Source organism: Pinus tabuliformis, chromosome 2_2 (genome assembly GCF_031772625.1).
Source record: "Pinus tabuliformis cultivar Carrire ecotype Pingquan chromosome 2_2, CPIR1, whole genome shotgun sequence".
Taxonomy (NCBI): Eukaryota; Viridiplantae; Streptophyta; class Pinopsida; order Pinales; family Pinaceae; genus Pinus; species Pinus tabuliformis.
The window spans coordinates 9,883,789-9,955,877 of record NC_142300.1 but is presented as its reverse complement, the minus strand read 5'-3'; the positions used below and the strand labels follow the sequence as shown (position 1 = coordinate 9,955,877).

The window sequence follows — 72,089 nt, the reverse complement described above, 5'->3', positions numbered from 1 at the left end:
ATTACATGTTTTTTATTCATTACTGCAGTAGAGTAGATCTCTCTTAGAATAGATTTGCTCTTCTTCCTTCAAAGAATTAAGCTTCTTCTGACCCTATAGAAGTCTGGCTTGGAACTCCTGGGGTCTCTTGCCAGATGAGTAGTGACAACAGGTAGGACCTTCACTTTTACTTATGCATATAGCACTGTCATCTCCAATTTTGTATGAACCCCGGGTTGATAAGTAAAGCTGGTAGCCCTGGGAGTTGCAACATTCTTGGTGCAATACCTAGGTTTGCCAACTATCTCAACTATCACACCTTCACTCTCTAATTGTTTCACAACTGATGATTAGTGATCAAAGCACTAATTCCATTTGTCACGACCTTAGAGGACCCTTGTTGACCTTTGGGGTGTGCCACACCAATTTATTCTACTTTTTGGTGTGACCATCCCAACTATACTAAGCTTGGACTAAGTCTACTCTACTTCATTTTATTAAGTTAAGTTTTGTTTACAACATTTTATACTCAACCACTAAACAAATCCAATGCAAAGTTCACAATAGAACAAATTAACACAATTATCTTTTATTCGTGGGCTACCCTACTCATACTAACACCTAATAAATAGCTACAAAGTGTTATAGTGAAACAACCACAACATCTCATAGCAAGATATTACACCAATATGATATTGCCTTGGCAAACCATGCCATACACAAAGTTATACCAATCCCCAATGCTCGCACAAACACACTTAGTCACCCAACCTTGGTGGTGCACACTATAACCAACAGTTGTAAAATTTTCCCCTTATTCCCACTGCATTGTGCACTCAACTCATCTCACCACATGGCCAAGTCATTTGTTCCCTCTTTGTCTTAGCCCATCTGACCCATGCAACCTATGGTCATGTTTTGCAATCTTGCTTGTCGTTTTTCTATTCTTACCTTATGACTTATTTCTCTTTGATCCCATTTCACTTAATTTGTATGGTGTATATATAGGCACACTCCTCTTGATTGGTTGCGTATCTTCATTCTACTCAGGTTTATGTGTACCATCATGTGTTCAATATAGGAAACCCTAAATTCTATGCGTTCTTTCCAAGTTGATATCTTGTCAATGTGTGCATGTTCCCATGCCTTGCGATACATGTTGAGATGATCATCCACCTTGTGCTCTTTCATGCTAAGCCAATCCACGATATTGTGTGTCCCATGCGCCATGTGTTCTCCCCCCGAGATGGCCCAACAACTTTATGATGAATTGATGCCATATGACCAACATCTGCTTCCAAACATACATGCGATGGGTGTATCACAACTTTTGTGCATGCCATCCCCAAAAACCTATTTTCTTGTCTATAAACCCTGCACTTTTTCCAAATTCCCTCATACTCAATTGAACCCATATTTCCTGATAAAGTATGATCGGTCCTCCTCATGCCTTGACCATGAAATCCATGCTTGGGAAAGACTTTTGGTGTGCTTGCATTCCCAAGATGATATCCCATGCTCAATATAAGTGTGGAGCATCCTGAACTATTTAATTTTCTCCCTTGTGGGTGTTAATGCATCCCCAAATTACATCTTGTTGTGGAGTTTCATACACACATCAACCTAAGGGCCTTCTAGAAACATTTTGGTTCAACCCTTTTACCTAAATTTGAAGGGTGTCTAAACAAACAAGAACTTTCTCCATGTTGTCTTTATTTTCAAGTAGAGGTCCACCATTTATAAGTATTTCCAGTATTTTTGCTGCAAGTGTTTCCTATGTTTGGGACCTAATGGCTCACATTTCCCTTTGTATTTTCATTATGAATGCAATCCCTCTCCACCTGATCTTTGGCCTCAACAGTGTCAATATCTAATTTGGATTCTAGAGTGGTATGCTCCTAGTAACAATGAAGGCGTCTACACCCTGCTAGGCTTGAAAAATGGTATGACTATGGTTCCCTTAGTGACCTTGATGACCATGAATAGAATTGGTGCAAGACATAATGGAAAACATGGGGGAGTAGGAAGATATGAGGTCAAAAATAACAGGAAGGGGAAATCACATTTAAGAGTTACTGGATACAAAATCAATGAGAGGAGGTTCTAAAAAGAATAGATTGAGGAAAATAAGTGGTCAAGGGAAGGGGACAAAGTAGTAAGGGAGAGAGAACATTTGACACAAGGCCACCGAAAAATCTCGAAAAAAGAAAGCATACATAGAAAATTGATTTGAAACAAACTACAAAAACAAACTTATTGAGAGAAGAGAGGATAGAATTGCTATAGCCATGAAACATTCCTTCCATATCCATAGTGATAATGGAAAGACAAGATTGTAGTGGTTATATGAAATCATGCCCTAAGCTGGAGGAAAGTAACACTTGAAGAAACATAATGGCACAAGTTTTCCAATTCATAACATTAACTTGCCACACGTTATGGAGTCATTGTCACCACTGATGATTTTTCAAGTGAAATATAGAATAGAAAAATATTTTTGAAATACTGATAATTACTTTTGATGTTGATCTTCTTTTAAATTATTACAATATATCATTCAATAATTATATTTAAAAAATTCAACTGTACAAAAAAATAGAACAGTAGAGATCACAATGCACAAAGAGAAGGCAAGATTTACCCTGGGAAAACCCACCAAGGGGAAAATCCAACAACCTTTTCAATAGAGAAATTATTCTGTTCAACAAGAGACACACCTATACCTATGGTCAAACTTGGCCAACCCCTCTAAGTCAATCCTCCCAATCTGATCGAGAATTTCGCTCTGCCTAATTTGACCCAGAATTTCAACCCTCCTGTAGCTACCATTTACCCCAAATTTTCGGCCCCTATAACTACCTAGAATTTCAGCCCCCCTGAAATAGAATTATCTAGAAAAACTGCAAACTAGAAAAAGAAGAGACAATCCACACATGTGAGATTTCGAGAGAGTGAGAGAGTTATTAAATATTCCTTTTTTTCCTCATTCTTTTTTGTCTTCGCTAGGGTGCCCAAAATTTGTCTTCACAAGAGTGTGAATTGGTGCCAAGAGAATGAGGTCAAACTGCCTTTATATAGTGATCTTCTAGGTCGAATGGGCGTGTCCTTTTCCCTGGGTCGACTTGACTTGGAGGGAGGTCGACTTGACAATGTTGGAGCCAAAAATTTCAAATTCAAAATTCAAAATTTTCCTATTTTAAGAGTCGTAATGGGACTTTGACTCAAAATATAATTTTCTTTTGACTCTAGCATTTAAAATATGCTTGATAATAATCAATACAAATACATCAAGTGGTCAAATAAACATTATGAATACCGACCATAGTTACAAATTCAACTTTCCCTCTACACTAGGGAGGTATTCATAATAACTATCGTAGATGTTCTCAAGTTGACAAATTTCTATAAGAAAAGGTTATATCAAATCATCATCGACATCATCATCTACTCTCAGCGTCTGATAGTGGCCATATCTGAGGCGGTACCAAACCCATGGCATATCCTAAACATATCAGGACCCACTCTTCCAGAGTGATTGGTCCTTAAATCCTAAGGCCTCTCACTACGCTAAAATGTTGAGATCTCAAGTATCAAGCACTCACTCACCCTTCCTAGTGAGCACTTTGAGCCAAGACCTCACTCAATCCTTCCTAGTTGTTGATTGAGTCTAGATGCTGAAAGGACCTCACTACATCCTTCCCAGCATGTGATTGGATCTAAATGTTGAATGAACTCACTACACCCTTCCTTAGTATGCTATTTGGTCCAAGACCTCACTACACCATTGTTGGTGTGTGATTGGGTCCAAATATTGGCATAACTCACTACACCTATTTCTTGGTATGTGATCAGGTCAAAATCTTACTGTGATGACCCCAACCATGTTTATCTCATGTATATATGTAAATATTTTACAAAAAAAAAAATATAAATGGGCTGAGTCAAGGGACACAGATTCTAGAGCTGAGGGAATTTCTTGTTGGGGATGCTGTAAGTTTTCTTAAGAAGGAAAATATGGATTGTTGGGATAATTATGGAAGAATGATTGGTGGAATATTAATGGTATGGCTTTTTCAAAAATTATGTAGTTAAAGAGAAAGGTTGCAACCACCCTTGCTCGGAATATTGAGCAAGAAAGTAAGGACAAAAAAATTAAAGAAAGAATGGGTCGAATGTTAGTTTGTGAAAGGTACAAACCACCCACTATGACTAATTAAAAAATGCATTCAAACAATTGGTGACATGCAGACAGGTGGAAAAAATATGTCGACTATGAAGATTATGCTGACATTGTTACTATTAGAAGGTTTTCCAAGGAAATATAACAAATCACTCCTAGAGAGGAACAAAAGTCTGGGAGGAGAAAATTGGAGAAGAGGGGAGAATATTGGTTGATGTACATTCACAACCAACACTACGTGAAATAATTTTTTTGGTTAGCAGGAGCTCGGATGAAAAAATTCCAAGTGTGGAGAGTTTGCCTCTCGAACCCCATCATCCATAAGGTGGAGATGGTAATTCTTAGAAATTCCTGAGGGTTGGGGTGGAGGAAATAATCCTAGAAATTCCTGGAATAATTTTGAAGGCTCCCTGTTGTGTATTTTTTTTATTTTTGGTTATGGAGTCCCTAAATCTAGGTGGAACCACATTGTTGTACACACTAGTTGAGTTGTAGCTTAGTTGAAGGGAGGAGGTAGAATCACTGGTTCATGGTTCAATGGTTTGCTACATCTAACTCCCAAAGAAATGGACCCCTCAAAATCTGGAATCTAGCTCGAGGGTGATAGCTATAAGTGAGTATTAGATACAACTGACTATGGATGGGTGGAGAGCCATAGTCCCTAACTCACTTTCCCTGAATTTCCAAATAAGTGCCCCTATGCATTTACATTTTCCATGAATATACTCTGCATTTCTAGTTTGAAAAAGAAATGTTATTGCTTGAGGAATATTAGTAACCTGATATTTAACCATGTGACGAATGTGCTACTATATTGTGGGCATGAGTTTGCGGGTACATAACTCATGTTTAATCTGGTCCTAGTTCAAAAACAACTAGAATTGGGAACTCTGATTAAGCTCATACCAATGTGTTGATAGTTGTTGATCCTTTGTCTGAATGTTTATGAACATGTTTTTATGTATGCTTGAGTGTATGTAAGCCTATATAAAGTGAAAATGTCCCTCGACATTATCAACTACATCAATCACTTCTTGGTAGCAAGAAAATAATAGAAACATGGCTAATGACTGAATAAAACTATGTCTAGGAAGTTGGAATCGATGACACCGTGCTTATAATTCCTTACCAGTCGTATAGTAAAACTATTTTATTTTCCCCTCGTAATGATAAATTTAATGCACACAAATGCATAAGTCGAGACACATGTCCTTATAGGTGTAATATAAGGCAACAATAGTGATGCTTTAACGCTATTAATGATTGTAGATGCCATCAAGACGTCAGTGGTATGTCTTTGAATATATATATATATATATATATATATATATATATATATATATATATATATATATAGGCATAAAGGTTTATATCTATGTACATGTTCTATACCAACACACAGTGTTGATGGAAACCATGAGTTGCAATGTGGGTGAATACTCATGTATGGATTACCAACCATGTGTCCAACCTACTTGCTTGTTAATTTGCAGGTCTTGTCGAGTGCCATTATGGGAAAGGGAGTATATGGCATAACAGGTAAGTCCAATTTATCCACACTGACGATGACCAAGAGTCGTGTTCAATCAAAGAGATAGCAAGAATAATCATCGATAGAGGGAGAATGAGCGATGTAGTTAATAAAAACACACACGCATATGCTGGGAGTCACCCAACTCAACAAGGAGTCGGTGTCAATAAAGGAGGAGAGGTAAACCACTATGGTTAGATTATATCGATTATGAATGGAAGTCAATGGTCGAAGGTGGGTAGTTGACAAGGTAACTCCGACATCTGCGCATTGTTAAGTTATAACCTTTGACGTCGGGACTGACCTTAATTAGGAACCAGGTAGGTGGATTCTGGGTCAGGTTTAGAGCTATTGAGATGGTATATATGAATCTCGATGGTAGAAAGGGCCTAGTTCAACCATACCATTGACGACCAAGTGTTAGTGCACAAATTTCACGATGTAGAGGCTTGAACCGCCCACTGTCGAAGTAAATTTTCGTGGATGACCTCTGGGAAATTGATGGCTAAGAAAGGTTAGGTCCATCACCCCAGGTCTACGTGGCATGAAAAGAAGGAATTCAAGGTGATATCCACCTCACGCATAATGGGATATCTTCGCATATTAATTTGAAGTGTTGTGGTCATGAGTGAATGGCAGGGAAGGTGGAATATAATTACACCCTTCAGAATGACACCACTTTGATTTACGCGCAACTAGGAAGACACAATTGTGGGATGAACTGTCGGGTCCATAAGATGTACATAGAGAGATTCAATATACCATGGTGCTAGTGTAAGACGAAAAACTTAGAAAATCCATATAGTGAGCTGCTAGTAAGTTGGATTCGACGATGGAAGTCGTTGACAAGAGAATAGACTTCCGCTCAATATATTTTCCAACCTGTGAAGCAATGGACTCGTTGAATGATGCTACCAGCAAAAGGAAATTACAATGAGAAGTTTCGCCGCATAGACTTGTTGCAGCCATGGACTCACATAATCACTTATGACTATACATATATTTAGACCAAATGTGTTTTCAACCCGCTGATATCTTGTGCGATTACGTGAATATGAGCACCCTGCGAACATTGCATAAAAAAAACTTATGAATAGCACTGACCCTTACACTAATGCATGAAATAGTTGTTCCTAGTTGTATGTGTACTGACATAAGATAAATTAACTTCTATGAAGCTTTGTTTCACCCATGTCATGTCAACATATGCTTCAACAGGCATATGGGGTTGCATTTATGTTGGGTATTGAATTCATAATGTAGCTTTTTATATGATGAGAAATATTAGAAGATGCAAGTAAATAAATATGGTGATAATAAAGGTATAAACATAAATATACCTTACATACACATAAGTATAAACACATAGATAAAAAAAATGGTTGTCCTCGTGAACACGTTACGGAGGTATTGGGGTGGTTAAACTTACTCAACCCCTTATGGGGAGTAATAGGGTCTCCTCTGAGAGGCACTCACTCAACCCTGCCTTGTGAGCACTTTAGGCCTCTTGAACTGTTCTCTCTATTGGGAGAATTTCTATCCATGCTAGTATCAAATCAACACTCCCTCTCAATGAGAGAGATAATCTCCACAAGCCCCAAATTTTCTCTAAAGTACATGAACTTATCTATGGGAAACAACTTCGTCAAAACATCAGTTTTTTGCTCATTGGTGGAGATGTGCTCGAGCCTTATTACTCTCCTCTGAACCATGTCAAGGATGTAGTGGTACTTGATCTCAATACACTTCGACCAGTCATGGAACATAAGATTCTGTGAAAGGTTCACAAAAATTTGATTATCACAGTATATCATCGTTAGTTCCAACTCTTGGTCGAACAATCCCGCAAACAACTTTTGAAGCCACACTACTTCTGTACACACTTCATTTGTTGCAATATATTCTACTTCTATAGTGCTGTGTGCGACCATTTTTGCTTCCTAATCATCCAAGATATCATAGCGAAGCCCAAGAAAAAGCATACACCCGAAGTGATCTTCCTATCGTCAACACTTCTTTCCCAATCAACATTTGTATATCCCTGAAGTTGTATATCCTTGTTTGAAACATATCTCAAACCAAAGTTCATAGTACCACGTAGATATCTCAGAAAGTGCTTTGTTGCAATCCAATGTTCATGTTTCATTTCAACCTTGAACTAGCTCAACATGTTAACAACAAAGCAAATATCCAACCTAGCATTAACAAAATACATCAATGATCCAATCAACTTCCGATATTGAGATGGATCTACCACAATAGATTTAGAGCCTCTTAACTTCTTCAAGTTAACCACCATGGGAGTAGCCATGTGTTTACAATCCATCATGCCAAACTTCTAAAGGATCTCAATAACATACTTTTCTTGACCAAGGAATACTTCGCCATGTTTTTTCCATACTGCCAGTCCCAAGTAATAATGCATCAAACCAATATCCTTCATATCAAACTTAGAAGACAACTGCTTCTTGCACTGAAAAATAAAGGCTCAACACCTATTAGAAACAAATCAACAACATATAGCATTAAGATCACAAGTTCATTCTTCACAACCTTAAAATAAAGGTTTGGATCGACACCAATCTTGGTAAATCCCAATCTTGTCATATAACTGTCAATACGAGCATAAGAATCTCTTGGAGCTTGTTTGAGTCCATATACGACCTTCTTTAACATGATATTGCTTTCCATGCACATCAAAACCTTGAGGCTCTTCTATGTACACCTTTTCCACAATCACGCCATTGAGAAAATAAGTCTTCACATCCATCTGATGTAAATACCATTCCAACGAAGCAGTAAGAGAAATAATGAATCTAATGGAGGTGTACCTTGGAACATGATCAAAGGTCTCATCATAATATTCTCCCTCTTTTTGGGAAAACCCTCTAGCCGCGAATCACAATTTGTACTTGTCAATACTTCATTTTGCAACATTATTGATCTTATATATACACTTGGAAGTCACCATTAACTTCCCTTATGGCCTTGGAAAAATCTCCCAAACATCATTCTTCATGATTGATTGGTATTCTTCATTCATAACTTCCTTCCATACTTGTTAGCTAGCTACTTCTTCATAAGTGGAAGGCTCCACATCAATAATATTAGTCATGAGAGATACATAGCTAGAAAAACTCTTAGGTTTCTTAAGTTTTTGGATGTTCCATCATGAGTTACATGTCCTTCTACTTCTTCTAGAGTAGATCTAAGGCATGTTGGTATTTTTATGATATCTAGAACAATAATTGGTTCCATTGGTTCAAAAGGCCCTTTTGCCTCTTTAGGATATTCTGTAGAACTTGAATTCTCTTCCTTTGAAGCCTATTACTTTACTTCATCATAGGAATCCATGGAGTCTTCCTTAGATTTCCAGTATGAAACTTTCTCATCAAAAGTGACATCCCAACTGACCTCAATACTTCACTGCTCTGGAATGTAGATTCTATATGCCTTTTATGATTCACTGTAACCAACAAATATGCATTTCTTTCCTGAAGGTTCAATCTTGTTCCTTTTATCCTTAGGAAAATGAATTCATACCATGCAACCAAAGATTCTCATGTGTCCAACCTCTAGCTTTCATCTAGAAAATGCTTCTTCAGGAGTCATATCTTCCAGAATTCTGAGGACTTCTATTTTGAATGTATATGATTGTCAATGATTCTTCTCCCCATAAGAACAATGAAAAATCTTGATTATGCATCATGGCCTTGAAAGATTCTTAAATGGGCCCATTCTTTCATTCAGTTACACCATTCTGTGTTGGATTATAGTAGACAATCAACTCCCTCTTAATCCCAACTTTCTTACCGAAAACAATAAGTTCTTTTAAGGTGTACTCTCCACCATGGTCAAATCTCAAAATATTGATCTTCTTACTTGTCAAATTTTCCACTTCAGCCTTGAATTCTTGAAACTTCGATAATACTTCATCCTTGGTATTCATGAGATAGATCCATGTCTTATGGGAGAAGTCATCAATAAATGTCATATAGTACAATGAACCTCCAAGTGATCTCACATGCATTGGGACACATACATTAGAATGGATCAAATCTAAAACTTATTTATATCTATTGTCACGTGACTTGGAAATGGTTTCTTGATATTATTTCCAAGTGTGCAACCTTTACAAACACCTTCATGATCTATTTGTAATTTAGGGCCACCTAAATCTATTTGATTCAATTCAGGTAATGCTCTACAATGAAGGTGACCATATCTTCTATGCCATATCTCACTTGGATTGATTTCATCATGTACTAGGGCTTGAGCTAGTTGACTTACAAGTCTATATAATCTTCCTTCATGAATCATAATAACCATCGCATCATCTATAATAGAGCCCTTAGACCTGTTGATGCCTCGAAAATCGCTGCAACAACAATGGGGAATAACCACTCGGTCCGGACCTTAAAGCAACTCCTTTTCCGTTTGGTGTGGTGGCTCCGACTGGTTTAACTAAGTCCAGTTACCTTCTCCCTATTGCTATTGGTTTATGATGTATCTTTACCTACCAACAGACAGGGATATCAGATCACTTCTTCTTGCTGATCAGGCAAGAGAATGATATTTAAGATGATTTGGGTTCAGCCAAGCCACAACTAAAATTTTGGCTCTTTGAGAAGAGGACTTAAAAGAATGTAGAAATTACTCTAAATGCAAGCTTATTCTATGATGCAAGCAAAAGAAACTAATCTAAATTCTATCTTAATTAGGCAAATATAGATCTAACCCAACTAAGAGCAAGATAATTAAAGTATTGAGATTTAAATATGTCTTGTTTATAATGAATATCAAGTTAATGAAGTAGTTCAATTAACTGATATTATGGTTACCAAAACACATCCTATTGAGACCTCTTAACTGAAATAATAAACCAACAACATTCAAGAAGTAGTTCACAAAAATGATATTAATTATCAAATCAGTAAATCCAATAATTGAATAATGATATGTGAAAATAGTTCACAATACATTACCATTCAATAAATCAGTTTTATAAGACAAATTTCTGAGTAAGTAGTTACTGAAAAATGAGAAATTAATTCATAAGAACATAGATACATAATAACAACATTGAGACAAATTACCCATATTGACAATAGTGCACAAACATGAATAAAATGACACATTCATGTTACCATAAAAATAAAATTGATATTTGAAACAATAGTATTAGAAATACCAATTTATTGCATCCATCTCTCTGTCCTTGGTCTCCAACAACTCTTTACATTGCTTGAACTTCTACTTTCAAAGCTAAAGCCACAATAGTGCAAACTTTGCCCTTCATGTATAATTCAAGATACAAAGGGAAAATCCTCAATAATCCTCAGATCTGAGATTTTCTCTCCTCTCTCCTACAACTCTAAATTCCTATTACAGTAGTGCTTTTAGAAGGCTAGAATTGTAGAGGAGAGCAGCCCCTAATTATATTCTGCAATCTATTATTTATAATATTTGCAAATGAATTTTGGAGAGGAGAGTTTGTTGAAGAGAAATCTGCCAAATCCAATTTTATTTGCTCAAAAATTCTAATCTTCAATTGCTGGAGCATTCTTATTGACTGAGATCTTTTTCTCCATATTTCTTCCACTGTTTTCCTGCAAAAAGAAATTAAAATAAATTAAAATGCAACAATAAAATCAAAATGTCATTGCTAGCATTTAAAACAAATCCAATCAAATACAATTGAATAAATAATTGAAAATAAAATGTAAGCTTTCTATTGATGATTGGGATGGTTTTAATTGGCCAAGAATATCATTGACGAGCGAATCTGCAATTAGAAGAGGCTTGGGCAAATAAAAATAAAACTCAGAAAATTGATTTTGTTTTCAAATTCGGAGCTTGATCTTCTGCCTGATTTTCGGCCCAATAAATGACCAAATCTATTAGTGAAACCTCCTCGGAAATGTTCTCCTTGATTTTATGTTTCGAATGAGCCGTCCTGGACCTCATTTGACCAAGTATAACTCAATCTATGGACCTCCAAAGTTAATGGATCAAATCTGGCATAAATCTGGAAATTCTGTTGCTGGGCTAAAAATCAGAATTTTAGTTAAAAATCTAATCCTAAATTAGAATTTTAATTAATCCTAATTTAATTATTAATCATAAACTAAACTAATTAATTAATTAATATTAATCTCACTAACTAATATATAATTAATTATTTACAAACTATATAATATTAATCTTAAATAATAATTACATTTTAATTTATTTAAATTAATTATATTACATATATTAATTAATTTAAATATTAATATTTAAACTAATATTAAAAAAAATATAAAACTAACCTCCATTTATTTGTTCCATTCCTTTCTTTATTCACTCACTCATCGTATGAGTGAGTTAAAACTTTAAAACAAAAACCAAAGTTTATAAAAAGAACATTGCTTAAATGCCTTAAGCCATTTGGCTTTCATGATCGGCGATCGGGGACATGAGGTTATTGGCCATTAGCATCGGGGACATGAGGGTATCCGCCATCGGCATCGGGGTATGGTAGGTATCAGAGTTATTTAAAATATGTCCGATAAAAACTTCCGACTCAATCCCCCGATGCGATAAAAATTATTTTTTATATTATATTTTTTTATTTTATTTTATATATATTTATGTTTTAAATTTTAATTTAATTAAATTAATTATATTTAATATTAATTAATTTAAAATTTAATATTCAATCATCAATTTTTTTATGTTGGTTTTATTTTAATGAAGTTAGTTATTTATTATCTAAACTACAGCTACTCCGAAAATAAACAAAAATAATAAAAATAACATTTTTAGCTGAGATTAGATAAATGATGGGACTTCAAAGGAGTGTCATTTTCAAACCAGTTGACCAAATGAGGCGAAACAAGCGTCAATGGGAAGCTTATAAAAAATTGATTTTAACAAAGCAATCCAAACAAGAATCCAAAGAAAATGAAAAATTAACAAAAGCGTAGGGCAATCAACTAAATAAAAATCCAAAAAGGTGTTTAGCTAAATTTTATAGAAAGGGTTCTTATTATTTGAGTTGAGCAAGTAAAAAATGGGGGGTTGTGTTTTTACCACAACAATGACGACACACGGGAGAAGAACCAGTTATCTCTGTTTGATATAAATAAGACTTTCCTAAAATCAAAGTAAAAATAATTAAAGAAGAGAGAATTATGCTTGAAATGCTTGACTAGGTTCATTAATCTGAATAAAAACAAGAATCATATAATTGTAATTTTTCTCAAAATTTCTCATGAATTAAAATATTTCAAAACTCTATATCAATTCTTAATTAGTTGTAGAGATAAAACAGGGGTCACTTTACAACTTAGCTTTTAAAATATACTCATTTGTCACAGGTAGAGCCACTGCTGCTGGCAAACATCTATAGTCTCGACAGGGTTACCTTTTAATCATCAACGATTCAGAATCCCATCTTTTTTAAGATAAATCTATTATATATGTTTATTATTATTTATTATTTATTATTTTATTATTTTTTAGTTCTTAAAAGCCATTGTCCTAGTTTGGTAGCCAGATAGTTGACAATCCCATTCACTGGTTATAATTGGACTGAACAAGCTCGCTCGTGATGAGACCCTTTGTCTTATAATTGTTGGAAATCATAGCCATTACACTGGTTTGTTTAGCAGTGTTGGTAATGTCAGCCTATTTTTTCCTTATGATCATGGTAAGCAGGTTCATGATGAGACCTCTTATCTTTTAAGTTTAAATATATTTCTGAATTATACTCTAGAAAAATAAGACTCTTTGGGACAGGGAGAATCATTGACTCCTTAAGAGTTAAGAATGACAATTTCAGAGTTAAAGGTGCTTTGCTGTAAAGTGTCCTTACTTGGTTAAAAATAATTTTTCTTGACTGATAATAGAACTTTGAAAGATACTAATGAAATTTTGAAATCTCAAAATGATTACAATTCGATGAAAAAGAAAATTTTCAGATTTTATGATACTTTGCCAACTTCTCTTGATCGGTAATCTCTTCCTTAAATATGTCTACCTTTATAATAAGAAAATCAAACTTTACCAAGAGTTTTAAGAAAAAGCTAATAGGTGACTATTAACAATTTTTCTCCCTGTATGCTAACCATTATTAGGTAACAAATAAGCCTTCCATATAAATCACGACAAAGTCACCAAAATCAAAACTGAAAACTAAAGGAAAAGAATTTAAGCCAAAGTGAGAAAAGAAGTCAGCAAACCAAAATAAAAATGAAGAAATTTAAAAGTGGAAAGGAAAATCCAAGTTTAGAAATACAAACTCTGACAAGAATGGTTATATCAATGTTTCAACAATATGAAGTAAAAGAAAATAATCATGTAATCATTCCTTCTTATGTTGAGATTCAGAAAAATTATACCTTGCAGGGTTGTAAGTGTTTTAGGCTTTTTGGATAGCAGCGACGATAAAATTCAGCCACAATGAAAACTTTCTGTCTGATATCATTCTTCTTGTTTCAAAGCATCATCTTAATCATTTTCTAATTAAAAAATGAATTCTTAAAGAAACAGACTAAAGGTTCTGAAACTTCCTGGTGTGGCTGTTTCAATGAGGATTATCGCTGCTTCTTGAAATAAAGCCAGGAGAAAAGTATAGCACTTCGAAAATATGATCCGGCCGAGGATTGAAAGCTTTTATGAAGAGCTGCAAAACAGATTCATATGTCAGAAAAACAAAAATGAAACTAAAGTAACGAAATGGAAATTAATGAAAGTGGGTACATGAATCTTACCATTGGATAATTGCTTTTGATCTTACCTAAAAGGTATCAGTTTTTCCAAACTAGCTGACTTCTTATTTTAATTAACATTAAAAACATGAAGAAGTCAAACTAACCAAAATCCTATAACCCAAAATCATTATTTATTTTATTTAAACTAAAGCAAGCAGTAAAATGTAAAAATGGAATGCTTAGTGTTCAAGGGAAAACAAATGCATCAGAAATGAGAATGAAATTTTGCAGTAATGACTGTTTCTCAAAATATTATAAGTTTCATATAAACTCCATGATTTTATAAATTGTCCAGAATCAAGACCAAATCCAAGATAATAAAATTTAAATATGAAGATAGAGAGGTCTTGAATTCCTTTTTTAATTATGGAATTATATATTTAAAACTGAAATATATGAGAAATGAAAATAATTTAAATATGCTGCAAATTGGTGATTAACTGCTTTCTTACCATAGTGGTTATCCAAGCTTGCTTTTAAAATAATATATTGTCATATCAAATAATTCGCATCACATGTTTCTTCACCATGCTTCAAGTTTAATTTGCAAGACTTCACCTTTGTTGCTATGCCATATATCAATTAAATGTTAATGGCTTAGAGGCATGCATTGGAAGCTATCACATCAGAGATTGCAATGGCAAATTTCCTATTAAGACCATGCGATGAGAACATGTGCAATGAAATGAAGCGATCACATCATTAAAGAAATATTATATTAGGGATCGAGGCATATTTACATTGTGCTTCCCACATCGCACATCGCAGATTCGGAGATGTGATGTGAGCATAAATAAAAATGCGATGAAGCGATTGCGATATCGACGATGCTAATCGGCGTTTGGTGAACTTTTGGTACCCGATGTAACACAATATGATTCTTGCGATGCCGATCTGCGATGAAGAGCGGACTCGATAACTTTATGATGAAAATTTAATAACATATCGGATCCGAAACGTCGGCCCTTTTAAAGTTATGCTCCTACCATTATTGCGATTGAATGGACACGATATTTTATAAACTTGATTCGAATTTCATATCAGGTCCGGAATTAAGTGTTCACCGCAATATCAGTAAAGTTGTTTATCAGGGATCAATGATTCATGATAATGAAAGTATATTCAACTGCAAACCTCCGATATGCAAAATGCGATATGACATATGAGCGAGGTAATACATCGGAGATCTTTTATGAACAATTTGTTATCAAAAATGCTAGAAGCTACTTCCGATGAAATATTTCGCTACCAATGGTTGTGATATGGATGATGTGATATCAGACTGAAATGATTGACGAAGATGAGCAGGTTGAGAGTATTGCGAATATTTTTATTGAAGTATCAGCAATATGAAAATCAAGTTGAATCCTATGATATTGCTTGAAATTTCAATTGGATTTTCTGATGGTTGAAAGCAAAGTTAAAAATGCTCAAATTCTAATGAAACACAAACAAAATTTCCCTGAACCTGTTGCAAATTGAAATGGGTTTGCTGCTTACTTCAAGTTTTGAAAACAAATGAAAACCTGCAAATTAAAACAGAACAAGAATAAAAAATAAACTAAGAAAAATAGAAACTAATAATAGATGAAAATGAACTTGTAGATGCGTACCTAGAAGGAAATTGTCTATCGATTTTACTTCATAAATCTTCAAATTCTTCCTTTGATTTATCAAAATTTTGCCTTTGTTCAAAATCATCTCATTATTTATTCTAAATCTAAGTGTGCAATCAGCCTAAATAAAATCTGTTTATTCATGTTCAGGAAATATAAAATTTATCATAAATAAATATTAAAATAGGCTTCTTTTTTGAATTGAAACAACAATTTATTACCTATGCTTATTCTAAATAACTTGAGAAGAATATGTATTGTTATAGCGACTGTTCAATAATGCCTTTAGTAAATGAATATGATGTGTATTGCAGCATCAAATATTCAACTAAAGATCAGAATGGGATAAAGCCACTAATGTGGAAAATATCAAAACAGATTTGAATGTGTGCACTCAGCAAAATGGACATCCTTAAGGTCAACTTTAACAAATTCTGAGGAAGATAATATGAACTTCATATGATTACCGTGAAAGGTTAGACTGACTAATAATGATTGAATTAGAATTAAGCTTATCATAGACAGTCATACATTTAATGGGATAATGGGATCATGAAGCTTTATATCCTCAAATCCTTACCATATAAATTTCAAACGAAAATCTTAGAAGGAAATCTCTAAATGAAGAAAAGTGGATTTGAGGCGATCGATGCCAAGTGCAACCTCAATTGAATTTAATTAAGACATTATTCAAAATAAGCAGAGTAGAGGTATTGCTGCAAGAAATTTAAAAATGAAAACAAGAATTAAGACTTTTTGATAGGAAGAAAATGTTTTCACTGAACATGTATGAGAAGGGCTTATTGCTTTGTTTTATTTTTTTAATCTACAAAACTGTTAAAAATAAATTAACTACATAAAACAAACTAACTAAATTAATTCTACTCCTATTCTAACCATATACATGAAAATGACTAGGTATAGTCATATTTCCAATGTAACCATTCTCTCATTTTTATTTCCGCATGTATGTACAATTCAAATGTTAGTAATACAAATCTTATTGAACTAAGAAAATTAAATCTGTAAGTACAATTTACAGTTATTGTTAGCAACTTAATTAAAATTTCTTTCTCTTGAAATTTCCTTTCCAATTGAATACCAATTGGATCATAGAAATCTAGATGGATTTCTATTAAGGATTGGGAAATGTTCAAAGGAAGAGATAACAGGCAAGATTGTGAAGATGAACTTTTAAATTCAAAGGCCTGGGAAAAATTGTTAGTGTTATGTACAAATGTTAAATTATTAACAATCTTCTTTAAAGGAAAAACTTCCAAATATTTTTCAAATGAGTCAATGAAAAATGAATGGAAATCTTTCAAATGAAACGGAAAATTATTAATTAGATTGGATTGTTGGCCATACTGTAAAAATACATTCTCTTGTTGATATTGCCTTTGAAAAGATAGAAGCTTTTGATGAAACATTAGCATTGATTGAAATTGAAATTGAAATATCTTTTGTTACTCTTGATTATAATATAAGAGCTCAATTTTCCAACAGGGCAATGCATCAATTGAATGTTTGATAGTAAAATGCTCAATATGCCAGCGTAAAGTATCAACAATCTGAAAAATAAAATCTGAAAATAAATATGATTTTATACAAAATAAGTGAGAAAATAAAAATAAAATGAAATCACTATTTTTACAACTAATGTTACAGCACAATTGGGATCGTTTTGAAATGATTTCATTTTCACAAGGATTGGCCAGAATTATGGAATTTGAGTAATTTTGAATTCTAACTTGTGAATTAAAAAACGAATTATGATTATGAGTAGGAATGAGAGCTTGATATGAATATGAATCATAAATTGGAATGTTTTCTTGAATGGTGAAATCATAAAGATAATTTGCTACTCTAAAATGAGGATTGGTTGGAATAATTTCTAAATTAAAGAGTTCTTCATTCTCAGATGTTATTTGAATTTTCTCATGAGGATTCTCTTAAGAGGAATAGAAATCAACATCCTCAATGTCAGAGTAATTATCATAAATGACTTCACAAAATTCCCTAGAGTTCCCTTTAATCTCACCCAATATATCTAAACAAGGAGGAACAAGAATTTCATGTTCATTAATGGCAAATGAATGATCAATTATTGTTTCTCTATCTTGATAAAAATTAATTGGTATGTCATTTAAATCATCCTCTTTAATTTCTGAAATATCATTAATATCAAGAGGGGAAAAATTACCATCATTAAAAATATCAGGATAAAGGGAAAAATGTGAACCTGAAACAATGTATTTAAAAGTGTCTCTATTTGAGAACTCTCGTGTATTATACTCATTGTAAATTTCAGATTGCAGATTATTCCTTTGCGTACTCATGCTTTTTTGAAGAAGGTTGCTTTGCTACTCTGATCTCAGCATTTGCTCATCATGGAAAGATTCAGAAATTTGTACAATGGTTTGCATGCTATTAGTTACTTTGATCGCCGCTTCTACTTGCTGATTTGCAATCTGATTTTCTGAATTGACCGCAGAGTAATTTTCAGATTCTAAGGCAGCTCTTTCTCCAAAATTACTGATGTTGTCTTCTTGCATTTGAATAGAAATACTTTCCAATATTTGTGAAACCACTTCATCACAATTTATTTGCACATCCATATTGGAATTCTCATTTATGTTAGAAGGGTATGGAACAAAACTTGAACTAATTTCATATGAATTGGAAATGGGAGGAAGATAACAAATATATTCAAACCAATCTAGTGATTCTTCCATAGGTTTATCTTCGACTTTAAATCTTAAACAATTCAAATGAAATCGAATATTAAAATCTCTAACAGACTCATTTTCAAACTTTCGTAGATATTCAATTTCATCACATACCTGTTCATAATTATAGTCGTCAAATTTACAAATGAAAATTGTAACAAATTGATCCCAGTTGTGGATTGAGGCAACCGAAAGAGTTCTACACCAGCTTCTGGCTTTTGCCACGAATGTGAGAGTAAAAATTCTGCATAAAATGCCTTCATCAATTCCTTGAAAATCATAATTTGAAACGTTTTGAATAAATTGAAGGACATGATTAAAAGCAGAAGAATTTCTCTTACCATTGAACCTTACATGAGACAAGAGTCTTACCACTTCAGGTGGAGTATTGGAAGATGCACGTCCATGGATGCAACTCCAAATTGGAAGCTTAAGAGGAGCCATCATGATTTAAATAAAATGTTAAAATTGAAAAGACTCCAATAGACAAAAAATCTCAGGCCTTCCTTCTAGCGCCAAAAATGTTAATGCCTCGAAAATCGCTGCAACAACAATGGGGAATAACCACCCGGTTCGGACCTTAAAGCAGCTCATTTTCCGTTTGGTGTGGTGGCTCCGACTGGTTTAACTAGGTCCAGTTACCTTCTCCCTATTGCTATTGGTTTATGATGTATCTTTACCTACCAATAGACAGGGATATCGGATCACTTCTTCTTGTTGATCATGCAAGAGAATGATCCGTAAGTTGATTTGGGTTCAGCCAAACCACAACTAAAATTTTGTCTCTTTGAGAAGAAGACTTAAAAGAATGTAGAAATTACTCTAAATGCAAGCTTATTCTATGATGCAAGCAAAAGAAACTAATCTAAATCCTATCTTAATTAGGCATATATAGATCTAACCCAACTAAGAGCAAGATAATTAAAGTATTGGGATTTAAATGTCTTTTTTATAACGAATATCAAGTTAATGAAGTAGTTCAATTAACTGATATTATGGTTACCAAAACACATCCTATTGAGACCTCTTAACTGAAATAATAAACCAACAACATTCAGGAAGTAGTTCACAAAAATAATATTAATTATCAAATCAGTAAATCCAATAATTGAATAATGATTTGTGGAAATAGTTCACAACACATTACCATTCAATAAATCAGTAAGACAGATTTCTGAGTAAGTAGTTACTCAAAAATGAGAAATTAATTCATAAGAACAGAGATACATAATAACAACATTGAGACAAATTACCCATATTGACAATAGTGCACAAACATGAATAAAATGACACATTCCTGTCTCCATAAAAATAAAACTGATATTTGAAACAGTAGTATTAGAAATACCAATTTATTGCATCCATCTCTCTATCCCTGGTCTCCAACAGCTCTTTACATTGCTTGAACTTCTACTTTCAAAGCTAAAGCCACAATAGTGCAAACTTTGCCCTTCATGTATAATTCAAGATACAAAGGGAAAATCCTCAATAATCCTCAGATCTGAGATTTTCTCTCCTCTCTCCTACAACTCTAAATTTCTATTACAGTAGTGCTTTTAGAAGTCTAGAATTGCAGAGGAGAGCAGCCCCTAATTACATTTTGCAATCTATTATTTATACTATTTGCAAATGAATTTTGGAGAGGAGAGTTTGTTGAAGAGAAATCTGCCAAATCCAATTTTATTTGCTCAAAAATTCTAATTTTCAATTGCTGGAGCATTCTTATTGACTGAGATCTTTTTTTCCATATTTCTTCCACTGTTTTCCTGCAAAAAGAAATTAAAATAAATTAAAATGCAACAATAAAATCAAAATGTCATTGCTAGCATTTAAAACAAATCCAATCAAATACAATTGAATAAATAATTGAAAATAAAATGTAAGCTTTCTATTGATGCTTGAGATGGTTTTAATTGGCCAAGAATATCATTGACGAGCGATCTGCAATTAGAAGACGCTTGGGCAAATGAAAACAAAACTCAGAAAATTGATTTTGTTTTCAAAATTCGGAGCTTGATCTTTTGCTTGATTTTCGGCCCAATAAATGACCAAATCTATTAGTGAAACCTCTTCAGAAATGTTCTCCTTGATTTTATCTTTCCAATGAGCCGTCCTGGACCTCATTTGACCAAGTATAACTCAATCTATGGGCCTCCAAAGTTAATGGATCAAATCTGACATAAATCTGGAAATTCTGTCGCTGGACTAAAAATCAGAATTTTAGTTAAAAATCTAATCCTAAATTAAAATTTTAATTAATCCTAATTTAATTATTAATCATAAACTAAACTAATTAATTAATTAATATTAATCTCACTAACTAATATATAATTAATTATTTACAAATTATATAATATTAATCTTAAATAATACTTACATTTTAATTTATTTAAATTAATTATATTACATATATTAATTAATTTAAATATTAATATTTAAATTAATATTAAAAAATAAATATAAACTAACCTCCATCTATTCGTTCCATTCCTTTCTTTATTCACTCACTCATCGTATGAGTGAGTTAAAACTTTAAAACAAAAACCAAAGTTTATAAAAAGAACATTGCTTAAATCCCTTAAGCCATTTGGCTTTCATGATCGCGATCGGGGACATGAGGTTATCGCCCATCGGCATTGGGGGTATGGTAGGTATCGGGGTTATTTAAAATATGTCCGATAAAAATTTCCGACCCAATTTTCCTGATGCGATAAAAATTAATTTTTATATTATATTTTTTATTTTATTTTATATATATTTTATGTTTTAAATTTTAATTTAATTAATTATATTTAATATTAATTAATTTAAAATTTAATATTCAATCATCAATTTTTTTATGTTGGTTTTATTTTAATGAAGTTAGTTATTTATTATCTAAACTACAACCATTCCGAAAATAAACAAATAAAATAAAAATAGCATTTTTAGCCGAGACTAGATAAATCATGGGACTTCAAAGGAGTGTCATTTTCAAACTAGTTGACCAAATGAGGCGAAACAAGCATCAACGGGAAGCTTATAAAAAATTGATTTTAACAAAGCAATCCAAACAAGAATCCAAAGAAAATGAAAAATTAACAAAAGCGTAGGGCAATCAACTAAATAAAAATCCAAAAAGGTGTTTAGCCAAATTTTATAGAAAGGGTCCCCATTATTTGAGTTGAGCAAGTAAAAAATGAGGGGTTGTGTTTTTACCACAACAAGACCATACATGTACTTTGCCATACACAAAGATACTCTATCTCCTTTATCTTCTAAACATGAAATAGAGGCTATATACTTTTTCAAACCTGGTACATATAGAACATTACTGAGATGCACATTGTTACCTGATTCCATCTCTATGGATGCCTTTCCAACTCCTTTGACTGTATATTTGTGGTTGTCTCCAAGCTATACCCTTTGGGACAACCTCTTTTCCATCATGCTAAAGATATTGCCACGATCTCTAGTCATATGTCTTGATTCACCACTATCTAACAACCACATATCATCATCATATGCAATAGATCCTGTTACAACATAGAAATAAATGAAGTCTTTATCACCTTTATGCTTCTTTGGATGTTCATCTTCAACATCGGCTATGGAAGCATGCTATTTTCCCTTTCTCTTATGGTTATTAGTTTTTTTCTGGAAAATCTCTTTTAAAGTGGCCAATTTTTTGACAACTATAACATTGAATCTTTGACATGTCCTTTTTCCCTTGGGGAGGAGGAGGTATTTGTCTTGACTTCTTGTGTTGAGAACCAAACTTCTTCTTTCCTTTGTTCTCGAAGCAAGTTGTAAGAGCTTGAGAAACTTCTTCCTTCTTATCTCTTGACATAAGCCTTGATTATTCTTGAGCACAAGAGGTCCATAATTGTTCAAATGAAGGAGCATCCTTCCAGCTACTTATACCTACTACAAATGCATCCCATGATCTAGGTAGACCATTGAGTGTTGTAGTTACAAGTTCCTTCTCAGAAATAGTTTTTTCAATTGCTTGAATTTTGTCCTTTATTTGAGAAATCCTTACAAAAAATGAAGCTATGGTTCCATCGTTACAACACGAAGTTCATTTTTCAGGCTCATGGCTTGACCAACATTCTTGATAGTAAATAGATTTGTTAGGGCTTCATACATTTTCTTGGAAGTGCCAAGATTTGCAATACAGGGAATGTGATGATCTCTAATGTAGTCCACAATAAGACTCATGGAAGTAATGCCATCTTCCTTAAACTTCTCCTTTCTTGCAACATCTTCTAGTTCCACAAATTCCCTTGCCACAATGTCCAAAATCTTTTTCTTTGCAAGAATAAGATCAATCCTAAGTTTCCAAGATCTGAAGTTTGGGGCTCCTTCCAACTTTTTCTCAAATATCATAGAAGAAGCCATGAATGAAAATCAAGAATGAATTCAACAATCGTGATCTCAATGTAGGGTTTCTTCAAAGGTGATCTTAGTGTTCCTTCACCAAAGCTTTGATACCATGTTGATTTTATAAGTGCAATATACACTAACACAATATTTTTGAAACACTGATAATTACTTTTGATGTTTATCTTCTTTTAAATTATTCCAATATATCAATAAAAAAATATACTTCAGAAATTCAACAATATAAGAACAATAGAACAATAGAGATCACAATGCACAAAGATTAGACAAGATTTACCATAGGAAAACCCACCAAGGGGAAAAACCCAACAACCTTTTCAATAGAGAAATTATTTTGTTTAACAAGAGACACACCTGGACCTATTATCAAACCTAGTCAACCCATCCAATTCAAGCCTCCCAATATGGTCCAGAATTTCGCTATGCCTAATCTGACCCATAATTTTGGCCCTCCTACAACTGCTAGTTACCCCAGAATTTCTACCCCTACAACAAAATTGTCTAGAAAAAATGTAAACTAGAAGAAGAAGAGATTATCCACACATGTGAGCTTGAGAGAGAGAGAGAGATAATTTGTCTTCTTTTTCATCCTCCTTGTCCTTCTTGATCTTTGCTAGGATGCCTAGAAACTGTCTTCACAAAAGAGTGCGAATTGGTGCCAAAAGAATGAAGTCAAACTGCCTGTATATGCTGATATGCTAGGTCAAATGGGTGTGTCCTTTGCCATGGGCCGATTTGACTTGGAGCAAGGCCAACTTGAAAACTTTGTAGCCAAAAATTTCAAATTCAAAATTCAATTTTTCTTCTTTCAAAAGTTGCAATGGTACTTTGACTCAAAATATATTTTTCTTTTGAGTCTAGCATTTAATATATGCTTTACAATAAACAATACAAATACATCTAACGGCCAAATATACATTATGAAGACTGACCATAGTTACAAATTCAACAACCACACCATGTAGCTTGCAATCAAGAGTAGGAGTGGGAGATGGTGGTTATTCAATGAATGGTTCATGTGGGGGAATCATGCCAAACACCACATATGAGGTTTTTTAGAAAGGAGGACACAGGGGTGGGTTTTGATTCACTTATGTGTGCAAACGTCACAAGGCCTTTTTTTTAATATAGTCTCTCTAGGTGCAACCACATGCTTGATCACTACCTCAAGTCGCCCCCAGATATTTAGGGTTAGACCCTCATGGGAATTGAACCTTGCCTAATGGTGAAAATTTCCCCACTTTCTACCATTAGATAGACTAACCCTTTTGTGCTAACAAAGTGCATGCTTTTTTCTTTTGTAAGGTTACACTTCTATCAATTAATCAAAACAATGCATGATAGCAAGTTTTGGTTTTCCCTAGTCTAGCACTAGAGAAATTAGACAAGTGGAAAAACCATATGTTTTTTTAGCATCCATACATGAAGATCCAAAAGGATATCAAAATTAGTAGATTATTTGGTCTTTATACTTTTGTCATGTATCTTATTAGTTATCATATGACTACCATTTAAACGAAAAAACCATAGGAAAGCACCGGAAAAATTAGATAACTAGAAGTTTATCATGCCGACTTGCACGTGTTGGAGAGATCCACCACAATTAGCTTTTTTCCATTGTTAGGGGAGCTTCCCAGATAAGGTGGTATATTGAGATGGTCTTCTATGCTTTTTAGGTGCTGACCCAAAGTCTTCATAAATAATTGCAAGTTATCAAGCATGAGGAGGATTTCCTCCTTAGCTTCATTCCGTCCAATAGAACTTTGCCCAGTAATGTCTTCATATGCCAATAGAGATCTAAAATGTACATACACTGATTATGTCTTCCTTTGGTGTGAAGGTGGTATACCGAGATGGTCTTCTATGATTTTTAGGTGTTTACCCAAAGTCTTTAGAAATAATTGCAAGGTATCAAGCATGAGGAGGACTTCCTCCTTAGCTTCATTTCTTTCCAATAGAACTTTGCCCAATAATGCATTCATATGCCAATAGAGATCTAAAATGTACATACACTGATTACATATTCCTCTGGTGTGACCCATATCCGGTATCTAATCTACAACTTCATTAGCTATATCAATGTTGGAATGGAAACTCCATTCTCCTACTATATCCCTCTTAGCCTTTGCTAGCTCTTATTGAATATTCTATGGAGTTCGTGTGATGTAAAGCTTAGCCAAAGATTCCACTCTTTGTCGACTGTAGGATCCTCCCACCACCTCATAATAACTTTCCCCATGATGACTTCTATCCCTCCATTATGGCATGATTTACCACCTAGACCCAAGATTGAGACTCTCAGGGTGATGGATTACAACAAGAGTGATAAGATCATAGAGAGAATGACGATGTAGGATACAAACGATGTAAGGAGTGGTTAGACCTAAGCAAACCAAATTCGAAATGAATAGACTCAAAGATTTAATAAAGTAAGGGATATGTTATCACTCAAAAGTTTTCCCTAGAAGTTATTAAAAGAAGGAATAATCTTAGGTAACCACAAACCAAATATTTTAGACTCAGGTTCTAGCCAACCTAAGTCTAGAGAGGGCTCTCTCTTTATAATTTAACTTTGTTTTTTATTAGATTTTAGGCTAGTTCTTAGTGTTTAGGAGGATTTTGGTTTTGATTGAAAGTTGGGTGGTGGAATTATTGGAACAGATAGATAGAGCTAGGTCTTCAATCCATTGGGCTATGGGGTCAATCAAAGGGTAGCTTAACTGGACTAGATCATTAAAGTGATTGTTTACAGGGCAAGCTAGAAAAGCAAAAGTCAAATCTTCAGGTCTAATGGATGAGATGGTTCTAACAAAGGTAAAAGGGCAATGGAGAATCCTTAGACCGGGATTAGAATGAAAGAAAACAGGTGATCATGAACAAAGGGAAATTAAGAATCCTTTGTTATAGACCATGGGGAGAAACTATGGAAGTAAGGGAGCATTTAAGAATTCCCTAACTAAGATAGTTTAGCAGAAAACATTAAGAAGGTAAACAGTCAAGACAGAGTGCATTAAAGCAAGTTCTAAAATATCTTTCCTATTTTACCATTCAAATTTTGTAGGAACACATATGATTATTAATAAACATAAGGAAAAACAATAATACACATGAGAGAATACTTATTTGATTTTCGCTTTACACAAGAATCTTGTGAAATGTCTTAACTTTATTCCATGATCCAGCAAGCCAATCCAGTCTTGATACAATAACACTTTGATTTTAGATACAAGTCTACAGAAATGTCTTTGAATCCACCCTAAATACTTCGAAATGGGAAGTATTTATACAAAAAATATTACAAAATATCTCATAATAGTTTGAGATTTAATTAAGGAAATAAAAATATCTCCAAGCATGAAGATAGAGACAGATGGAAAACTACATCATGCTGTCCCTCTTATTGTGGTAGTGTTGGCTGTGGCAATTGAATTTGAGCCCTTTTAAGCTCGCTGATATTTGTATGCTGGAATCATCTTTGTCTTTAGTATTTTACTGATACTCTTTAATCTGCTACTCTTTGACCTTGTTCACCTATTTTCTTCTGGCTGTCATTCAGATTTACTATGGTAACTTATAGTAAATATGTCATTTTTTCCCACCATTCATCCTCAGGTAACTTTACTTTGAGCATTCTCCTATAGATCTTGTCTGCCTCAGTGTATTTGGAAAAATTAGGCTTGGTGACAAAGAGATGTTTCACCTCATGTTCTAGGAAAAACAGATTTTCTAAAGTATCATACAATAATTTCCCTGTTGGCAAGGCTTTGATCCTGAAGTGCTTGCTTGTTCCTTGGACAGCTTCCCTAATCTGTCAACGTAGTCCAATTGGGTCATAAGTTTGTCATGGATGACCATAGGACTTGGAAGGCCTTTATCCCTCAAAATTTGAAACTTTGCCATGAATCTGTCAATGCCCACCTACATGTTATGGCATTTTTCCTCCAGGTTAAGCATAAGGTTTCTTTTAGAAAGAACCTTTTTGACTTCTATGATAGCTTCAATTCTGTCTTCCACACCAAGATCATTTAGTTCATGCCTGTTCTTGTTGTTCAAGAAGTGGATGAGTCGATTAGCATCCTCAGGCTGGTCTCCTAAGTCCTCCTTTACCTTTTGAATTGCTTCGGTGGCCACTTCAACCAGTTCTATTTGCTCAAATATTACTTGAATTGATGGCCAAATATTATTGACAGAGTCAATGATATTAGCCCAAAGCATCTCTTTGGTCTGTCCTAGTGGCTTTTGTAGAGTTAAATTTTTTTCTAGGACCTTAATCTTCTCACCTATCCTTAGGGCTTTCTGTGTTTCTTCCGTCTACTGTATTTGGGCAAGCTTGCAGTTAGTTTCTAGGCTTGCTACTTTCTCCTTAAGCCTTTTAAGTTTTGTTGCCTGGATGGACATTTCCTCCTTGGCTTTCACTAACTCTGTTGTCTTTTTTGTTGAGGTACTTGCCATTGTAGACTCAGTTGTGACTAGAAGTGCTGTGGCAGGTGGAGCTGTTGGTGCCAAGGATGCTACCAGTGTTGAGGGAACTGTAGTTGTCGTTGTGGGAATGGTAGTTGTAGAAGTGGTGGCCAGTTCACTTTGTTTAGACTGAATCAGTGTGTCTAATTCTTTCTCAGTTTCTTTCAACTGGTCATTTAGCTTTAGGACCAAGTCCATAAGCTCTTCTTGTCCTTTTTGGGTCTCTAGGACCTCTGCTGTCTGTGGGTGATGCAGTGGTGGAATCTTAAGTTGCTTCTTCAAAGCAGCTATGTCATCATTTTTCTTCTTGATCAGTCTTTCAGTGGCCTTCACATATTTGGGATCATGTTCCAACTCAATGATTAAGTCCTCTAAGGACTTTATTCTGGTGTCTTTTGCTTGTGAAGAGGCCTTCTCTAATTGGAATTGAGTTGATATATTATTTACGAAATTTTGTATTTGATGAGTTGCAATAGCTTTCCCTGTCAAGGTGGGGTAAATCATCTCCCCTGTCTATTTGTGCAGCTCAATCTGGTCAATAAGATATATGTCCTTTGCCAGTACTTCAAAATATACCCTTTTAAAGTCCGCTGTTGTTCTTGCTTGTTGAGTAGTAGGCTTCATAAATGTCATTTGAATTTTGCTCTCTTTCACATCATAGGCTGACATAAGCCTAGTCTGGTTTGTAGGTGCCATCTTTAGGTAATGTGCATAAGTCTGGGCTTTTAGCCTCTCATTCCTGGCCTTTATATCCTTGTACCTTTCTCTAATGTCTTGATCTCTATCAGTTGGCATCCTAAAGGAGGACACTTAAAAACTCTGTTACCTTTCCAACATCTGAGTATGTGATGTGGAAGGTTCTAGTGTGTTCCTAAAAGGAGTGGCAGGCCTTCTTCTTTCTCTTTCTGTGCTGGTGGCCCCCACTGTTTCTTCTATGAATTCCTATTCTGAAACAGGGTTTAACCTCTGTCTTTTGACTAGGCTGGTCTCTGCATATGTTTGTGTGGTTGCTCTCCCTGATGTAGTGGCCTCTTCCCTACTCCTTTTGAGGCTTTTCTCCTCATTCAGAGGAGTTTGCAAGTTAGGGGGAGTACTCATAGTGGATTGTTGTATAGCTATTTGATTTAATTCCTCTGATAGGCTTGGCTGTTTTGACTCTTCTTCTATATGAGATTCACTTTGTACCCATGATTCTCACTGGGCTTGAGATTCAGTTTGTGCCTGTGATTATCCCTGGGCTTGAGATTCTCTTGGCACCTCAGGAAAGAACCCTCATCAAGCCTTTTCTCTAAATCAATTAGAGTATTTTCAACTACTACTTCAGTGCTATCCCTGTCCACTAAAGTATTCTCCACCCATTCCAATTGATTTGCATATTTCTCTATCTCAGGGATTCAATGGTGAATGTAGGGAGCCATTTTATTTTTCTATCTTCTATTGCATATGAAGTCACAGGGATCATATCTCCACATGAAGCTTTGTTTTAGTTTTAGTCTATGAAGGATTTGTTCATCTTCTTTTCCAGCTTCTATGCTATTACATACAAAGGGGCCTAGTTGATCTTTGATTTTGAGCTGGGCCTTCTTTTTGGCCTTAACAAAATGTACCTCATCTGAGATCTGCCTGTAGTAATCCAGAGCAAATAACCTCATTGGGAGGTATCTAGGCAATTTATATGGGGCCAACTCATAGCCATAGATCCTTATTTCTGTGTGATTTTGGTACAAGTACCAATCTCCCACTTTGTGTTGTTTTGACAGCTGAAAGATCCTCCTAATATCTAAACTAATTCTTGGAGGAGGACTTCCTAGCATCATGGTCACTACTAGATGTACAAAAAGATTAATGAAATCTGTGTATGGATATGGGGAATCATACTTATGTATCAAAGGAGTCCAAAAAATTACTGACCTAGGATGACCTTTAGTGTCAAGCTTTTGGAGAGTGAAAGGGAACTTGTCAGCTTGGTAATATAAGAAAAGGTGGTACAAAACTGAAGAGTACTTAAATACTCTTTCATTACTCATTCTCAGAAATTGGTCATGCATCCTATCAGCTATGTACTTGGCATAGTCATACATTACAACAGGGGGTTGTCCTGGAGTGAAAATGGACATAAAGGCTAAGATGATCTCATCTATATACTCACTGGTGGTATAACCTAAAACACAAGAAATCATTGCTACTATATCCTGACCAAATGGGGAAAATATGGTAGCCACATATGGAGGAGGATCTGTTGGGATATGCTTTTCCTCCTTGATGAAGGTTTGGAGCATTTGAGCAAGTTTGGCAGTGGTAAGCTTGGGAAATTTGTCTAGTAGGTCTCCAATTGAAATAGGGGTTAAGTTCTGCCCTGGTTGTAGTTGCAACATTTCATTGATTGACTTGGCAGTGATGGTGAAAAGTATGGTTTGGTCGGGGGACATCACTGCTCTTTGACTGGGAATGTAGTTTGCATGGCAATAATGAACGATTTTTGGGAAGATGCGCACCTCAGGGAATTGGTTTTTGGTCAAATTAGACTCCCAAAGACCTATTTTATCGGCGTGGTTGAGGTATTGTTCTCTGTATCGGTAGTATAGTTTGATAAGGGTTTCAAGGACAGAGGTGTCCTTGATTTGGAAATCTTTATCAGCAAGGGGAAGGTGGTCCAGGTCCAGGTGAGGAGTAGTAATTGGCCTGACATCCATGGCAATTGGGGCAGCCATTCTTAGTTCTTGTGGATTTAAGAATGGGGGAAAGTAAATTTTCAGTCTTTGAGGTAATGGGGGTTCAATTCTAGGTGGGTTTTATGTTATTAAAGTTCCCTTTAATTTCAATTAAGAAAGCTTAGAGACTGGTTCGGAAATTAACATGGCTTTCAATGGATTTTGGCTTAAATACCTGGAATTGAAGAAAACGGGGTGTGAACCAGGTAACTAGCAATTCTAAATGGTTGAAAAGGCTTCAATCAGGCTAGAAGGAAATCTGGGAGCTTTTGGCATCTTCAGAGTGCAAGTGTACGTGGGTTGACGACTTTCAACGTTCATAGGTGTGTGCATGGAAAATTACAGTTAAAAACGATAAAAACAATGATTTGGGGCTTTTTTGGATTTATGCACAAAAAGTCAATTTGGCGGGTATGGGTGTACAATGACTGTTTGTCGCATAGCAGGATGAATAGTGACAGATTTGATGGGTAGCGGGCTAGCGGTAAGTGGTTTGCTTCGCACAACCTTTGGGCATTCGACGGTATTGGGGGGAGGCCGCCCGATTCCACTCATCGAGCGCCACGTCGCTTCGGGGGCCCAGCGGAAAACAACCCATTTCGGGCGGGTATCGTTCGGGTTTCGGGCCCTTCCGAAATCATCATGGGTTGTCGGATGGGGAGGGGGGAGATCGTGTGGTGGTCGGGCGCGGGAGTTGCACGGAAGGTAATGGAGGGGCCCGACGGGCAATTAAACGCGACAGTTTTAGCTTAATGAGGGGTTAAGGCGGGGATTAAAGTGTCGGGTGGGATATGATTGGTGGATGGTTTGACTTTAATTAATCGTAAATCGATTAATTATGTCTTTTGTCGGGGTTTGGATATTATAAAGTTTATAAAACTTCGGGGTAGGGATATTAATATTAAAGGGGTTTAATAAAATATATACGGGAAATGGTTTATTTTTCGGGAATTAACATATAAATAATGTTAAAAGTTAATATGAAAATTGCGGGAGGTAAATGAAGTGCGCTAAGCATAATGCGTTTTGGTAATCCCTTCATTTTTTCATAGAAACATCACAACTTAGGCTAAGTGCATTTTTGTGGGTTTTTCATAAAAAGGGGTATTCATGGGAGTGATTGCTTTTCCTTAGGAAAATGGTGTTTTCACCTTAGGAAAAGGGATTTATTAGGGGAAAATGAATGAATTGAAAGGGGTGAATGTTTATGGGGGGATTTTAGTACTTAAGATCTATAAGTCATTGGGCCGAGGGTCCGGTCCCTCCAGAAGTTAGAGAAATGCTTTGAGCCCCTTTGACTTAAGATTTTGGGTACTTCAACCTTATTGTGGGAAATTATTTAAGTAAAAGGTGAAATGAGTGAGGGGAAATTAATCAATTTGACTTTGTGAATTTTATGCCAGTCCCAGTTCTCGTTCATACTTAGAACTTTCATGATGAGGGTGATAAATATGCTTTTGTTTAACAATCATCACAATTCTACAACCTTTCTTCTACTTACCCATCTACTCATCCTACCATTTTTACTTCTATTTATTAGGGTGCATTTGAGCTAGCAAACCCTTATAAACATTTTTCTTTTCTTTACAATGATAATCTAACTAAATCTAACCTTATTACATTCAAAGGCTCAGATTAAACAGTTGAGCTCTTTTTTATTTACTCTACCTAATCTATTTATCTGCCAAGATTATACTGTTTGGTCAGATTTTTATTCTCTATCTATAAACTTGAAATTGAAACATGAAATAGCCAAGTTTAAACATTTTGACTATCATGGATTGTGGCATAGATTACAAACTGCACACAATCATTTATTCTGCATAAAAAAGTAAATAGTAGTGGTATTTTGACTAGCACACTTTCATGGTCTTTTTTTCTCAGGGTCCATATTTTTCATCTTTTTTGACCTTTTCATTCTTTTTGTCCTTTGATTTTTCAATTAGGACATACCCCCTTTACATTTTTTAATTTTTTGAATATGGAAAACATTTGCAAAAAGCAAAGGTATGTACATATTATAGGTTTAATCTCAGCCATTCCAAATTTATGACTCCTATTGTTGTAGGAACCTAACAGGATATAACAGGGGTGTCGAGAAAAATGAGGAAGAAGTAGAGGGATTAACTAATGATTACTAACAAAATGAACCTAATCATGTTGAATCTTGAACAAGAAACAACAAATTAGAGCATAAGTAGTGTCTCAGAGTCCTTGAAGGTTGCATCGAAGAGGTTGACCACTTTGAGAGCAGATGAGACACAACACTAGAATTCCAAAAATGATAAATTCAGAGGAGAAACATAACTGCGTGTGAAGTCCACTGGTCCATAATTCCCCGTGCAAAATGGTTGCATTTGAATGGTGGTGATTTCATATCATAATAATGATATAAGTTGGGAGTGTATCCACCACCCTATCACATAATTCATTTTTGTGTTGCTTGGCACATCCTTTCCCATTAATGGTAGGTGGGATTACTGACATGCCACCCCTACTTGCTGCATCGCCTCCCACCCCATATAATGAGCTAATAAAATGGATATTATTATTATAGGCATAGTCTAACTTATAGGTGAAATAACCTTTTTCACTGAAATTCCACAAAATTTGAAAATACAATTTCAAGATTTTTTGTCGTTTAAAAGACATTTTTGAATGCATAAATGGATTCAACACCCTGAAAAACACCTGGAGCACTCGAATTATATAGATTAAACAATTTAAACTCAAGTTTTTAAAAGTCTCGAATTATACATATTAAACAATTTAAACTCAAGTGTTTAAAAGTCTCTATCAAATTTTGATTAAAATTAACTAGACAAATAATCGTGAAAAAAGCCATTTTGTCTTAAACTAGGCCATTATTATATTACATTTGTAATTTTTTGATATTTTACTGTAATTAAAATTTAATATAATATATTTCATCATTAAATGTTTTTAGTAAAAAAATAAAATTACATGAATTTTTTTTATAAATTTTTATACATTTATGTTATGTTTTTATCTTTTTATTTTAAGTAATAAAAAAAACATCATTAACTATTTAAAAAAAATGAATTCTCATCAATTTTATAACCAAAAATATTCAAACTATTCCTAAAATGTCATATTTAAAAGAACTTGTACATGTTTAAACATAACATTAAAAGAGTTGAAGATACAAATTGATTTATCTAAAAAAAAATTATATATTTATGTTAAATCTTAATTTTAAAATATTTATTATAATACTAATTTTCTTAACGTTTTAGTTTATAGAATTTTATGTTTTTTACGAATTTTAATATAAAATATTTTTATATTTTTTAAAAAATAAAATAAATAAAAAATAATTTAAATAAATATTAATAACTTAGTCTCAAGAGTTAGCACAATTGGTCAAATCAAGTGTCTCGCCAATGGGAGGTCAGAGGGTCGAATCCCCAAAGCTCTTGGGTCAGGGCAGTAAATAGGTTGAAGGGCGTGACCCCCTTCGGGAGGGGTCCACCCTAACGTTGAACAACCCTGGACATAACGGACCCACTGACCATAGGTATCCATGAACCAGAAGTGAAAAAAAACAAAAAAAATCAACATTAACAAATATTATTATAATTATTAAATATTTTTAGAATAAACCAATTTTATAGTGATGTTATTCTAATATAACAATTTACGTTAATTATTATTATTATGTTTTTCACCTTTACCTCTCATTTTGCCTCCATTCACCGTAATGGCGTGGTCGGCCTCTTTATTATAAACTAACAATATCCAATTTTAAAATCCCTTCATCAGTGAAAGCAAAAAAAACAAAAAAAAAACAACTTTTTATCCCTTTCTCTGGTCAAGCCAAATAAAAGTTGCTACTTTTTTTATAAGGCTGCAAGGTTTTCTTGTTGTGGCATATCTTCTTTTGGCGGTGTATATTATTGTCTCTTTGTGAAGAGCCCTTTATGGGTCGGTCCAAGTGACCATTGCGAGTGGTCAAAAGTGTACGGCGTAAAATGATAAAAAATACAGGAAATCCCTAACCACAAAATACAAAACACTGACATTTCAAGAGGAGCAAATGGAAAATCACAATAAAAAGGGACTCATCATTGCACCCCACCACTCTGGCTATATCGGTGAAGTGATTAATGCCAGGTCTTGGTTTCAACGGAAATAATATTATTCTTTGTTAATGGTAATTTAATGAGGTGACCTTTTAATAAGAATTTGGAAAATTGTAATTTTAAATGATTAAATTTATATAATTTAAATGTTTTAGTGATTTTTTATTATATTTTTATATATAAAAAAATATAATACTGAGATTTTTATTAAAAATCATGTAATGTCATAAAATTTTAGTGAAAAACTTTACTCTTTTAAGCTACTCAATTTATAAAACTCATTTAATGCTTTTGATATATAAACAAAAACAACTTTATTAATTTAATATTATAATATTTATTAATAACTTCCCTTAATCAAAAGAATTTAAGTTATGATTTATCTTGCATATGTTCTGACCCATCCTAAATACATTATCGGATCTAGGGATTTTATCATAGGAGAACCACATCTCTTGGAACTGATTCCATCCTGTGAATTCATTTTGAAGAATGATATGGGAATATGTTTTAACCATTCACAAGTATATAAAAAAAATATTTTGGAATTTTCTAATAACAGATCTTTATTAATAAGAAATTATTAAATTCTTTGTATTTTTATGTTTTTACAGATTATTAAAAATTTTGAACTTTTATATGTTTAATTATTAAATTTTTTAAATATTTATTTTTTATAAAATATTTATTTTTTTAAATATTAAAAAAAAACATAACTATTAAATAAAATAAATGGAAAAAAAATTCATCACTATATAATTAATCTAATCAGTATAATTTTAATATTTATTAGTGAGTCAACTTTACAAAAACATATAAAATAAAAAGACTATTTAAAAGTGTTGCGAGTTAGATATTAAGTTAACTATTATGTTTTGGAAATTGTTTTTTAATACATAATAAAGAAAGATTATTTATAAAGATAAAAAGAACTATATTGAGAGGTGCTTTATAGTAAAGTATGGAGGAGATGTTGTAGTATTAGTAAATGGGTGTAAACATTTAAATATTGGTATAATATAGGAAAGATGTTATAATGCTAGTAAAATGAAGCGTTAGAGTAAAAAATAATAACAACCAAATCAATTTAAAAAGTTACACGTAATAAAAATAGTAAATCCATTCAATTTAATTTGTTATGTTGTAAAATTATTTTTATTAATAAAATTACAAATTTTTTTTTTAGAGAAAATTTATAATATACATATCACATTCAAATAAATTTAAATAACAATGATTTATATTCATAACCATGATATTTCATAGCATATAATTAATAAACTAATAAATTTAATAAATTTTATTAATATATGTATAATTAAAAATAAAAATACTTTTAAATATAGAAATGTCAAATGTATACAAAATATAAATAGTAGCTATAGATTAAGATTCATTTGACCATATAAATTAAAACAAGTGTTACGTGATACCTTGGCGCTTGCCACTAAAATTAGAAATTATGCTCTCACAAAAATTGTTTAATTTATTTTTCAAATTTAAACATTATAACTTGCATTGGTCAATACTAAACTAATAATGGCCAACAATCAAATCCATTTCTATAGTCAAGCGTGCCTTGGCAAGGACTCATTAATTGATATTTGGACTTGCATAAATTTTGGTCGGCAGTAACCACCAACATAGATTTATCTTAAGCAAGGATCTAACATGAGTCAAGAAGGATCAAATTTCTCCAGGTGCAAACTTATTTAAAAGTGCAAAAAAACAATGTGTAATTTTTCATTATTTCAATTGTATTATTGAATGCTATATATTTTTAAGCATAACGTCAATATTAATTCATATTAAAATATTTTATTCATAACCTACATTGGATATTTTATTATATACAACATTAAAATATTTTCTTTTAACAATTATTTTCTATGTATAAATATAAATGAAGTTGATATTCACATATGTGGATCTATTTAGAGAGTATTTTATTTACACATCCCCTTCACACTAGGGTGTAGAATGAGCCTTTCAACTCAACTAGCAGGTCTACACATTTACATTTTTACTTATACTTGTGAAGAACACATAAAATAATGGTGGGCAATAACTCATAATAAGTTTATTTATTTACATCTTATTCCTATATATTTTTTATGCAAAGACTTGCATAAATTATGATGGACATTAACTAATGGTAAATATGTTATTTACTTAAATATGAGTTATTTTCAAGGATTTATATTTTTGATGGTTTTCCTGTAAATCTTTATACTAAAAATTTCAATCATGGCATGGATATTGCAACTATCTCCGCAAATTGTGGCAAAAACTCTGTGAAGTACTTATCCACATGGTATTGTATTGTGCAAAGGTTGCAATAGGACTTTCAAGTTATTGTCCAATCAAATATTTCAAAAATAATTTTTTAAATAATATTGATTTTTTTTTTTCAAAATTAAACATTATAACTTGAATTGGTTAATGTTCAACTAACAATGATCAAAAAGGAAAATTCATTACGATAGACCTACTTTGCAAGACCTACTTTGCAAGGACATATTTATAAAAGTTATATTTCAAATTTTCATATTTAAATTTAATTAATAAGCATATAAAAATTTAATACTTACAATAAAAAAGTTAGATATTTATCTATATACTTATTTATGTCATTAATGCTATGCATATCACAATTAAAAAAAAAACATGTGAAAGAATATAAGAATATTATCATGGTTTTAATAAAATAAAAAATAAGAATATTTCTATATGTCGAGATGCTAAATTTATATAAATATAAATAATATTATTAAGAACCAAATATAAATAGTATTATTAAGAACCAACATAGATCCATCTTAACTTGGATCTACCAAGCATCTAGAGGAATTAATTCTCTCAAGGTGCAAACATTTCATAAGTCTTGCTTTCAAAAGAGGGTTGCATCTTGAGAGATTTGATTTCTCTAGAAGCTTGGTAGATTTGGAGTTAAGATGGATCTAGTAAAAAAAATTATTATGTTTTTGATTGAGAAATTTTTTTTTACTACATTTAATGGTTGAATGTATGTCCTTATAAATTATATAGTCAAGTTGCTATATAGAAGTGGGCCTTTAGTCATACTCGGAAGGAGTATCATAAATCAATTTGGTAATGGCTAGTACAAGATTTCAAACTTAAATTACCATTATTACTATCATACTCTTGAATATGCAAATGAGAATGTCGAAGTGATTCTAATAATGTTTCTTGATGATGACCTCCTACTTTATTGGTGACTACACAAAATTAGTGAGAAATCCTTTACTTCATAGTAACTCCACAATTGATGAGAGGGTTAACTAAATTTTGAAAAAAAAAAGGAAGTAAATCCTCATAAGCTAAAGGATTCCACTTATACACATATTGCTATTTCTTTTAAACTACAATGGATAGATAGGAAAAACTTAGGAGTAAGTGTAGTTAGAACTTATTCATTTATTATTATTATTATTATTATTTTGTAAGCACACATACGATCATGACCTCTATCATAATGCCTTGTTCAACATGGGACATGGTTCTCTTTTAATAATAAATGCTAATTTATTTATATACATGTTCCTTTATGACCAATACACTTAGCATTATTTATATAAAAGTATTTCAAACAAAAAACCATAGTTAATCACTAATTGACACCAACCATAATGTTATAAAGGGTAAGCATGTCAAGAATATATATACTAGTATTTTCTCAGCTGAAAGATCCTCCTAATATCTAAACTAATTCTTGGAGGCATAGTCTAACTTATAGGCGAAATAACCTTTTTCACCGAAATTCCCCAAAATTCGAAAATACAATTTCAAGATTTTTTGTCGTTTAAAAGACATTTTTGAATGCATAAATGGATTCAACACCCTGAAAAACACCTGGAGCACTCGAATTATACAGATTAAACAATTTAAACTCAAGTTTTTAAAAGTCTCGAATTATACATATTAAACAATTTAAACTCAAGTTTTTAAAGTCTCTATCATATTTTGATTAAAATTAACTAGACAAATAATTGTGAAAAAGCCATTTTGTCTTAAACTAGGCCATTATTATATTACATTTGTAATTTTTTGATATTTTACTGTAGTTAAAATTTAATATAATATATTTCATCATTAAATGTTTTTAGTAAAAAAATAATTTATTAAATGTTTTTAGTAAAAAATAAAATTACCTGAATTTTTTTATAAATTTTTATACATTTATGTTATGTTTTTATCTTTTTATTTTAAGTAATAAAAAAAAACATCATTAACCATTAAAAATAAATGAATTCTCATCAATTTTATAACCAAAAGTATTCAAACTATTCCTAAAATGTCATATTTAAAAGAACTTGTACATGTTTAAACATAACATTAAAAGAGTTGAAGATACAAATTGATTTATCTTAAAAAAAAAATTATATATTTATGTTAAATATTAATTTTAAAATATTTATTATAATACTAATTTTCTTAACGTTTTAGTTTATAGAATTTTATGTTTTTTACGAATTTTAATATAAAATATTTTTATATTTTTTAAAAAATAAAATAAATAAAAAATAATTTAAATAAATATTAATAAATATTAGCCCCAAGAGTTAATTCAATAGGTCAAATAAAGTGCCTCGCCAATGAGAGGTCACAGAACTCTTGGAGTCAGGTCAGTGAATAGGCCGAGGGGTGTGACCCCCTTCGGGTGGAGTCCACCCTAACATTGAACAACCCTGGACATAGGAGACCCACTGACCATAAATATCCGTGAACCAAAAGTAAAAAAAAAAAACAACATTAACAAATATTATTATAATTATCAAATATTTTTTAGAATAAACCAATTTTATATTGATGTTATTCCAATATAACAATTTACGTTAATTATTATTATTATGTTTTTCACCTTTCCCTATCATTTTACCTCCATTCACCGTAATGGCGTGGTCGGCCTCTTTATTATAAACTAACAATATCCAATTTTAAAAGTATTTCAAACAAAAAACCATAGTTAATCACTAATTGACACCAACCATAATGTTATAAAGGGTAAGCATGTCAAGAATATATATACTAGTATTTTCTTGGGATGACTAAGAGGTTAACACAATGGGATGTTATCCCCTCCACCTAGTTTCAAATCCCATGGAGGATATTTTTGGCTAGTTGTGACAAGGCTCAAGGAGTAGGCTCCATCACCAACATGGAGTCTCAACAGGCTCAAGGAGTAGGCTCCCCCACCAACGTGGAGTCTCAACAAGCTCAAGGAGTAGGCTCCCCCACCAACGTGGAGTCTGAACAGGCTCAAGGAGTAGGCCCCCCCACCAACATGGAGTCTCAACTCTTATTAAGTCTTAAATTCTTGGTAAATCTAACTTACAGGCTATTCGATATAGTCTTGGTGTTATAGTGACAACCCATAGGTGTGATCTTGGGCCTCAACCATATTACTCCAATGAGTTACTGATTCACCATGGTAAAAAAGGAGAGAATATATATGCTAGCACAATCATGTAAATTAAATGGCTATCAAACAAGGATTGATATCAATTTATAGTAGTCATCAAGACACTTACGTTACGATACATTTCACATTGCAAAAAAACATATAAAAAATGAACTAAATTATAACTTATTTCAAATTATTATTATTATTATAAAAAAATTAATATATGAGTTAAACATATATATATATTTAAAAAAATATGTAACAAGTAAAACATAATAAAGTAACAATAAGCAATAAGAGTTCCATGACAATTGTGAACATGACATTTTTTAATTAAATTTAAAAACAAAATGGGCTTAGCTACCTTTGAGATAGATACCAATCCTCTATCTTGACTATTACTAAAAATATTATGTAGAGTTTTAGATCTTAGGTTTTTGTGTTCCATAATGTAATAAGAATGTCTTTCGGATTAATCACATCATTATTATTTGGTCGACGTTTCAAACCTTTGTCGTGAGGTTGAACCACATTAGTTGGTTTGAAACGCTGACCAAATAATAATGATGTGATTAATTTGAAAGACATTCTTATTATATTATGAAGAGGTTAAATCCCTACCACCCACTTAATAATGATTAATAATTGGAATAAAATTTTGCAAGCCCTGTTCCAAAATAAACATGTCCATCGACATAAATATAATTGGAGGATTTATATTAAGTATAGGTTGTAGCAAAGATTGTAACAAAGTTATAAAAATAATGTTTCTTCAAATATTTTGAGATGGAACAAACAAAAAAACAAAAAACATACCTTATTCTACCGAAAGGACAAAAATGATAGATGTAAGCCTATGCCTACTATAACTTAAGTCTTATTTCTTCCTAAGTACAAGAATAAGTTCTTACAAATTACTTGCATAAGATAATGCAAACACCAGACATAATATCATTTTTATGGAACTCAACCCCCACTAAACCTAACCAAATCTATAAGTGGTTGATTACTTATTAAGATTTTTGATCTTTCCTTTTGATCGAAACTTGATTTCCCATCTCTTGTTAGCTAAGGGGAAGGGCATTAATCTTAATTTAATACATTTGCAAAGGAAGGAGAGCCAAATATTGTAGGAATCTCACCACTTGATTCATCCCTTTTCTTTTTTTATGCTCCTATCTCTTCCTCTTTCTGTTTTGATTCCTTCACTTGTGAATTTGCACATACCCCAATTGCAGTCTCATCCCTATTATTTGGAGTTGTATTCATTGTTTTCTCTTATTAATTTGTTGATGGCCTAGATTTTTACTCTGAGAGATTCTTCTGAGAACCTTTCTTGATTAGTCCCTTTCTCATTTTTCTCGAGTTTCCAAAACTTCTAATATATAATTACATAGATTAGATAGACATGACTAAGACCTTTTGTCAAAATGAATCTCCCTATGATACCATTTCTTATGCTTTCTTGAAACTTGTTTGTAAATCTTGCTTAGTGTTATTCTAACATGTTGGGATTTATTTAGAAGATAATTAAGTTTCTTGAGCTCTTGGATTGATTTTAGTGAAATTTTCATGCTTATGGAAAGAGTTACACTTGAAATGAACTTTCTCATAATCAAGGATTTGAAGATGACTGTAACTCTTCCAATTGAGTATTTTATTTAGTTATATATTTTTAAATCTTTTTCCACACAAATGTTGACACATGTGAAAACGTTACCTTTTGAATCAACATAATCAATAAAAAAAGCCCAACTTAATTCAAATAAACTTTAAGAAAATTCTCAACCCATAAACTAATAGAGAAGTGTAATAATCTAACCTATAAATAAAATAATAAGGAAGCACAACCATTTAATCTATACAAGACTCCAAGGAGAAAGAACTTTTCCTTAAAACCCATAAAGTATTTATAAGGAAGCACAACCATTTAATCTATACAAGACTCCAAGGAGAAAGAACTTTTCCTTAAAACCCATAAAGTAGAACCCAATTTGAAGATTAAGTCCCTAACTCTTTTGTTACCAAATAAAAACACAACAACATGATTGAGACAACCCATTTCTCAGATATTTATTTCTAGAGAGTTCAAAGACCATGGCAATAAGCATGTAACCTTACCTAGTAAACCTCTCTCATAGAAAATAAGAGAAATACCTATTAAACCCCTCTCATAGAAAATAAAAGAAATGTTTTTTGCTACAAAGGAGATAATGCCTAAAGTAAAGACGGATTTTGTCTTTTTGAAAAATCTACTCTTGTGGGAGCACTTTTCATAAACAACTCTAAACTTTTTTTTGAAAAAAAACCAAAGAATTCCACGTTTAAAATAGAGAGCCACATATGGTGACCAACAATGAAGAAAACCACCCAAATTTGATGGAAGAATCTCAGAAATAATGAAACTAAAGTGAACTCGAACCAATGAACCTAGCTCGATCTAAAGACTTCTGCTACGTGCTTTACAAAAATTAATTGGTGGCCAGTGAATTGTCGCACTTGGGGGCTAAAGTAAACCCTAGCTGCTTGGGATGACACCGACAAACATCATCACTCCATTCAACTCAAAGTTTGTCCCAAAAAAAATAAAGCTCAACACAAAGTTTGTCCCAAAAAAAAATAAAGCTCAACATAAAGCTCAACATAAAGTTTGTCCCAAAAAATATATATATTACACTACGATATAATTTGAATTTCAAACTGAACCTAAAGTCCCTTTTTTCTCTTAAAAACCAATTCATTTGGGACTTACAAAAAAATAAAATAATAATCATTTAAAAGTTTTGGTATATATATATGAAAGCAACTAATCAATTATTTAATTAATTTAATTTTTTTTATTCTATTTAGTTATTTTAAAAATTTAAATTATATTAATAATATAATTTAATTATCGAGAAGGAAAATCAAATCTTAAAAATTTAGAACTTCAAAATTTAAAATGATTTTTTATTATCACTCAGTTATTTTAAATTTTGTAAATGGAAATGGTGTAGTTTAATTATTTATTGAATACATTTATATATTTAGAAGTACAATTAAAAACAAAAAATATAATGTCACAATTTTTTTTTCATTATATTTTAACTAAATTAAATTATATTGACATTAATATGTTTCTCTATAATAATAATGAGCAGGACTATAAACGAGAATTGTCTAACTAATAGACGAAATGAATTTTATGGCTAGAATCTAATAATACACTTTCGAGCAAGATTGTGATTTCTTTTTGTTTAAAATGCACTTTTGAATGCATAAATAGATTCAATGTCCTAAAAAAACCTTCAAGACACTTGATCTTACAGATTAAACAAAAACTTATTATTCTTGAAAATATCTACCAAAACTTTGGGCAAACTTGGCCTAAAAAAAAACTTGAAAAAGGTAATTTCATCTATTAGTTAGACTACACGCTATAAAAACATCCTCTTTAAAATAGTTAATGATAGTAATGTGATTATATTAAAGATGCAATTTTCTACAATAGTGACATGTGGGGATATGCCAATTTGATATCCTCCCACCCCCCCCCCCCCAAGGGGATATGCCAATTTGATATCCTCACCCCCCCCAAGTAAATGCCACCTCTCAAAATAAATGCCACCTACTCAAAATAATTGCCACCCACTTCCTTTATGTCATCAAATCACCCCCATGCCTCTCCTCGAGCCGCTCCCACTTTTCTCTTATCCTTTAATTAATTTGAGGGAACCACAATGTGAGGGTTTTTAAGATATAGATAATAAAATAACAAAACAATCAAATATTAATATTTAATCATGTCAGTCAACCTTGTGGATTCACAAGAATCCTCTTAATTAAAGATTAAATAATCATGTTAGAATATCATTAATTAATTATAAGTCAAGATTAAGGCTAACTATAAACTTGATCATTAATTAAGCTTAAGGTTAATCATAACTTACGCACTAATCAAGCTCAGTCATTAATTAATCATCTAACATAATAGGGTATGAGATATTATTTTATTCATGTGAGGTATGGGTATGTAGCTATCATACACATACCTCGTATTCATACTAATAATACTTATAAGAGCCAATCATAAAAGTCAAGAGGATTAAGTAGTTAAAAAATAGTACAACAATAAGGTATGAAAAACAAGGATAAAGATGTAGTAACCAAAATTTATGTAAATGAACCAAGGATATCACTTCCCATCAAGAGTCTCCAACTAGCCTATAGCCTCCTATTCTCCCTAACCTACCTCCACTCCCATCCTATTTGTCCCATGTTGTAGTATATTATGGCATCATTTATACTGATCTAACCATTGATAAAAGTAAGATGGTAGAAGTGTCAACTAGATTGACCTAAATTTCCCAGTAGGAAACTGGAAATCATCATCATATGTCTAGGGGAGCATGTCCATCACTAGTCTTCCATGATTCCATGATTGGAGGTTACATGGTGGGAAATTCCTCCACCCCTCCTCAAAGAAACAAGGTTAACACTCTAACATGGACCACACTATGATGTTGGTTGGATGCTAGTAATTGAATAATCTAGTTGGGAATTCATTTCACCTGTAATATACACCCTACCCCATGCCATAATAGTGCATATCAAGTAGATACAAAATATAATAGAACAATTTACATCATACCATTCCCCGTTGGATGTCTCAACATCCCCTAGTCATTAACATGGATCTTGGATATCACATAGTCCCTTCCAATATGTAGGTTAGTTCTCATGCAAGAATATACATAATAACAATATGTGTGTGTGTGAGATTATAATCATCGTGTTATTAGGTTCAATAGCTATTTACCCAATTTTTTTATTAAAATTGTGACATCTATAGTATGCTTTTTCCCTGATTTTTGTAATTTAATGATACTTGATTTTATAAATGAGTATATATCTATGTAATGGCCTGAAGAGTGAGACCACAAATCCATGATATAAGAGGGAAGAGGAAGGATAAACCTAGGTGGGGTTAGTTGGAAACTTTTGAATTAATTTTATGGTGCAAATAATAAGATAAAAAAGAGGAAGAGTCCAAGAGGAACATGGAAAGACACTCTAAGGAAATGATGAAAAGGAAAATGCATAGTAATGTGGGGCTTAGAAATCTTCTTGGTGAAGCTCATGAGTAAATCTAGAAAGAGCTATGAGCCAAGGGAATGGGATTCCCTCAAAGAGGAAATTGTGACCAGAAATGCAAGAGGATCAAGAGTAAATGGGAATGAGTTCTTTCCAAGGACTGCAGTGAGAAACCACTCAGGGTGCTAGCTAAGGTTAATAAACCACATATAGATGGGTACTTGCTGAGAGAGAGCTGATAAACCACCTAGGGTGCTTGCTATGGGATGATTAACCACTCTTAGAGTGCTTGGCACAATTGATAAACCACCAAATATTGTGAAATATTTTGTGCTTGACTAGTTGATAAACCACCTAATGATATATGTATTTCATATCCTCTGTGGACTGAATATCGCTTCCTACTAAATCTGTTGAAAAAAATTCCCCTTAGATCGTGTATCTAACTTGAGGTTGACTATTTTAAGTGATTTCAGCTATGGTAGGTTTATGGTTGGGTGGAAAATTGAAGTCCCAACTTCAATTTTCCCTCTTTCTATATTGTAAATAAGATGCACTAAATTGAGAGTTATGGATTTAAAGAATATCTCTATAGAAATTGATATTTAGTTTTGAATGATATTGCATCGCTATGTAATGCTAGTGTATGAAGTTATTAAGTGTAATTCTTGAATGCTTATGTTTCTATTTATGAAATTTTGTCATATATCTATGGGCTAAATGTTTGAAGGTTTTTGTTTACTATTTATGGAGTACATTTTGGGTTTAATGGCTTCATATCACAACATTGAATACCCGCATTCTGGTGTAGAAATTAGAGGTTGATTCCCTTATTATTTTCCTAAGGAATGGGTTTACTGTGTTTATTCTGAATCCGCCTATAACAACCCTGGGTTAAAAATCCATGTAATAAAGTTAATAAATGAAAAATAATAACCAAGGTCATGGGACATGTATTCCAATTTGAATGTTGGGAAAAAACATAGTGATAGGGATCACTTGTGATGAATTAATGGCTATGGAAATTGGCAAAGGCATGAGGCATTTATTGGCATTTTATTTATGAAAATAATGGAAAATAGGAGAAAAGGAAGGTGAAATGTCATAGGTTGATTGTGAGGAGGAAAATGAGGGAAAAATAATGGAAATTGAAGAAAATAGAGGCCTCAACGATAAAAAGGCTTATGAGGATCAGTTCATAGATTTTATTAATTCAGTCTTTGACACTCTCAATCTATTCTCTCTCTCTCATACTCTTATTGTGTCATACTTGGGAATTGGAGCAATAAGGAAAAGGAAAAGAAGGAAAGCATAAGAAGACAATGGGATCAACAACTACAACAAGTTTTATTTACAGGTACTGAGTTGCATGTATGATTTCCTAGTTCTAGCATGCATGGTATATGCATGTGGTTATTTTGTTATGATCTGTCATTGGCATGGAGGATTGCCTGGATTGACAGTGTTTTTCCTAGCCTTGCCATTTCCTAAATAACTGTGGTGCTATGGATTTTACCCTTTTTTTCTGGTTGGTGCTCATGTTCCTTATGGTTGTGGGTTGAGTTATTAGTTCCTGGAGCCTTGGTTGCATAAACTCTCTGGAAGCCCTGTAACATCATGGGTTGAATTACTAGTCCTAGAAGCCTTGGTTGGACAAACGATTTGGAGCCCTTGGTGGGTTGAGTTACTAGTCTTGGAAACCTTGGTTGGACAAATGCTCTGGAGCTCGGCGACAACTGTGGGTTGAGTTACTAGTCTTGGAATCCGGGTTGGAACAAATGCTTTGGAGCCCTGGACATCTTGGATATAGATCGAATTGGTGATGGTTAGTGATGTCTGACCATGAGGTGGAATAATTGGTTGAGGGTTAAGGTGTTTTGGCCTCTGGAAGCCCTGGTTTGGTTTTCTTGGTTTATTCCATGAGATCCCACATTCATGCTTGGAATATGGCATGGGGTTGATAGGTTGAAAGACAGATTTGGTTCAACCCAAGCTATGGTCAGGTGGTATGTGGAAGTCTCGGACTTGGTTGGATTTGCATATGTTAATAAGAGCTCCTTTCCTCTAATTCTCTACATGTAAATGTACTTGTTACTATATGGCTATGACAACTATTCTATTGTTGTTATTTATCTAGTTATATGTTGGTTACAAGTATGGTTTTATGATAGTCTTGAGTTATGGCTCTCATCAAGTTTTGGTTAGTAGATGAAATTTTGATGAATGAATAACATAATAGATGATAATGTAGATAATGTGAGAGGGCATTAGACCTTCTTGACGAATCTTAGATAAGTATGACGTCACTATGTTTAGATGTGTTTTTATAACCTGTACATTACATGTTCATGGTGTGTTCAACGAAATTCTTGTCATTGTTAGGATGAGTCCCGTCATGTCCTTGTTAAAGTATTTCATTAGAGGTCTTGTCTTCTTTTTACTTATCATTTTTTAGAATTCCATCAAGTTATGGGCAGAGGCTTGAGTCTTGGCCCTGAAAAAGTGGCTCAGAATTTAAGATTGTTAGCACAAAATTGCCTGCAAAAGACTGTAGTCGCATGGAGGATTTTTTGTGACAGCGACTAGACAGTGACAGTTGCATAGAGGGATTTTCATGGGAGTGATTGGGGGTCTAGTTCAGTTAAAAGGTAAGTTAAATCAAGGGTTGGGTACCTGGAGTGGTTGGTTAGTCCTTGGGGATCTTGTAGCTCCCGAGGAAGGTCAGTTTGATTTTGGTTTGTTGATTCCACTTCCTTAATTGTACTTGGGGATTTGAATCATATCATAGTAACTCTTCATCACATATTTACCTCGGTGGACCGGTTAGCTTGGGTAAGTGTGGGAGGAGGGTGTTACAAAGTGGTATCCGAGCAGGTTTTTTTCTCTTTGGGTGGTGTCTGGTTTTTGTTCTTTTTGGGTGATATTTGATACCACAGAGTGGTATTAGAGTGGGTTTCATTCTCTTTGGATGGTGTTTGGTTTCCATTCTCTTTGGGTGATATATGATACCACAAAGTGGTATCATAGCGGGTTTCATTCTCTTAGGGTGGTGTATAGTTTCCATTCTCTTTGGGTGATATATGATACCACAAAGTGGTATTAGAGCATGGTTCAACCCTTGGACTGGATGGGCAGAGTGTGCTTGTCGTGCATACATGTCAGTTGCATATGTGTTCATTATGTATGTGGTTTATGTGTTTGTTATGTATGCATGATGGTAGTCATTGCTACAATTGTGTTGCCATGTAGAATTTGATGATGCTGTTGTTGGGATGTGTGTATGCATGACGGTACTCATTGCTACAATTGTGTTTCCATGTAGAAGTTGATGATGCTATTGTTGGGATGTGTTTGTTGTGAATGCATGTCAGTTGTATATGCATTGTTTACACATGTCACTGTCTATATGTTGGTGTGCATACATTGTATCTAGTTGGTGTCATAGTTTGTGGAATCATGCATGGTAACTGGGATGATGATTGAGATGATGTCTATATACTGCTATGATTATGTTTATACATGTATTGTGCTAATTGGTTGATCTTGCATACGAGATATCCTCCCCTGAACTATACTGAGGTATGTTGGTTATGTTTATGTTTTGGTTTAGGTAACATTATATACTTACAAGAAGAAGAATATCAAATATGACTAGTAAAATGGTGGATTATAGTTCACGAGATTCTCCCTATAGATTAGATGAGAAACATGGTGATGTACCACCCTCACATAAAAAAAACTTCGAGGAGTTTGAAGGCATAAATAAGGAGTTTCAAAGTAGATAATGATAGAATCATTTAGTCACAAGAGAGACTTTCCAACCCACAAGAGAAACAAGTAGAGGTCAATGCAGTTATCCTTGAGATCTTGTCATACTTGCAGAGACAGGGACAACCATAGATCAATTATGGGCTGGAGGATAGGAGTAATGGAGCGTATGGTAGCAGGTATCATGGTGGGCACATGTCGTATAGAGATGATACCATTAGAGATGGAAGATTTTTGGATGCACATGATAGACAAGGAAATGGACATGGGCTTTACTCTAGTTCTGGTTCAGACAGGTACCATGGTCATCATCATTATCATCCTTACAGAAGGAGTGACATGTGATATTTTCCAGATGAATTCAAGAAGGAAAAGCCTCCTACATTTGATGGAGAAATGAATAAGTCATAGGATTCATAAGCTTGGTTTCTTTGGATGAATAAATTCTTCATATTGCATGATTACTCAGAGAACTCGAAGGCCAAAATAACTACGTTCAATCTTAAAGGTAAAACAAACATTTGGTGGGAATATGTAAAGAATATCAGGGGAATTTGGGAAGAGGAGTTGAATTGGTGTGACTTTGAGAGAATTTTCAGGAAGAAGCATCTATCTAAGAGATACTATGATGACATAGAAAAATATTTCTATGAGCTGAAGATAGGAACCATGACCAATGAGGAGTACACTAGCAGATTCTTGGAGTTATTGAGGTATGTGCCTTATCTTAAGGAGGAGAAAGCTAAGATTCAAAGATGAATTAGTGGGTTGTCAGTAACATTCAAGGACAAAATCAAGTTTGATGAACCTATATCGCTGGAGGAAGCCATCATAAAACTAAAGAATTGTTATGAGAAATTGAAGCGCAAATTTGAGACTAGGTAGGATTGGAAAGGCAATGAGAAGAATAAAGGAAAATGGGATAAGAAGTGAACAAGACGTCAGGACACAAGTTACAAAGAGAATGTTGCACCACACAAAAATTTCAATGAATATGACAGAGGACAGGGATTTCAGTTTGAGGAGCAAAACAAGGGTGATGACAAGAATCCTTTACAGTGTTGGACTTGTGGAAAACATCACCGTAGGAGAGATTTTCCACAGTATCAGGGTGGTAGACCACAAATCTATAATTCTTAGGAGGTGAAAACAATTGGGGATGTTGGAAAAAGCATTCCTCGAATCTATGCAACATTGGATAATAGGCAGGAAGATCACCGGGCATCTATTATCGAGATGGATGTTAATCTTTTTTATCAAGTTGTTTCTATTTTGATTGACCATGGATTTAATTATAGTTATGTTAATCTTGACCTGGTGGATAAGTGTGCTTTGAAGAAAGAAGTACATGCAACATATTGGGTAGAGCAGTTGCCTACAGGTACTAAGAAAAGAGTTCATCACTAGGTAAGAGCTTGTGCATTTGAGTTGAATGGTATGCCTACATCAACACATTTGAATGTGCTTTCATTGGGACCATACAGTATGTTGTTGGGTATGGATTGGTTGTATCTTCATAGGAGAAAGGTGGATTTTTATGACAAGGCTAATGAGTGCTTGGATGGAAATGGAGAATAGAGGAACTTGCAGGGTAAGAAGAAGACAACATCAGTTAGAATGGTGACAACTATGCAGGCAAAGTGTAGTCACAGAAAAGGATGTGTATTATTTGTAGTACATATTTCTAGTGATAAAGGTAAGCATGTTGAGGATGCAAAAGTTTTGAAAAGGTATCCAATTCTACAATAGTTGCAGGATATATTCCCCATAGATATTCCAGAGTTGTCACCTCACAGGAAAGTGGGCTTTTCTATTGAGTTGGTACCAGGGGCAACACCAACATCAAAGGAAACATACAAGATGAGCACACCAGAGTTAGTAGAATTGAAGTTGTCACTTGAAGGAAATGCTTGACAAGGGATACATCAGGCCAAGTGTGTCACCTTGGGGCGCACCAATGTTGTTTGTGAAGAAGGATGGTACTCTTAGACTGTTCATTGACTAGAAACAGTTGAATAAGGTGACCATCAAGAACATGTATCCATTGCGGAGGATTGATGACTTGTTTGATTAGTTGAAGGGAGCATTGATGCTCTCGAAGATTGATTTGAGGTCAGGATACCATTAGGTACACATTAAATAAGAGGACATCTACAAGGCTTCTTTCCAAACCAGGTATGGGCATTGTGAGTTTGTTGTAGTTCCATTTGGTTTGACTAATGTTGCAAATACTTTTATGTGCTTGATGAATGGTGTGTTGTTCCCTTATTTGGACAAGTTTGTTATTGCGTTCATTGACGATATATTGATATATTATAGTAATGAAGAAGAGCATGTTGAACACTTAGTAAAAGTATTGAGATTGCTAAGAGAGCATTAGTTGTATGCCAAGCTTAGCAAATGCATTTTCTTTTAGACAAAGGTACATTACTTGGGGCATGTTGTCTCCAAGGAAGGCATAGCAGTGGATCCGGAAAATATAAAAGCCATTATGGAATGGGCAGCTCCTAGGAATGTGGATGAGGTTAGATCATTCATGGGGTTAGCAGGTTATTATAAGAGGTTCATCAGGAACTTCTCACATATTTCTTATACTATTACATCATTTCAAAGTAAAGATAAGAATTTTGAACGAACATAAGAATGTGCAACAAGTTTCAAGCAGTTGAAGTAACTGCTTACAAATTCTCTAGTTCTAAAGATCATAGTTCCAGACAAATAGTTCGTGGTGTGTACATATGCTTGCAAGAGAGGACTTGGTGGAGTCCTGATGTATGAAGGACAAGTAGTGTGCTCTCAATCAAAGAAACTGAATGAGCACAAGTATAATTATGTTACACATGATCTTGAGTTGGCAACGATCATCCATGCTTTGAATATGTGGAGGAACTATCTTCTTGGCAGAAGGCTTGTATTGATGAGTGATCACAATGGATTAAGCTACTTGTTTGACCAATCGAATATGAATGTTAGACAAGTTAGATGGTTGGCCATGATTAGCCAGTTTGACTTTGAGATTAGGTACATTAAAGGGAAAGAGAACATGGTTGCAGATGCTATTAGCAGAAGAGTGCAGGTGAATCATATAGCAACTATGAGTTCATGTAGGAAAGATCTACATGATCAAATGTTGCAGACATGATAACAAGATGAAAAGTATAGGGAGCTTAGGAACATGTTACAACATGTGATCAAGATGTGGACTATCGCCTCATAGTGGATGCTTTGGTCAAATTTAGGGACAAGATCTATGTGTCGGACAACAATGAGCTCAAGAAGCTTATCTTGATGGAATTTCATGCTAAGTCGTTTTCAGGTCACCCAGGATATCAGAAGACATTGACAATGGTGAATAAGTTATACTATTAGCTAAATTTGAAGAGAGAAGTGGCTATATGCTTGGATTTTCAACAAGTAAAATCACAGTGTAAGTATCCAAATCATTTACTACAGCTGATTCCGACTCCAAAGTGGAAATGGGAGGTCATTTCCATGGATTTCATTACAATTTAACCGAGGACATCTAGACAACATGATTCTATTATGGTTGTGGTTGACAGGTTGACTAAGGTAGTGCACTTCATTCTAGTGAAGTCTACTTATTCAAGTAATGTTGTAGCACATATCTTCATCAAAGATGTAGTGAGGTTGCATGGTGTACCAAAGAATATTGTGTCAGACAAGGATGTTAAGTTCACTTCTATATTTGGGAAGGAATTATTTGCAGGTTTGGGGACAAAGTTATCTTTCAGCATAACTTATCATCCACAAATATATGGAATGATAGAGAGGGTCAATAGGATTCTTGAGGACATGTCGAGGATGTATGTTATGCATCAACAATGGAAGTGGGAAGAGTATCTTCCACTAGTGGAGTTTGCGTACAAAAATGGTTATCAGGAGTCACTGAGAATGAGTACGTTTGAGGCACTCTATTAGAGAATTTGTAATACTCCTATCAGTTGGATTGATCCAGTGAATAGGGTGTTGATAGGACTAGACATGTTGGAAGAAATGGAACATGAAATGTAGGTTATGAAGAAGAATATAAAGGAAACATACGATAGGAAGAAAAGTTATGCAAATCAACACAGGGAATTTAAGGAGTTTCAGGTTGGGGAACATGTGTATTTTCACTTCAAGCCCAAGAAGATCTCCTTGGGGACTGGATCATGTGTGAAGCTAGCACCACAATATTGTGGGTCTTTTGAGAACGTTGAGAGGATTGGACTAGTGGTGTAAAAACTTGCATTGACTTTGATACTGAAAGTCCATGATGTTTTCTATATGTCATTACTTAAGAAGTATGTTAAGGATGTTGATCATGTGATTGAATAGTCTGTATTGTAGGTGGAACTAGAAGGAGATTTCTAGCCAAAACCTCAGTGCATTTTGTAGAGAAATATGCTAATGCTTCGGAACCGAGAAATCGAACATGTTAAAGTGTCGTGGAAGAAATTTGGGCCCAATGAAGATACATGGGAGATGGTTGATTAGATGCGGGCTATGTATCCTTCATTTTTGGCCGATTGAGGTGAAGCAGTTTTGGTGTATATATATATATATATATATATATATGGATTTAAATATCACAATGAGCTATGCTATAAAGCTCCAATAAGTGGTATTGGTGTCTTGTTGTTATGTTTTCATGTTGGTTTTCTTATTAGCAAGTTGATCATTGTAAATACTACAACGAGCTAAGTTATAAAGCTCCATGGGAAGTATGTTTTTCTTTTTAGCGACCTTTCTAGTTGTAGGTGTCATTGAACATCGAGGATGGTGTTCCCCTAAGGGGGAGGGGTTTGTAATAGCCTCAGGTTAAAAATCCATGTAATAAAGTTAATAAAGGAAAAATAATAAACGAGGTCATGGGACACGTATTCCAAGCTAAATGTTGGGAAAAAACATAGTGACGTGGATCACTTGTGATTAAATAATGGTTATGGAAATTGACAAAGGAAATGACAAAGGCTTTGGAAAGGCATGAGGCATTTGTTGGCATTTTACTTATGAAAATATGGGAAATAGGAGAAAAGGAAGGTGAAAGGTCATAGGTTGCACGTGAGGAGGAAAATGAGGGAAAAATAATGGAAATTGAAGAAAATAGAGGCCTCAATGATAAAAAGGCTTCTGAGGATCAATTCACAACATTTTTCAGTTTAGTCTTTAGCACTCTCATTCTATTCTCTCTCTCATACTCTTGGACACTTAGAGTTTTCTTGGAGCAATTTCAAAGTATTGTGGCATACTTCAGATTTGGATCAAGAAGGCAAAGGAAAAGCATGAAAGTGCAAGAGGACAACAGGATCAACAACCACACCGGGTTTTCTTTACTGGCACCGAGTTTCATGTATGATTTCCTTGCTAGTTATGGAATGCATGCTATATGCATGTGGTTATTTCATTATGATATTGTAAGTTTTAACCCTGTACAGAAATTACCTGCATACAAATTCTAAAACACGGAAAATAAACAATGCAATATCATAACACATAAAACACATATACACAGAGATTTTCCCCTGGATCCCAAAACCAGGACTACCAGCTTGATTTTTCATTATGTTCCTTTCAATGTTACAATACATATTTATACATGTCGAAGCATCCAATACCATGGACCAAAAACCATCTTGTCCAATACCATGGACTGAAAACCATCATGTCCAATACCATGGACCGAAAAACCATCACATCCAAAAAAGCATGTGCGAAAATCATGCACAAAACCATAGGTGGGTCCGCCCAACCTAACATAGGGTCCAAAACCAAAATTTTCTGGGGCGCTACCCCGGACCCCATAAAGTTGGGTTATGGGTGCCCTTCAAACCCCCTGTTAACTACTTGGAAAGAATATAACACAACCCAACATTCTCCCATTTGTTGTTTTCTTTCCACAGGGGACCACAAGAGAGCTTAGTCATTTTCGCAGCCCTGAAATGCCCATTGTCTCTCTACACCAAGAGAAATTCTCAGAGCTCACAGATTTTGTCAATGCATCTGTAGTATTCTTCAAGGTGTCCACCTTTACCAACAACACCTTTTTGTCTTCTATCATATCCCTCACAAAGTGACACTGAACATCAAAGTGCTTTGTCTTTGAATGATATGCAGGGTTCTTTGCCAAGAAAATTGCACTTTGGCTATCACAGTCTATCGTTATAGCTTCCTGTACTAACCCCATACTTGAACACAATCTCTGCAACCAAACTGCTTCCTTGCTTGCATGAGTGGCTGCCATGTATTCTGCCTCTGTAGTTGATAGTGCCACTACAGATTGTTTCTTACTCATCCAACTGACTACACCTCCAAATAGGTTAAACACATACCCACTTGTAGATCTTCTCTGATCCAGATCTCCAGCCCAGTCTGCGTCAACAAAGCCATGAATATCCAACACTCTGTCCAATCCTGGTCTTCCTTGGTAGCACAGACCATAATCACTAGTGCCACACAAATACCTGAAAACCCGCTTCACTGTTGTCCAATGCTCCTTTCCTAGTTTTGACATAAACCTGCTCAATACTCCCACTGCATGTGCAATGTCTGGTCTAGTACAGACCATTGCATACATTAGGCTATCGACTGCACTTGCATATGGAACACGAGACATGTCCTTTTCCTCTTCTTGTGTCTTGGGACATTGTTCAGCAGATAACCTCACACCTACAGGAATAGGAACCTTCACCAATTTACTGCATATTAAACCTCTGCATTATTGTCTCAACATACTTCCTCTGGTTTAGCCAGAGCTTCCTCTTTGCCCAATCTCTTTTAATTTCCATGCCCAAAATATAGTTTGTAGCACCAAGATCTTTCAAGTTGAATTTGGAGGACAATTGGGTCTTCAAATCCTGGATAATTTCTTTGTCATTTCCAACCAACAACATATCATCCACATACAAGACCAGATAAATAACACGGTCACCAATTAATTTAAAATACACATAGTGGTCTGCTTTGCTTCTGGTGAAGCCAAGTCCCTGTATAAATGTATCAAATTTCCGATACCGCATCCTTGGTGACTGTTTTAACCCATACAAAGACTTCTTTAACTTGCATACCAGTTCTTTCTTACCCTTCGTTGCAAAGCCTTCAGGTTGCTTCATGTAGATTTCCTCTTCCAGATCCCCATGAATAAATGCTGTCTTCACATCCATCTATTCTACCTCAAAATCAAAAGCAGCAGCAACAGATAAAAGTAATCTAATAGAAGTTACCTTGGCAACAGGAGAAAAAATATCACCAAAATCAATTCCCAACACCTGGGAATAACCTTCTGCTACCAACCGAGCTTTGTATTTCTCCACTTTTCCTTCTGCATTTGTCTTCTTTTTGAACACCCATTTGCTGCCAATTGGTTTCCTTCCAGCCGGCAACTCCACTAGATCCCAAGCCTCATTTTTGTGTAAAGATGCCATTTCATCAACCATGGCCTCTTTCCAGAGTTTTCCATCCTCTGAATCCATTGCTTCCTTCACAGTTCTGGGATCATCATCAGTAATAGCAAAGAAAAATTTGAACAGAAAGTGATGAGCCCCAAAAATGGACAAATATTTGGGCTCATCCAACCTCCTAATTTGACTTAATCCACCATTCTCATTTGTTTATTGCATGTTTGTGATTATATTTGTGTTAATAGAGTGAATTTGGTTAGTCATTATGCCAACAAGTCTAATGGGTGCTTTGTGTAGCCTTTTTGGTCAACTTGGAGACAAAATTGAAGGTCTTAATGAGCACTTGGCAGCCAAATTCGTGGGAGAACAAGCTAGAGGATTTGTAGGAAGGTGTCCCCCTCATTTATGGACCCTTACCTCGAATTCTCCACCATCAGCTCGGAGTTCAAGGGCCACCGAATCAATCAGCTCAAGGGCAGCCAAGCAAGTCAAGTTGGACTGCTGTTAACTACAAGTCTTGGGCAGCCAAGTCCCTAACTGTTAGGAGGACTGTTGGGTCCTCAAAATTGTATAAATAAGAAGGCTTGGGGCCTCATTTTGGTTAGCTAGTGGGTAGTCATTTTGTAGCTAGTAGTTAGCCAGTAGTTAGTCATTTTGTAATTCGATTTGTAGGCCATGGATTAGCTTTTCTTTCAGCTCATGTTCAAGTTCTTCTTGTGGACAATTTTGATGTAACTCTTCATTCTTGTTTAATAAAGATGAATCCAGCTTTACACCAGCTCTAAATCTCTCTTGGGAGGCTGTAGCTCTTGGGGTTGGGCCCATCTCAAGCGCCCAGTACCTCCCTTGTTTATCTTTACATGTGTTTGCTGCATTCTCATAATAAAATCTGCTATTTAGATTTAAATGTTGTGTTGTTGTTTAGGTTGCTTTTGATGATTAGAAAAGGTTTTAATGTTCAGATTTGCTTGATAGGTTAATCACAGGGAAGATCTTCAGAAAAAGGCTGCCAAACACCTTGGATCTCACCTCCCCCTTTGTGGAATCATGAGCTGGGACCAATGTGACTTTGCTGCCAACAAAAACACTTTCTTTGCTTCACCATGCAATCATTAGTGTTTGAATCTCATTTGCAGAACTCGATATCAGTTTGGATGCATGTTTAGGTTTATAATCACTTAGTTTCATAATCATTTCACATGGTTTCACTGCAAATAGACTTCTGTTCATTTCCTTTGCTGTTAGGTCAAATTAGAGTGAAGTAACTAGGTCATAGGTTTTATAACTAGATCTTTGTTTTCTTGCATGACTTTGTCGGTTCAGTTGTAAACACTATGCAGGGCACCTTCATCACCTCCTCGTTCATCTAAGCCTCATCCAGATCAGCTTCCCCATCACCAAGTCTATTTCCTCATCTCCCATCTGCTCTTTTGCCACGTAACCCTACCTTCTTGCTCTTCCATTGCCTAAACCTTCGTTGATGCAAGTCAGCCTTCCACATCATCTCACCACTCCATCCATCAGCTCCTGGATCACTTCAGACCCCCATCCTACCTCCATAACCATCCATGCATCTTCCATCAACCATCCATCCTCAAACATCCCATTTCAGAACATCCTGTAGAAGAATTGCAGACCTTCCTGTAGAAATTCCTGAGTTTCCTGTAGGATCCCCTGCAGACATCCTGTAGGAGCCCACACACTCGGTTGCTGAGCATCTGAACGTGAGGAACCTCTGTGGACTGATGCTAAGGATCCCTTGGGACCTCCCCTAGCCATCCTGACCTTGCCCATGCTCTCCTTCCATTCCAACCGCTCCTGCACAACCAAACCCTAATCAAAAGCATCATCACAATAAATCCAACCACTTAATGACAAAATACAAAAACATGTCTTTTCAAGTGCAAGTAGCTTAGATTCATGTATTTCAACTCACTGCATGTAATAGCATCATTGGTAGAAGCTTCATTCACGTTTTTGCATTGTAAGGGTCAAGCTAGTTAAATTAGGGTTTATTAGGGTTTCTATGCTTTGTTAGCTTTCCATTTCCTTTTTGCAAAGTAGGTTAGCTTCCTTCAAGATAGCTTTCGTCCATCACTCATAAAGCTTCTTCTGTGAGCCTATAGAAGTTGGCTTGAGCCCTAGCGGACTTGTGCCAGCTGACCAAGTGACAGCTGTGACAAGAGCTAGTACTTGTGCATACAACACCGTCGCTTCCAAGTTTGTACGAACTACCGGGTTGATAAAATAAGAGACAGGAAGCCCCAGGAGTTGTAGCATTATTGCTACAATACTGGAGCTCACCATCTTTTTGGCGCCGTTGCTGGGGAAGCGACAGAGTATTGGTGATTGTTGCTATTCTTCTATTTTCTACTACAACCTTCTGCTAAGTAGTTTATTTCATTTCCATTATGCAATTTCATTTATGCAAAAGTAGATTAGCATTTCTTGCTTTCATAGATTAGCATTTCAATTCCGCAATTTCATTTCTGCAAGCGTAGATTAGCATTTCAATTCCGCAATTTCATTTCTGCAAGCGTAGGGTAGCATTTCAATTCCGCAAGCGTAGCCTAGCATTTCATTCTTGCAATTTGATTTGAGCAAAATAGATTAGTCCTTTCCTGCTTTCATTTCAATTCCGCATTTTCATTTTCGCAAGATAGTTAGTTGCAGTTCAATCTATTTCAGTTTTGCATGTAGAAGTAGAAAAAAGAAAAAAATCAAGCAAAAAGATTTCATTTCATGCCTTGTAGGAGTAGAGATAAGTTAGAAAAATGATTGCAAAACACCCCCACTGCTTCACACAACCTTCTCTCTTCTTCGATGGCTGTGATTGAAGAACCCCTGGGTGGACATCAAGACATATTTGAAGAACCTCTAGGGGAGAAGAAGAAGAAACATTCCTCTGAAGCAAATGGCTACAAGCAGAAATGTTGGGAGCAGTCCCTTGTCCAAGGATGAATTTGCAAATCAGATCGAAGATTTCAAGAGTGACATGAGGCAGTTTCTTGCCATGCAACTGGATACCTTGCGGATCCAAAAGAAGCAAGAAGAAGCCAAGAGGGCTTTGGTCATTTTTTGTCCTAGGTGCCTTAAAAAGCATCCTAGGAACGAATGTCCAATGCACTCCCTAGAAGTGTGTTTTGTATGTGAAGAATACCATCCTACAGATCAGTGCCCTTCCTTTCCCAGAATCAAAGCTGCATATCAGAGAGCCAAGGGAGCCACTGAATCACTCTATTATATGAACCAAAGGAGGCCACATGGACCTAGATCTTACCAGCAGGAACTGCAAGGGATACCCGAGACCTATTATGACCCTTATCAAGCCACTTTCATGCCTTCTTGGGATCCCCCTGCTCATCCTTCCTGGTCTACACCTCCTCCTTGGTCATATTCTCCTTGTTCCTTCACAGATCCATATTATGCCCAACCAGTTGCTCATTCATTTCACTCTTATGCTCAGCCACAGCCGCAGTGGAATGCACCTTATCAGGAGTGGAGGCCCCAGTACAACTCTCATCCCGCTCATTTTCCTCCACCACCTACTCATCCACAACCATCGCCTCCTCCTCCACCAAGGCAACCCCAAATGCCTACCCAACCACAATGCCATCCATCTCAATTTCACACCTCCACTCAACTACCCGTACCATTTCCAAAGCCATACAATGGAGCAGCTCAACCCCATTGCAAATCTGAGGCACAACATGTGCAAATGACTCCTTTTGAGCTCAATGATGTTCACCAAAGCTCAGGAAGAGTGTTGCAAAAGAGAGAATCTATTGAAAACATTGAAGGACCAAAAGCAAAAGAAGATTCCAAAGAGGAGATCAAAGAACCATGGGCTGCACTTAATGAAGAGAAGAGATCAGAATTAGAGATCGAGAGAGTTCCTTCATGGTTACCATCAGATCTTCCATGTATTCAAGAGAAAGATCAGCAAAAAGAGGAAGATGAGAAAGTCATGTTAGAAGGTGACATGAAGAATGATCCAGATCAGCCAAAGAACCAAGGATATCAAAGCTATATTGAGATATGGTTTCGGAAGGTCACTAAGTTGCAGCAGTACTTTCTTCCTCAGTTTTGTTTGATCCCTTCAACGCCAGATCATTTGGTCTCTGAGATCTGGATACCTGTCAAAGCATGCATCTCGAGCCTTCACATCATTTTGTCTCTAATCTCGATGTGCACATGGCTCCATTGGAAGTATTCTTATACTTGAGAATGAATTTGTTTTTCAAGTAGGGTAGGGTAGAAAAAAAAAGAAAAAGAAAAAAGAGAAAAAAGAAAAAGAAAAAAATGAAAAAAGAGGAAAAATAGAAATCTAAGGTGAAAACCTCCTCGGAGGTGCCTTAGATTGGCTCATTGATTGAAAACCTCCATGAGGCAGTCAATGGGTTGGAAAAAAAGAGAAAAGAGAAAAAGATCTTTGGGTGAAAACCTCCCTTGGAGGCGCCCAAGGTAGGCAATTAGGGTGAAAACCTCCATGAGGCGCCCTAGTTGTTTTTCAAAAAAAAAAGAGAAAAAAGAAAAAATAAAAAGCTAATCTCCATTGAATAATTTCATGTTGCAGTAGTGACATTGCAGGTTGCAAGAAGGACATTGTAGGTCAGGTGGATCACTCAAAACAAAGACAAAGGAGTTTTTGTGCCTTCTACAGGAAGTTTCGTATCTTCTACAGGAAGCTTACAAAAAAGCCAAATTGATCTCCGAGGAGGACCTGAAGGCTTGGAATATGTCCATGAGGCCTACCCACATCCATGTTTCCATTCCTCACCCCTTTTCCATCATTTTTTTCATGTCATTATGCTTCTTTCCTCAAAACTGTGTCTTCTACAGGAAGCTCTGTATTTCTACAGGAAACATCCTGTAGAACCTTTGGACGAGCCAAATACAATTTCAAAAGTGAATCTAATGGTGGGAATCTGTTGATTAGGCCTACGAGCACTTGTGTGTCCATCCCTTGCCTTTCGCCATCATTTTTTCACCTCCTTGTGCTTCTCATTGTGCTTCTACAGGAACTTCCTGTAGAAATTGTGGGAAACTAGGCATGCATTTCAAAAAGTGGTTTGGCAAGCATGGTAGCTTTCTCAAAGGTTCAGAAGTCCTCCTTCAATCTTCCAACTCCTCCTCCATCAGCTCCATACCTGCATCACAGCCAAAATTCATTTTGACATCCCATGCAAGCACATGCAAAAAGCCTTGAGGCAAAAATCCATAGAGCAGAATTTGTTTATGCCATAACTTGAAAACCATGCATCCATTTGACAAACCGTTTTATGGGGAATTGTACAAGGTTGATGACAACATGCCTGAGCAGTTTCATGCAATTCCGGTGCACGGTTTCCAAGAAATCAACCTCCATCACCATCAGCCATTTTTGCGTTTCCTCCATATCCGTGCATCCATTTTAAAACCTGTTTCATGGGGAGATGCACATGGGTGATAGTAGCCTACCCAAGCAGTTTCAGCCGAATCCGATGCACAGTTCCCAAGAAATCGAGCTCTGAAATCTTCAGCCATTTTCCATTTTTCTCGAAATCCGTGCATCCATTGATCACGAATTTGCTATGGGAGATGCATAATGATGGTAGGAACATGCTCACCGAGTTTTAGATCAAACCGATCTACCGTTTGGGAGAAATGGCAAAAAGAAGTTCTGGTTTTGTGACCATGCAGCAGCAGCAGCTTGAACGGGCAGAGTTGAACGTGGAAATGATTGCATGCAGCTCAGATCCGGCCAGCGGACACCTGCACAAGGAAAAGAAATAAAAAATCATTAGCCAAGACTCATGCAATCAAAGGATCCAAGCGTGCATCAGCAACATCAAAGCATGCAGCAGCAAGAAGCTTCGCAAGCAGCCGTTTGATTTCAGGTACGTGACTTAACCTTGTTCATCTGTTTGCATAGATCTAATCTAAAGCAATGCATGAATGAATGAGATGAGTGGATTCAGCCAAGAAGGGAGCCACGTTCAATTGCACTCAGCAAGGCAAAAATCACGCATGCATGGATCAGCCATTCACGTGAAGTTCAAAAACAAAACACAATCAGTTGGGGATATTCTAAACTCTAGTGCAACTAATGGAATTGAATACAAGCAGAGAACGAATAGTTAGCAACAGCAGTTCGTGACAACACTTCAGTTCGAAAAAACCAGTGCGCATGTTTTTTTGCCACCTCACCACAAGTCACGCAGTAATTCAAGGAACGCTCGGCTGAAACTCTCACCACTCTTTGTTCAACTGCGGTCAACTGAAGCGCATGTCCACCATCCAGATCAGTTAAACAATGGTGCTCTACCGATTTCTGCCTTTTATTCTCGAGATCTCTTCAATTCCTTAAAAAATTCCCGCCTGTTGCACTCTACAGGCGTTTTCTACAGGATGTCGTCTACAGGAAAGGCAGAAAACAACCCTGTAGAAAGAAACCACGAGATTTTTAGAAAAGTTCAAGCTCAAAACGAGGGGAAAGGAGGAGCATTAATTCTGAACTTTGGCATGCCTGCGCGGGACCTCTTGTTTCATTTCCACCACTAGATTATACGATGCAACCACCAGCTCAAGAACTTGTGGCTAGAGATTTGCATAACCATGCATGGACATTCAGACATATCTATCGTGGTCAGCCAAAGAGGCATCTTCTAACAACAGGATGGGGTGTATTTGTGAGTGCGAAGAGACTTTTTGCTGGTGACTCTGTCCTTTTTATAAGGGATGAAAAATCACAACTACTTCTGGGTATAAGGCGTGCAAATCGGCAACAAGCAACTATGTCGTCATCTGTCTTGTCTAGTGACAGCATGCATATTGGCATTCTTGCTGTAGCAGCGCATGCTGCTTCAAACCATAGCCCATTTACCGTTTTCTACAATCCAAGGGCAAGCCCTTCAGAGTTTGTCATTCCTCTGTCTAAGTACAACGAAGCAATCTATGGCACCCAGGTTTCACTTGGCATGCGGTTCAGGATGATGTTTGAAACTGAGGAATCAGGCGTGCGCAGATATATGGGTACCATTACAGGGATCAGTGATCTTGATTCTATGAAATGGCCAAACTCACAGTGGCGTAATATCCAGGTTGGGTGGGATGAATCAACTGCTGGTGAAAGGCAGAATCGAGTTTCTATCTGGGAGATTGAGCCCGTTGCCACCCCATTTTTCATTTGTCCTCCGCCTTTCTTCAGGCCCAAGCGCCCACGGCAGCCAGGAATGCTGGGTGAAGAATCAGAAATAGAGAGTGCCATTAAGAGATCTTCACTGTGGTTTGGGGAGGAGACTGGTATTGTTAATTCTCAAAATCCTACAATGCCTGGTGTTGGTTTACTCCAATGGATGAACATGCATTAGAGACCTGATATAATAAACTCAGCCATCCAGCCAGATTACTATCGTCCTATGGCTGCTGCTACCTTACAAAAACTGGGGGAGCAGTGACATAACCAAGCCTTTGAATTCAGCCCAACAGGCATTGCAGTCACATCAGTTACAATTCAGTATTCCACAGTCCCAACAATCAGAATTGTATCAACCTCAAATTATGTGGTCACAACAGCTGGATCAACACCATCTTCATATGCAACAGCAAAATCCTTCCCAACAAGTGGAGTAGCAGCACAGTTCGAGAAGAAGGCACCCTCAGCCGCGCAGACCAAAACAGTGAAGGCAGTTCTACAGGAAGTTAGCAGACTGTTTCTACAGGAAGACAAAGGACTGTTTCTACAGGAAGACAGAGAAAAGTTATCAGACTGTTTCTACAGGAAAGTCTGAAAAGTGGGAAGCCAAAGGAGAAATCGGCCGAGATGCTAGCCAAGGAAGTCACCAAGGCCATCAAAGACAAGGGGAGAGATTTGGTTGCTCAGAGGATGAGCAACACTTTCAGTAGGGGGGTGATGATGAGCCCCAAAAATGGACAAATATTTGGGCTCATCCAACCTCCTAATTTGACTTAATCCACCATTCTCATTTGTTTATTGCATGTTTGTGATTATATTTGTGTTAATAGAGTGAATTTGGTTAGTCATTATGCCAACAAGTCTAATGGGTGCTTTGTGTAGCCTTTTTGGTCAACTTGGAGACAAAATTGAAGGTCTTAATGAGCACTTGGCAGCCAAATTCGTGGGAGAACAAGCTAGAGGATTTGTAGGAAGGTGTCCCCCTCATTTATGGACCCTTACCTCGAATTCTCCACCATCAGCTCGGAGTTCAAGGGCCACCGAATCAATCAGCTCAAGGGCAGCCAAGCAAGTCAAGTTGGACTGCTGTTAACTACAAGTCTTGGGCAGCCAAGTCCCTAACTTTTAGGAGGACTGTTGGGTCCTCAAAATTGTATAAATAAGAAGGCTTGGGGCCTCATTTTGGTTAGCTAGTGGGTAGTCATTTTGTAGCTAGTAGTTAGCCAGTAGTTAGTCATTTTGTAATTCGATTTGTAGGCCATGGATTAGCTTTGCTTTCATCTCATGTTCAAGTTCTTCTTGTGGACAGTTTTGATGTAACTCTTCATTCTTGTTTAATAAAGATGAATCCAGCTTTACAACATCTCTAAATCTCTCTTGGGAGGCTGTAGCTCTTGGGGTTGGGCCCATCTCAAGCGCCCAGTACCTCCCTTGTTTATCTTTACATGTGTTTGCTGCATTCTCATAATAAAATCTGCTATTTAGATTTAAATGTTGTGTTGTTGTTTAGGTTGCTTTTGATGATTAGAAAAGGTTTTAATGTTCAGATTTGCTTGATAGGTTAATCACAGGGAAGATCTTCAGAAAAAGGCTGCCAAACACCTTGGATCTCACCTCCCCCTTTGTGGAATCATGAGCTGGGACCAATGTGACTTTGCCGCCAACAAAAACACTTTCTTTGCTTCACCATGCAATCATTAGTGTTTGAATCTCATTTGCAGAACTCGATATCAGTTTGGATGCATGTTTAGGTTTATAATCACTTAGTTTCATAATCATTTCACATGGTTTCACTGCAAATAGACTTCTGTTCATTTCCTTTGTTGTTAGGTCAGATTAGAGTGAAGTAACTAGGTCATAGGTTTTATAACTAGATCTTTGTTTTCTTGCATGACTTTGTCGGTTCAATTGTAAACACTATGCAGGGCACCTTCATCACCTCCTCGTTCATCTAAGCCTCGTCCAGATCAGCTTCCCCATCACTAAGTCTGTTTCCTCATCTCCCATCTGCTCTTTTGCCACGTAACCCTACCTTCTTGCTCTTCCATTGCCTAAACCTTCGTTGATGCAAGTCAGCCTTCCACATCATCTCACCACTCCATCCATCAGCTCCAGGATCACTTCAGACCCCCATCCTACCTCCATAACCATCCATGCATCTTCCATCAACCGTCCATCCTCAAACATCCCATTTCAGAACATCCTGTAGAAGAATTGCAGACCTTCCTGTAGAAATTCCTGAGTTTCCTGTAGGATCCCCTGTAGACATCCTGTAGGAGCCCACACACTCGGTTGCTGAGCATCTGAACATGAGGAACTCTGTGGACTGATGCTAAGGATCCCTTGGGACCTCCCCTAGCCATCCTGACCTTGCCCATGCTCTCCTTCCATTCCAACCGCTCCTGCACAACCAAACCCTAATCAAAAGCATCATCACAATAAATCCAACCACTTAATGACAAAATACAAAAACATGTCTTTTCAAGTGCAAGTAGCTTAGATTCATGTATTTCAACTCACTGCATGTAATAGCATCATTGGTAGAAGCTTCATTCACGTTTTTGCATTGTAAGGGTCAAGCTAGTTAAATTAGGGTTTATTAGGGTTTCTATGCTTTGTTAGCTTTCCATTTCCTTTTTGCAAAGTAGGTTAGCTTCCTTCAAGATAGCTTTCGTCCATCACTCATAAAGCTTCTTCTGTGAGCCTATAGAAGTTGGCTTGAGCCCTAGCGGACTTGTGCCAGCTAACCAAGTGACAGCTGCGACAAGAGCTAGTACTTGTGCATACAGCACCGTCGCTTCCAAGTTTGTACGAACTACTGGGTTGATAAAATAAGAGACAGGAAGCCCCAGGAGTTGTAGCATTATTGCTACAATACTGGAGCTCACCAGAAAGCAGATGGACTATACCTTTCAGGCTGCCGTCTTTCTCGAACTGATCTTCTCACAGCCGGAGTTTGTGGCTCTTCATCTTCTGATTCCTCCTTTGCTGTAGAGTCTGATTCTTCCTGCTTTAGCTCAAACTCTATCTTCTCAGGTTCCTTTCGTTGGACTTCATGTTTAATAACATCTTTCACTTCTCTGAACACCACATCTCGGCTGTACACAACCTTCCGTGTGACTGGGTTCCAAAGCTTATAACCCTTTAAACCATCCTTATACCCAATAAAGATGCACTTTTCAGATTTACTATCCAACTTGGTTCATTTCTCCTTTGGAACATGTACATATGCATCACATCTAAATACCCTCAGATGTGAAATAGAGGGTTTCTTACCTGTCCATACCTCTTGTGGAGTCTTATCCTCCAACGTTGAGGAAGGTGACTTGTTGACTAGGTAACATGCAGTATCCATCGCCTCTGCCCAGAATTCCTGTTCTAACCTGGCAGCACTGAGCATGCTTCTTGCCCTTTCCATCAACGTCTTGTTCATTCTTTCTGCAACTCCATTTTGCTGAGGTGTATATGGAGTAGTCTTCCGCCATGCTATACCACACTTCTTGCAGAATTCTTCAAATTCCTTATTGCAAAAATCTCCACCATTATCTGTCCTCAACACCTTTATCTTCTTCTCTGTCTGGTTTTCCACCAGAGCCTTAAATTATTTAAACTTGTCAAAGACTTTAGATTTCTTCTTAAGGAAATATATCCATGTATTCCTTGAGAAGTCATCTATAAATGATACATAGTACACAGACTTACCTAGTGATGGAACCTTCACAGGTCCAAACACATCACTGTGCACAAGTTCTAATATTTGTTTCACCCTCTTACTACCAGAGGGGAAACTCACCCGATTCTGCTTCCCATATACACAATTTTCACAGAAATCAAAATCTAGAGAGCTATTACTCACACCTTTTACCATACCTTTACCATGAAGTATTCGAAGGCCCTTTTCTCCAATATGTCCAAGCTTGTGATGCCACAACATGGTCTTCTCTCCAGAGGCCACTAGATTTTCTGCTCCACTTTCAGGAACCACAGAACTATTACACCCATCAACATCAATGCTACCTTACAGCTTGTACAGAGTTCCAATCCAAACTCCCCACATTAATACCAGTGCTCCCCGAACCATCTTGCAGGTATCCTTCTCGAACACTGTTTTTACACCTGCATCATCCAACTTACTAACATAAATCATATTTCTGGCTAATGCAGGAATATGAAGAACACCCGGAAGTGTTCTAACCCTTCCACCTTACAGCTTCAACTTTACTTTTCCACGACCAATGATTCTAGCCTTCCTGTCATCCCCGAAGAAGACATCACCACCATCATATTTTTCATACTCACAGAACCACTCTCTATGGGGAGTGAAGTGAAAGGATGCACCTGAGTTAATCAACCATGCCTTTCTATCTACATGTGTACTTGAAGAACACATCCCGACCTTCATCTGAGGTAGTTTTCACCTCTGCGGAAGGAGCCTCATCGGATCCCTTTCCTTTGTTAGGAGCTTTAGATTTACAGTCCCTTTTGAAGTGGCCTTCCTTTTCGCATTTCCAGCACCTTTACAGGTTTCCTTGGAGATTTAGATCTCCCTTTAGATTTAAATCTCCCACTCGATAACTTATTTTTGTTTCTGTTCTGGGTCCGCCCTTGTACAAACAAGGCATCACCATTTTGGCTCTCCATATTTTTCCGTCTCATCTCCTCCGTCAGCAAGGATGAGACTATTTCATCAAAATGCAAGGCAGTTGCATTGCTACCTATTGTAATAACCAGACTATACCATGAATCTGGTAGAGAACAAAACAAACTAATGCAATTATCTTCATCTGAAATTTTAATGTCAACAAATGTTAACTGACTTACCACAGTATTAAACACATTCAGATGCTCTGTCACCGAGTCTCCATCTTTCATCCTCAGGTTATATAGCTTTTTCTGCAGGAACAGTTTATTCACCAGAGACTTAGATTGGTACAAAGTCCCTAACTTTTCCCACAAAGCCTTTGCTATAGCTTCCCTTGATACATTCAGCGATACTGAATCTGAGACATACAATCAATTGTATTGTGCTCTTTGCCTTCCGATCCAACTTCTTCCATTCTTCATCTGTCACTCCCATTGGTTTAGTACTTGGATCTACCGCGATCCATTGATCTTTATCCACCAATAGATCCTCCATCTTGAGTTGCCACAACTCAAAACTTTGACCATTAAATTTCTCGATCTCTATCTTTCCAGTGCTCGCCATCTTCTTTCACCACCAGAATCGATCTTGTAAATCTCCCACTGAACAGGGTCTACCACAGGCCCGAGCGAAACCTCTCAACAACAAAGGCGTCCCCTTGAAGCCAAAATAGCTCTGATACCAAAAGTAGGTTTTAACCCTATACAGAAATTACCTGCATACGAATTCTAAAACACAGAAAATAAACAATGCGAGATCATAACACATAAAACACATATACACAGAGATTTTCCTCTAGATCCCAAAACTGGGACTACTAGCTTGATTTTTCATTATGTTCCTTTCAATGTTACAATACATATTTATACATGCCGAAGCATCAAATACCATGGATCGAAAACCATCGTGTCCAATACCATGGATCGAAAACCATCGCGTCCAATACCATGGACTGAAAACCATCGCATCCAATAGCATGGACCGAAAACCATTGCGTCCAATACCATGGACTGAAAAACCATTGCATCCAAAAAAACATGTGTGAAAATCATGCACAAAACCATAGGTGGGTCCACCCAACCTAACATAGGGTCCAAAACCAAAATTTTGTGGGTCGCTTCCTTGGACCCCATAAAGTGGGGTTACGGGTGCCCTTCAAACCCCCTGTTAACTACGTGGAAAGAATATAACACAACCCAACAAACATGTCATTGGCATGGAGGATTGCCTGGATTGATAGTGGTTTTTCCTAGCCTTTCCATTTACTAGACAACCATGGTGTTGTGGGTTTTACCCCTTTTTTTGGTTGGTGCTCATGTTTGTTATGGTTGTGGGCTGAGTTATTAGTTCCTGGAGCCTTGGTTGGAAAAACGATCTGGAAGTCCTATAATAGCTTGGGTTGAGTTACTAATCTTAAAAGCCTTGGTTGGACAAATGATATGGAGCCCTTGGTGGGTTGAGTTACTAGTCCTGGAAGCCTTGGTTGAACAAATGCTCTGGAGCCTGGCGACAGTTGGGGGTTGAGTTACTAGTCCTGGAAGTCGGGTTGGAACAAACCATCTAGAGCCCTAGAGAGCTTAGATAGAGACCGATCTGGTTATGGTTAGTGATGTTTGACGGTGAGGTGGAACCACTGGTTCAAGGATGAGGTGGTTTGGCCTCTAGAAGCCCTGGTTTTGTTTTCTTGATTTATTCCATAGGATCCCACATTCATACTTGGAATATGGCATAGGGGTGATTATCTGAAAGAAAGATTTGGTTCAACCCAATCTATGGTTGGGTGGTACGTGGAAGTCCCTGACTTGGTTGGATTTGCATATGTTAATAAGAGCTCATTTCCTCTTATGCTCTATGTGTAAATGTACTTTTTTATTATATGGCTATGATGGTTGTTCTATTGTTGTTATTTATCTGGTTATATGCTGGTTACAAGTATGGTTTTATGGTAGTCTTGAGTTATGGCTCTCATCATGTTTTGGTTAGTAGATGAAATGTTAATGAATGAATAACCTAATAGATGCTAATACATCTAATGTGAGATGGCATCAAACCTTCTTGAAAAATCTCATATAAGAATGAGGTCCCTATGTTCAGATGTGTTTTTATGATCTGTGCATTGCATGTTCATGGTGTGTTCGATGAAATACCTGACATTGTTAGGATGAGTCAGGTTATGTGCTTGTTCAAGTTTTACATTAGAGGTCTTATCTTCTTGATACTTATCATTTCTGATAATTTAATCAAGTTCTGGGTAGAGGCCTAAGTCCTAGCCCTAAAAAGGTGGCTCAGAATTTGGGGTCACTAGCATAGAACTGCCTGAAGAAGACTAAAGTTGCATGGAGGCCTTGTTGTGGGAGTGACTGGAGGGTTACAGTAGCATGGAGGGATTGTCATAGGAGTAACTGGGGGTCTAGTTCATTTAAAAGGAAAGTTAACTCAGGGGTTGGGCACATGGAGTGGTTGGTTAGCCCCTGGGGGTCTTGTAGCTCCTGAGGAAGGTCAGTTTGGTTTTGGTTTGTCGATTCCACTTCCTTAATTGTACTTGGGGAATTGAATCATATCATAGTAACTACTCAACACATATTTATCTCAGTGGAATGGTTAGCTTGGGTAAGTGTGGGAGGAGAGTGTTACACCATCAATTAGTATAAATTTTTGTGCATGGAAAGAAATACAATCTCTGATAAAGAAATTAAAAGAAACTAGAAGCCTATATTAAAACTGGTTGGACATCAGGCCATATTTTATAATTTTCAAGCTTAGGAGGAATAACCTTGTTTTCTCTCTCTCTCTCTCACACACACACACACATATTTCATACTGCAGGCTGAGATGGGATGAGGAAAATTAAAACTCAAGAGGGATAACACAAGGCACGTATATATATGTGTTTGTGTGTGTGTGTGAAAACACTTATGCGTAAGCCATTTTTCACAACGAATGGAGGTTGTGCTGAGACTATGAAAATATCCAAAGGGATAAATTGATAGAGCCATGCACATAACCACATATGTTATGGCTACGGAGGCCTCAGGAAAGGGCTCTATTATATACTTATAAAATCTTTGAATTTCATCGAGCGCGTGGGAGTTGAAAACCTTAAGCCCAGAGGAAATTTTGCTTTGAGCCTCATACACCGATGTGGTTGGTTTCCATGATTGAAGGTGAAGAACGATGTGTTATCAGGGCCATTGTTCTCCTCTTTGAGTTTGCACCATTGGATGACCCCATAAGTATGGTACCCCAAAGGTTTTAAAGGAAGGCTATGCATCAAGCATCTGAGATTGTAATATTGGGATGACATGGATTGTGGGCCTGTTCATTTGTGAACCCTTGCAATGAAACAATGAACCCAAAACCTTCACATTACCCTAGTGAATGGAACCCGTGACATCACCCTAACACTTCCACCCTGACAAAATCTTACAGAGCGAGGTGTAATATTGCTGGTATTTTATCCCTAGGGTGATGTGGCTATGGTGGGGCCCAAGTGTGTGGTTTTGAGAATATACAATATATCACGTTGGAGGAGGGGTCCATAGTGGAGCCCAGTTCTCATATGAATGATTGAGCACCCCCAATAGGTTGATGTGGTGGCATAGCCATGTAGAATTTCCATGTAGCCTCAAAGTATTCCTCCCTAACGATTCCAACTCCAAAGGAAATCACTGGGATTCTATTTCCATGATGAGGTGGAATGGGGGAGGGGGGGTTTGCATGAAATTTATGCCTAAATAGGGGGTCAACCCTTACGCATATATATTTATATATTGTATATGTATTGGATCATGGATAAGGGGGGTCCCGTGAGTATGTAAAGGAAATGAATGAGTCACAGAAATTCCATGCAACCTTAGGATGGTGGCATGGATTTAAATTAAATAGCCATGTTGGTGCCACATGGAAAGCTAGTATGACTTGGAATAATTTATAGGCCAAATATTTAAATAGCTATATCTTTTGATTTAGGAGTCAAATCAAGGAAGATTGGAAAGGTCTAGATGAGAGGAATGCAATATCACTATCCATTTTGAGTTTTGAAGGATTTGGAAAAGATCAAAAAAATTTAGATCCCATTTCCATAATTGAACCTTGGAGGTTGGGTCAGCTGAGTAACTACCCTCTATCTACCCTTAGTAGGGGATAGGGATAGTA

The 72,089-nt window shown here is 35.7% G+C and overlaps 1 pseudogene; it reads left to right on the top strand.

Moving 5' to 3' along the window:
- The first annotated feature begins 27,564 nt into the window (after positions 1 to 27,564).
- Positions 27,565 to 63,729, top strand: LOC149191288 (auxin response factor 19 pseudogene; annotated as a pseudogene).
- Positions 63,730 to 72,089: the final 8,360 nt, after the last annotated feature.